The following is a 72089-nucleotide window of genomic DNA, read 5'->3' as shown; positions in this document are numbered from 1 at the left end:
TGCCTTCAATAGAAGACTTAACTCAAAGGTTTGTTTAGTCCTTTTTGAACTATGGTCCCGGCTTATCTCAAGATAGTATCTTCTGAGATAGATAGCCCGCTCATGGCGATTACACGAATTAAACCTTTACTAACTACTATTACGGTTGGGTATTGCACAGTCATCAGAAGGAATGTCAATCTTCCAAACCATAATACAACCTTCACAGTTTTAACCATCATCACTGTATTCTTTTGGCACAAGCGCCTATAATTATCCTCTTACCTTTAAAGTGTCGGCCACCTCTTTGGCCTTTCCTGATAGTAAAATTTCCTTACAGTCAATGTCACTTTAACCATCTCCAAATAAAATTTTTTTTTTTTACCTTATTTCAATCACAGCTTATGTGAAAATGCTTTCCTTAAAATCTGATGAGTAAAAAAAAAATCACCATTTTTCCATAAGTTATTGCCTCAGTCTTTAGAGGTTAATCACTGTCATGACTGACTCTCAATCATAATTAGAACATCTTTTATCTTAAGTCCTAATTACCCTGAATAATTTCAACCTTTACTGGTTCGATCCATACTTTCTCGTGGTTTAACATGTGCCCCACTTGGCAACATCATAATTACGTCATATTTCCTTTATCAACATTTCTATTCTTGAGAATTTTGAATATTACCTTTCTCCTTGTAAAACCTCTAAGGTTATCCTTGGATCGTTCCTCCTGTATTCCCTAGATACAGGGCATATCAAAATACCATTTACTATTACTAGAACCATTGTCTATATACTTCTGAAAATTTCTTCACGAATTCTTAAAGGTTATTGTTACCTTAACCCTTTCCAAATCATACTGTCAAAACTCGTACCGTCCCTATTAAGGGTGAAATGCAAACCTTTATGCATTCCCCTAGGATTCATTTTAAGTTACCGATGTTCTAGCCTTAATTCCACCTTTAAAAAGGTACAAGCATCCTTCCATGGATAAATAAAGTCATATATCCCTGATATGGGTATCTTATTCAATCATTCCCACCTCGATAGTAAATGCCTAATTTCACAATAACATCTGTATACAAAATGAGGTTAATCAAAATGGCCTCCAAAAGATAACAACGGTTATCCGCTTTTCTTGCCTAATCTGGTAACGATAACATGGATGTTCTGGAAGATATTGGTCGTGTTCAACGTGAACTTCTTCTTAATAATTCCTTATTTACTTTTGTTGTTTATCTCAACAGTCACCTCAATGTTGGGATATCTTTCATATCTGGCGTCTCCCTTTCTGGGTATTATGCCACCGGTCTTACACTTCACCTTCTTGAAGGTCACTTCCTTCATCCAATTTTCTTAATTTCTTACTTTCTTATCCCCTTAGTCTATCCGCGTCTCATTATTTATCCTTCGAATTATCTCAAGGTTTCCTCGAATCCTCCCAACTTACAGGGGATAAACTATATGCATCTCTTATGCCTTCAACCGTCAACTTTAACTCATGGTGAATCACCCTCAACCTGACGATCATATACTTTTCTATTTCTATTAATAGGAGTCTTTAGGGTTTCCTCATACCCAACTCCCTTATCATTCCTCAAACTCTGTTGCCTTTTTATTCCTTTCCACTTCAATTCCTTTTTATTTTCTTTTCTCTTATCATTATTTCATGAACCAACACAACATAAGCATTGATTTCAAATATCCCGTCATTCTGGATTCGCGTCTTCAGAACGAATCTTAACAACTTTTACAGCTTAGATTCATAATTCATCATACTCGTCTGCCTTTGTTCTGGCTCTAAAGCTTTTACACTATTCCATAACCTTGGGAATTACGATCCCGAAATCAATTGGCTGAACTTTAATCAGTTTATTATAATCTCTTGCTCCGTGCCTTCCTTGGCCTTTCACCAGCGGGTGGTCTCTCTCTTGGGAGGGTAAGTGACAAAACAGTCTTTTGTGGTTCGTCAATCATTTAGAATCTCAAATGATTCATCCATTTCCTTTAGCCAGGCTCTTGCCTCGACTGGGTCAGCTTGTTCCTTGGAACTCTGAGAGCTTAGCGACTTAAAGGTCATGTAAGAATTTCTCACCGCACTGTCTCCTCAGGGTGGTGGTTGGGGATAATAGTCTAAGTTCTTTTTAGACAGGTCCATGAATTTCCGTATAGGAGTACCGTCTCGGGTCTCCTTATCTCGCTTCGACTTTTGTTTCCTCAGTCTAAATGTTTCTTCCTACTCCCCATAATTGGGGTCATCTTTTAATTTAAAATCCTCATTTTCCACTCCATTATGTTATGGGTTCCTTTTGTCTTGGTGGCAACCTCCCTGACTATCACGTTCAGGGTTTGCTCTAACTCTTATTCCTCAAACTAGCTTTCATCTAAGATTTCATCTTTAAGCTCTTAAACCTTTGGAACCCAAATTCTATAGGAATACCTCATTATTCCCTTATCATCTCTCTCGGTATTAATCTCATACCTATTTGTTGGCTCTCTGCCTTCATTCATCACTTTTACTGGCACAATATTTTCTTTTCCAATAATTCGGGCTGTATTGCAATCTCAAACAGCTTTTCGGTACCGGCTCCGGTTACCTTCACTTCTATTTCCATTTTCTCAAAATCTCTTATAAACTCCCCAAAAGACATTATCATCTTGAGTCTCTCCTTTTTACTAAGGGCATCAGCCACCACATTGGCTTTCCCCCGAATGATAAAGAATCTCATAATCGTAATCCTTGATTAGCTCTAACCGCCTCCTCTGGCGTATGTTGAGCTCTTTCTACGCAAAAATGTACTAGAGCTCCTATGGTTTGTGTAAATCTTGCACTTCTCTCCATACAAGTAGTGCCTCCAATCTTTAGGGAAAAACTATTGCCACGAGCCCAAGCTCATGGGTGGGGATATCGAATTTTATACTTCCTTAATTGTCTTGACGCAGACGCGATTATCTTGCTGTGCTATATAAGAAGCACCCTAATTCCTTATGCGAAGCGTCACTTACAAATCACAAAATCTCCTTTTCCATCCGGCAACGCCATCATAGGGGCCGTCACCAATCTTTGCTTCAGTTCTTAAAATCTTTTCTCGTATTTCTCTGTCCATTCGAACTTCTCAGTCTTACGAGTAAGCCGCGTTAAAGGGCTACTATCTTTACAACTTGAACGAACCTCCGGTAGTGACCGGCCAATCCTACCTCTGGTAGTTTCCCTAACCATGGTCATCAATTCCTCAGTGGTCCTTTATTCATTCTTGTCAGGATCCTCCATGGGATCCTCCTCAATAACTATCCCTTCTAGGACAACATCATCAACCGCTACATCCTCACTATCAACATCATCCGGTCCTGCATTAGGACACTCTATCGGATCCGCAATCCGATCTCCAATTAGTAATAAAATATCATCGCGATGTTGCTCCTCAACCTCAGGGTTCGGAGTCCCGCTACCATATACGATAACGAACTACGCTCCTATCACGATATTTATAAGGGTTCCCATAAGGGTTTTAACTGTCAGTACTACGTTAGGTAGTCCGACTATGAACTTGGCAAGAGTTCTTATTATCTTAGTGAACTTATTATCTTAACGTCCCATCATCTCTGAGGTTTATAACGCTTAGCTCTGATACCATTTCTGTAACACCCCCAGATCCGGGGTCGGGGATCCGGGTCGTCACGGTCTTTCTTTCCACAATATCACTTCACTTAATTAATAATAACCAACCTTATGCTGTGACCCCACACTAACATACACCACAACCCGTTATAGCCTCAGAGATGAAATTCAAATAAGTACAAGTCTTTGAATCCACAATTTAAAAGTTATTACAACCCAAAACGATTACTTGATAAATTTACAGTTAATTGCCATTATCTGCCACAAGTTATAATTATACATAATTGATTTTCCAAAAGCAGATGGTCTAATCTACAATAGATCTACCTCTGCAGCTATAGCAGCTACGACATCAACGGGAAGACGCGGAACGCTTTCCACGCGCTTGCGCTGGGTCTGCTGGAGTCTGGTCATCTTTCCTAACTGTTGTTGTGTGATGAAAGAAGAAAGCAAGGGTGAGCAGCAAGCCCACCAAAATAATATGTATAATGATTTACAATATATGAGCCTACTCATAATACTCATGAAAGTCTTGGTCAAAAGAAATGAACCAAGTTTGATATCTTAATGCGATGAAGTCGCAAAATATTCAGTATATATACATATATACTTTTCAAAATATTGGAAGTCCTCTTCCATGCATAATATACACAAAGTCCCAGTGTATAACTGTATATAAAAAAAATATCGTTGCAAGGTGATCTCATATATCTAACCTTGTCTCAACGTTTTTCTGAAAATCTTTGTCATTCATAAGACAATTATTAATTAGATATAAGTTTAAAAGATGAAGTTACCAAATACTTCACTACACTTATATCATTCCCAAATACTACTTGAACTACCACCGTTCAAGTTATAATCAATTTCAAAAGTTCATCCCACTGATGAGACCACAAGATAAGACTTGAATAGATTCAATCTTTGAAATATTATTGAATGAAAAAGTTATGAGATACTTTATTTAGTCCCGATATATATATATATATATATCCACATATATATATATCCCGAAAACATTTCCTGGAACCTCTGTTATGTGAAGTATGAACAGAGTTCGAAACATCCAATGAATTTTTGGAAAGGAAAAGAAAACATTTGGCATAAACCCGATATCTTGCTGATCAGGCACAGATACCAATAAGTAACCTTTTCTACTGTAGATGGATGAATTCCTCACCGGTCATCACCCTGGTCATAATTAAGACCTCGCGCTCGACCGTACCCCGGCCCCTCACGCGTTGATGGACTGCCACCCAGCCACTTACACAATATTAGACCGTACCCCGGCCTGTCGCTTATGCCGACTCAATTAGATGGGCTTACTTCCCGAACATTGGGCAAGTAATCAATTCATTTACCAAATCTGCAACCTCGTTGCAAATATAAAATACACCACAGAGCCGGATTCCCCAGGTTTTGAGCGAGTATTTAAATCCCCTTTAAAAAGGAAGATCTTAAATATAAAAATGAGTTTTGGGATCCGCTCTGACTTTAAAAATCATTTTGAAGACTCGAAAACACTTTAAAGCGTGTTTGGAGTAAAGCTGATTTAATGAAGTAAATCAGTCCCCAGAATATTTAGAAAATGACTGAATATTATTATTTAAATAATATTCCCATAAAGAATAATCTTTATAAAAATAATTGAAGTAGAAGTATTAAAACTTATACTTGAAATAAACATTAAATAACCAAAGATATACTTATATGAAAGTATTATCTTTATTTGAATAATCGAAAATAAGTTTGATTATTAACACCTTACTCTTTAATAAAATAAAGAATATATTACAGCACATTATCGGAGTCATAGATCCTCAAATGAATATTCAAATAATATTCAATAAATAAAATAAGCTGAGTCATAATACCTCGAATGAATATTATAAATAATATTCATTAAATAAAATAAAGGAGTCATACATCCTCAAATGAATATTCAAATAATATTCAATAAATAATATAAAAGAGTCATAAGTCCTCGAATGAATATTCAAGATAATATTCAAATAATAATGTAAAAGGAGTCATAAGTCCTCGAATAATATTCGAAATAATATTCAATAATAAAATAAAGTTTAAAGTTATCGAATAAACCTTATTCGATTAATAGTTTGGAAAACTATAACCATATATATATAAATATATATATAAATATATGTATATCCATATCCATATATATACAAAATCTACTCGGGATCCTCGACTCCCGGTTTTAGAAAATATTTTCACCTTTGGGTCCCTATACTAAGGGTATATGCAAGATACCGCTATCCTCTAGCATAGGTATTATCAACTGAACCAACAGATATATATTGAAAGAATATGAAACAGGCATGCATATATATACCATAGCAGCATGCTTCAATATATTGCAACATTTGCTAATATAAACATCATGCATCTATCGCAAGATAATGCATATACATATATACATCACAACAACAGTATAACGGGTAGAAAACTTGCCTGAGCGACTTGGGGGTGAGAAAGGCTCGGGACGAGTCTGATAACCTATAAACAACAAGTAAGTTGGAATTAAACCAAAATCACTTGTAAATCTATACTTTAACTAACTTAGACTCTAACGCTTGTTTTGCGCTCACTGATTCGCTTAAGTCACTCGGGTACCCTCGGCTCCACCATTTTTAATAATTTAACCTTTACGAGTTTTAAAGCGATTCCTTCGCGAGTGACTTACCAACTGCCTAAAACACTTACCATAAATGTTTCATGCATTAATTAACCCTTTTTGGTCTTTAACCCACATTTCAAAGTAAGGCGAGGGAAAAAGTTTCGTTCGTGAAACGCCGTTACTTGAAACGGTCGTTTCTCCTAAACCGTAAATCGGAATCGAACGAACTACATATCAAAACGAAGCTCGTAACATGAGCTATCTAAACATGGCAGTGGTCACAATCTAGCAGGGGGTTCTCGGGTCCTAATGCTATGCACAAAAACAGTCCAAAGAAAATCGGACGTTACGACGGCTATGTTTACGCGATTTCCAATATTTTAAACCATTCAAACCCATTCCAAATCAACCCCAAATCCAACCTCAAATCCATCATACAACAAACATCCATCCTTATCACATCATAACAACCCCAACCAATTTAATTTAATCATTCATACTTATGCCTAAACTTAACTTTAATCATACTTAAGTTCTTTTAATCAAAACCACAACATTTACCATTTATACTTATTCCTCACATGAACTAAAAGCTTTACTTAGGTTCTTTAACTAATTACCAAGATTTACAACTCCAACAATGCAACAAAACCAACTAATCTCTACAACTCAACCAAACTTCAACCAATCAAGCATCATGCTTCACATATGCTATATCAAACACATTCAATCCTAATTACTCAAAACTAAAGCTAGGGTTTGTAGTTTATACCTTCCTTGGAGAGTGGAGAATCAAGAGGATGGCTTGGAATCACCCTTAAAGTCCTTATCCAAGCTTAATCTAAACAAAACTTCAAGAACACAAATTTTAGTTCTTGAAAACACTATTCACCATCTTCTTTGATGATTTATAGAAAAAGATTGGCTTGGAATTAGAAGCTTAAACTTATAGGAAGTATGTAACTTAACTAGGAGAAGCTAGGATAATTACCTTGGAAAATAACAAGTGGAGGAGCTTGGACTTTCAAAATTTAAGAAAAGAACCCGAGAGCTTCATGAAGAAGAAGAAAATTTTGTGTTTTGCCTTGTCTTGATTTTTGGTTGGTTGATTTGGTTTTGTTTTTGATTTAGTGAATTACCTTCTTGCCCTTGGATTTGTGTGGTTACAAAGCCACCACACCTCCTCCTTCCCATGTCATGCTTATCTCATCCACATGATGTCATCCTTCCTTCCTTGTCTTCTTTCTATTGGTTGGATGACATCATTCCCATTAATCCCTTTGATTAACTTCCTAATCGTTTGCCTAATGACCGCTGATCTGCTATACGGTTCGCTTAACTTTCGTTCTCGTTTTATCGTTTGAAGGATCATACCCGGGATCTTATTACTTAGGTTCCCTTAACCTTTCTCAATACATTATATTCCTTTTTATGATCCTCCATTAATCCTTTAATTTAAATCCTTTTTATCCTGTTACCTCATACTCAATTCTCTCCGTATCTTGTGGATTTCCGGGAAAAACCAAAGTGTTCGGAATTGGATTCTGACGATCTTTACATACACTTATATACTTCATAGAGTACTAATAATATCCCATAAGATCAATAACAGAACCCCTACATAGCGTGGCATGAAAAGTTTTCTCGTTCAGCAAAAACACTATTCATAAGGGTTTCAAAAATTTCCAAAAATTGGGGTTATTACACCTTGATTCTTAGTACATCTCTGACTGGGCTAGTGATTTGCAATTTTTGTCATATGCCCTTGTTTCCTTTCCATATATGAGAGGTAGATGGAACTTCATCTGCTTGGTTCATAATACATTGATTTATGTTTGAAAACCTCTTGCAAAGAACGACAGTGAACGAAACGACTAGAAGAATTCAAAATTCAACAAAAATTAAAGTTGAAAAGAAAGAAAAAGTAAGGATATGAATATGAATGAGACAACCACATTGGTACTTAAGATGGCCAGTCTTTCATACCATATGGCATACAGCACATGATTAGGTGGCGTCCCACCCGACTCTTCGTCATTCTGACAAAGGGTCTCACCACAACACTGTTTGTCCCAATCAGGAAGCAAAGCTTGAGGAAAACAATTAAATTTGAAAGGAATGCAATATCCTCCTTTTTTTTTGATATCATTATAAGGAGTTTATTTAAGAAAAGAAGTTCATACTTATTTAGGAATCTAAAAGGAATATACGCTGTAATATTGAAGACAAGAATGATACCATTGGTTACCATCCACATTTCACTTGTATTCATCTTTCGAGCTTGTTCGATCATATCCCAATTGCGTCATATAACAACTTTAGAAGGTCTGCTGAAATGTCTTCGCAAACCAAGCATTATAATGAATTCTTACTTGCTAAGTTTTGCGTCTTTAACATCGCACTTACACGTATAATACCTTAACAATTCGATCATAATGGCGTTCCTACCAGGTAACTTCGAGATTCCTCTTTTAATTTAGAATAACCACGTACCATTCAACATAATGATCCTTTTGTTAGTAATATTCTGCTTTTAGAGAGGTCTGGAAATCTTTTCAATCTTCTGCGATCACGCTCCGGCTTCGGTTAAATCAATGAATTCTTCGAACTCTAATAGTCCTAGTAATTGAATATATAGTTACTCCGTACGCTGATTCTGTTGTAAATTTTATCAAACAATACTTGCACTTTACTATTAGGAATAATCAACTTCTTCATAATCATAGGTTACTTCGTTCTCGAAATTAGCAATATTAAGTCTAAAACAGCATCCTTCCAGGTAATCCGGGCTTTCTAACAAACAATAAACTCAAATAGTAACTTGACAACCAATGTTTAAAAATTATTTTATTCGAAAAGGCTTTTAGAAATTTGTAAAGGAAAATCTTTTTCGAAAACTTGTTTAAAAAGTTTGGAAAATCACAAACCTGATTGTCCTTACTATATGTGTTGGTTGTTGTCCTTCCGACCTATAACAAGGTACCAATTAAAGAAACAATCACATAAAGGCCCGCTCACTTCAATCTACCTTATCTCCTTCATCGTGTCCACTTACCTTCCTTAATCGACGAAAACTTCAATTGTGGTCGCACATTATCTTATTCGTAGCTTCACATCAAGGCTCACATACTGGTGATACTCCCGACATTATCGTTGCAGTAGTTAAGTAGAATAGGCTATCCAACAGTCAACAAGTCTATTTCATAGAACAAAGTTTGCTCGTATCACATCACATCATTACTTTACATATCACATTTATCATAGCACCATCATTTAATTCCACAAAAATTCCAGATTTATACCTTTCTCTCTTACTCTTTCAAGATTCATCTAGTTCATCCCATAATTATTCACGGGTGGCTTAGTCACTAAGGCTTCTTTTAACCCGATAACAGCTATCCTCTGAAACACTTAAATCTCCTCTCTAAACTTCTTCTCACCTTTATTTATATCTCAAGCGCTCATCATTTACTGTAGCTCTCGAATCCATCCTCGTAGGTACAATCGCTTCATAGGACAAGTTCTAGACTGGGGGTATAGAACAGGATGTAGGGTAAACTAAAGAGATACACTCACAGACGAATGTCCAGTAAAACAAGAATAAACAAATGGAGGTTCTTGAATAGGTAATCTCGTATCAAGAGGTGGAAAATTAGCGTAGAATAGCTTGAAGAAGTACAACCGTTATAACAGAAGGTAATACCATTAATGTTGGTGGAGGAACAAGGTGCAAATCCAATCTGAGAGAAGATGACGATCCTCAAATGGAAAGCTCCAGATGATCAAATGACATCGGGAAATCAAGATCTGCCATTGCCGTTGTCTGGAAATCACGTCGCAAGTTAAGAATCCCGAATCACAATATGAACCGTGCCGGAGACCTACTATACCATCGCACTCAACCTCACAACGTCTTATCTTTCTATTTCCTATTCCTATTCCTAACCCTTTACCCAATCCCGACAATCTAGGCTTGTTTCAGTGACTTATAACCTGTAGCTCTGATACCAACCTGTGGCGCCCTCCAAACCCGGGTCAGAAGTTTGGGGTCCACAACACAAACACAATATATCAACCTGTATATGAAATATTAATTACAATGACCCTGCTCTATGAAACCATGGATCGCAACAGGTTTAAGTATGAAAACAAGCCACAACCTTAACTTTTATTACAAGGTACCAAATTTCCCTTTTATTTAACTTACAACTGATAATAAAAGTATTCTTACAATTTGACTATCTCTCTACCCCATGAAGCTTCTGCTAGCTTAATCCAACTCAACTGAAACCTTAACCCATATTTGGACTGAAAAACTTCACAATCATCCATATCATTTTCAACTGTAACATATATAAAAAGATTCGCAAGAGTGAGCTAACTAGCTCAGCAAGCCATGATAACGATAACTGAGGTTAAACAATGATCAAATGAAATGATTCAAAGGAATCAAGTTTCTTTTTAACTAATCATTAGAATTGGATATTCATTTTAAGTTTTAAGAACCAAGGTTAGGCTGCTGATCAGTCACGCACTAACCCCGAGCAAGCACACAGCACTGCTCTAGTTACTGGATCCAAGGCACACATTGGCCTAACTTGACCATTGGTATGGTCTGACCACGAATCTGGTCCACATATATAAAAACTATCCATTCCTAAAGTAATTCAATACGATAACAATGTGATTCAATAAAACAAGATCATAATCAATGATGGTTAAACATTTGCATAAAAACATAAGGAAACTCATGGATATCTCAAGGGTATATCAGGGTATGTATAAGAAACGGTTTTTAGTTTGTACAAGGGTCAGGTATTTGACCAGTAATGATTTTTTAAGATATGCTTATTTGATGTTATTAAGAATGATTGGAGTATAAAAGTTTCTGTATTTTCAAATCATTCTCTTTCAGTGTTTGGTGTTTGGTAGTTATACCTTTGGGAAGTAGTATTATATTTATATGGTTTGGTGTCTGAGGATCAACAAAGGACAGATTACAAAGAATAAGGCTTATGGCTCAAGATCAAGAAAATCAGGGTTCAAGGTTAAATGGTTTGAAGCTCTTACAATATAAAACAGGAGTTATTTTGTATAATATCGACATGTTATAAAACAGTTCGAAAACATTGGTAATATATATCTTGAAGAAAAGTTCAGAAATACTTGCCTTACAAGGCTTTACTACTATTACTGATCAACTATGAGCCGACTCTGCTGCTCAGGCTCTAACGTCCAACCACTAGATCCCATTGTATTCGATTTCGACACTCAGGTCTTTCTGTTGAGACTCTACTGAGCTCGTCGACTGACCACTAGGTTATCTTTAGTCCATCGTTCACTTTCAAGTTCCCGGCTATAACCTACAGGGTCGAAATACCCTACGTTAGACATCTAGGTATGCTTGACATATCCTTGATACCAATTTAACCAATGATATTCAAATCCGACTCGTACTTATATACATTATTACAATACAGGCATCAGTTAGGGTTCACGTTTTCAAAAATCGATTCGGCGTTCCTTTTCAGAAAGTATGTATACTTGTTATCGTATGAAATTAGGGTTATTGGTTTTGGCAAATCATTTCACTATAATGTACAATTAGGTTTTGTATAAAACATACGTTTATGTATATACTTATACTCGCTCGACATCCCGATAATCCCCGGATACGCTCCCGTGTTTCCGTAGTTCGATTTCTCGGAAATCGGGCAGCGTCTCCTTTGTTTATCGGACTACCCGTCGAAACAATTCGACGTCAACCAACAATAATCAAATTCACAACAATCACAATCCAACAATCCAATCACAATCCAATTATCTACCCAACTTTGATATAACATAAGATTTTCACTTCAAAAATTAATTTCACGCACTAAATTTTATTTTAAAAATTTTAGGACTCAGATTACATCATCACAGTCCACCATCCGCTCGTAAAAACTCATCGCGGATGGCGGCAAAATCCATTGGTGCCCGATAAATTCGGGTGTCCAAATGAAATTCACCGATAAATTCTATTTTGTCCGCATAAAATATATCGAATTTATTTCATTAAAATATTCAAATAGGTTCCTGCAAAATTTAAGAAACCCGAATCAAAATTGCATAAAACCGGAATAGCAGGACAATAATCGGAAAAACAATAATAGCAATATAGCCTCCAGTCCAATTAAACGATGCGTACATACATACACATGTGTGTATGTATGCAATCAACAAAAACTAAACTGGGAAAATCAAAAAGTACCAAGGCGGAGCCAGCAACGGAAACAGTAACAAGAAAAAGGAACAGGAGCAGCTATGGTACCGGAACAACCGTGGGTTCGCCGGAAACCATGGCGGTAGCTCGGAGACAGGAAACAGGCAGAAAAATTAAAGAAAGAAAGAGGAGAGGGAGAGACTGCCATGAGAGAAACAGGGAAGCTAGAGAGAGAGGTGGAACAAATCGAAGGGGAGGAGATGAGATCGCCGGGAAAGAAGAAAGAACAGGGCAGGGGTATATTATTATTTTGTTCTCTTGTTTATAAGGCAGCACGTGTCCACGACTCTACTGAAACTACGACACGTATATTTTTGAGATAATCACGAAAGTCCTGAGACTCAATTTGTCCCGATATTTGAGTTTTAAACGAATGATTTAAAGGCGATAATAAACCGAAAATTTACCAAACTAGTTTTAAAATTTTATAAAAATCCCGAAACTAATAAAATAAAATTTTCATAATTTTCAGAGCACTTTTGAAACGCAACTCGTATCTGCATTTCACAATTAGCGAACCAAACTGTATTTAAAACAAATTCAGAAAATTGCGAAAATAGTCTTAAAATACTACAAATATCCCGAAGTTTATAAAAACATAAATTTTGAAATTTTTAAATAATTTCTAAAATGCAACTTGTACCCGCTTTTATCAATTAAACGAATCGACACGCGGGTGAAACTGACTTCGAAAATTCCCAAAATAATTTTAAAATTCTCAAAATAATACGCACTTAATAAAATATTAGTTTCATGATTTTTGAAGATTTCCATAATTAAATATGGATTTTACCACTAAACACACTCAGAAAATCATTTATAATTAACGAAGTATTGATTTCTCAATTTTATAAAATCCTAAAAATAGTTAGTGTAATTTTAAAATCATAAAAACAATTTTAGAGACACTTCAAATATTTATATAAATAAATTTGCATTAAATCCACTTTAAAAGTGAAACAATTCAATACAGTCCATTAATTAATCATGCGGACAACCCAATACATCATAAATCACATCTAGATAATAATCAAACAACACATAGCGGTCAAAACTAATACACATATTTTATTTAATTAATAATTTCCATGATAATCACCTATTTGTATAATTCAAAAACACACGAGTCGTTATAGCTGAGATTCGAAAATAAAGACTCAAATTCTGATACTGAAAATCCTGAAAGTCTAAATCCTGATAATGCAAACTCTGATGGATTAAACTCTGATGTTATTGAAACTGTGGTGACTACGTCAAAGGAAGATGCACCTGTGCAGGGGGAGCATACTGAAGATATATCCACATCTCAAGAAGCATCAGAACATACAACTGGCTCTTCAAGTTTTGATTCATCAAGTTCTGATAAGCCAAGTTCTGATAGTTCTGAAAACTTAAATTCTGAAGGATCCAACTCAGAGAGCATAGTTTCAGGGGGAGCATCAGAAAATGTTGATGAAGATAGCATGGATCATGGGGGAGCATCCAGTTCTAGGGAAAACCTTCCATCTGCAAGGAAGTGGACTAAATCACATACACCTAACTTAATTATTGGAAATCCTGATGCAGGTGTCAGAACTAGAACAGCTACTTCAAGTGAATGTCTTTACAATTCTTTTCTTTCTCAGACTGAACCAAAGAAAGTGGAAGAAGCTCTTCAAGATGCTGATTGGGTGCAAGCAATGCTGGAAGAGTTGAATGAATTTGAAAGAAACAAAGTCTGGACCCTAGTGCCAAGACCAAAGAACAGATCTGTTGTTGGTACAAAGTGGGTATTCAGAAACAAAACTGATAGTGATGGCATAATTATAAGGAATAAAGCAAGGTTGGTTGCAAAAGGATATTCTCAACAGGAGGGAATTGATTATGATGAAACATTTGCACCAGTTGCTAGATTGGAAGCCATAAGGATATTTTTGGCTTATGTTGCTCACAAAAAGTTTACTGTCTTTCAAATGGATGTGAAAAGTGCTTTTCTTAATGGAGAATTGGAGGAGGAAGTATATGTGGAACAACCTCCAGGCTTTGTAGATCCCAAATATCCAGATCATGTCTACAGGCTTGATAAAGCACTTTATGGCCTTAAGCAAGCTCCAAGAGCATGGTATGAGACTTTAGCTCAGTTTCTTCTGGAAAGTGGATTTAACAGAGGAACTATAGACAAAACACTGTTCTACCTCAATCATGGAAATGACTTACTTCTGGTTTAGATATACGTTGATGATATCATCTTTGGTTCTACAAATGACAGACTTTGCAAGAAGTTTGCCAAACTGATGCAGTCAAGATATCAAATGAGTATGATGGGGGAACTTAGCTATTTTCTGGGCCTTCAAGTCAAGCAGAATGAAGAAGGCACTTTTATTTGTCAAACCAAGTACACCAGAAATTTGCTGAAGAAATTTGGAATGCAAGATTGTTCAAGTGCATCCACTCCCATGGCCACTGCAACAAAACTGGATAAGGATACTGGCAAATCAGTAGATATTACTGATTACAGAGATTTCAAGCAGATCCAAGAGAACCTCACTTAACAGCTGTGAAAAGAATTTTCAAGTATCTTAAAGGAACAGCTGATCTGGGATTGTGGTATCCCAGAGAATCAGTTTTTAAACTAATAGGTTACTCAGATGTAGATTTTGCAGGTTACAAAATTGACAGGAAAAGCACAAGTGGAAGCTGCCAATTTCTTGGAGGCATATTGGTTTCTTGGTTTAGCAAGAAATAAAAGTCAATTTCCACATCAACTGCAGAAGCAGAATACATTGCTGCAGGAAGCTGCTGTGCACAAATTCTTTGGATGAAGAATCAGTTACTGGATTATGGGTTAACATATTTTAAAATCCCTATTTACTGTGATAATCAAAGTGCTATTGCTATGACAGGTAATCCAGTTCAACAGTCAATGATAAAGCACATCAGCATTAGGTACCACTTCATAAGGGAACATGTGGATGAAGGTACAGTAGAATTGCACTTTGTTCCAACAGATCAACAACTAGCAGATATCTTCAAAAACCACTATGTGAAGCTACTTTCACAAGATTGGTAAATGAACTTGGAATGGTTTCAGGTTCTTTCTCTAAATCTGCTTAGCTTTTGTTTTGATGCATCAGACTTTATGATCAGTATTTACAGATATTACTCTCTTTGTGTATTCTGTGCCTAATTGAAAATTGCTTAAGTATTGATTGTTGTCTGATGTGAATTTCTAAACTCTGAGAGTGAAATGACTGTTTCTGTGGCTATTCAATCCTATGAGGATCACTGTGCTAGATGCTGACCAAGTAGTCTTTAATATACTAAAGATCCCATGTTTGAAGTAATTATTTATGTGGAAATCTCTTAACACAAGCAAACTCTGATATTGAGCTTAGTTCAATTTACTTTGTGTATCTTATTACTAAGTCAAAAACTAGAATAGTGCTTCTTATCTGTTAAGTTCTGATGTTAGTATATCTGATGGATGTACTAAGTGCTGATAAACCTCAGTTATCAAAAGAAAAAGGAAAAGAAAAGGGAATAAAAATCAGGTACTCCTTTGAGATTTAGAGTAAAAAAAATGTGAAAGGGACGACCCAAGTGCATTGCTGGTATTAAGTAATATGCATCAGAAAAGCAAAAATAAATATTTTTCTTGGTGACTTTTCACACTCTATGATTACTGGAGAAATACTCTGATAATAGCATAAATTCTGATAAGCAATCGTGACTCACTTACACTGAGAAGCCACTGTAAAATGGAATTTCAGACGATGCATAAAATAAGCACAAAACAGTTGAGGTGGACTCATGCATGAACTCATTCAATAGTAGGCTTCAGAATAATGACAGATTTTAAGTAAAGTTCTTAGTTATGCCTTATTTCTAAGATGTCCTAAAGTGAATCAGACTTTACTCTTTGTCTGATATTTCACTTAATGTGCACACTTACACTCCATATGAATGATGAAATTTACTGTGGCGATCAATATTGTTTTCGATGAACAGTTTATGTGTCAGATTGCATAAATTCTGAGGACAGGTTCTGATGGAAGTTCTGATGATTAAATTCTGAAGAACCGAAATCAGAATTTGTGTGAAGAATTACAGAAATAGGCAGTCAACTTTTCGAGTTAAGAAATCATGTTCTGATGACTGTTAAGTTCTGATATAAGTCTAAGTGCTGATATTAAATTCTGATTCTTTCCTTGACTTATTTGTGGTTAAAATCTGAAACAGTCTTATTTTAAATCAGAATATGTTTGGGTGGAATATTAACAGTCAATACAATTAGGGTTAGTGGTACACGTCCATGCACAGTAATATTTACTTGTTTCTTGTGCGCATTAAACCCTGTTTTACACTTCCAATGGCTATTTTTATTCTCCTCAGTCTAGGGAACCGAGGTAGAATTATTTCTACCTATCAGCATTAAATTTTCCTTGCGTCTCTTGGCATTCTATTGCCTATATAAACCAACACTTCACTCCATCCAGCACATCTCTAAATTCCTCACAAACTCACTCTCGTTTTATTCTAAACACCAAAAATGGCTGCATTTGGCTGGTTTTACAATTATGGCGATGAGACTGTACATGTCTTTATAAATGGAATTCCAACTCCATACCCTATCGCCAACATCCATCACAATCTCTGGATTCAATTTCCAGAGGTTATTAAACGTGATCTGTTGACAGTTCGAAGAGAACTTCATCTCCGTCGTCTTCGACAGCAGAAGTGAATCATACGACTCGCTATTCTCTTTGTTGAGAGCAGGAAGAAGAAATAGTTTCTGCTCCCTGTTTCTCTTCACCATCAGCTTTGTCAAGCTTCTTAGCTTAGGACGATAGTTGATGCTGATAGGATTTGTAGCTTAGGACAATCTTGTAATGTTGTGATGTAAATTTAAATTTCATGAATGTATTTTCTCAATATATTAATGGAATTTGATATTTTTGCAAGATTTTGTTTCTGAGTCGTTTGAAATTCTGATGCATTTTTAAATCCTGATTTATCCATATTCTGATGACCATTTTATTACTGATACAAATCAAGTTCTGATTCTGACGTGGCAGTACCTGTTTACTTAATTTATTTTTTGGTCATTCTCTCACTTGGTGTATTTTTACAGAATATTGGTTTCGCAGTGAAAATGATTTAATAAGTGGGAACAATTTAAATTTTAAATTAAAACTGAATTACCTTAATTAATGGGATTACTTGGTAAGTGGAACGGTTTTTCCTTGAAAAACTTCATGTGATAAGTAATGATTACTGTTTTCCCGTGCCCACTAATTCTTCTTTACTGCTGCATGTCTGACAGGTGTCCAACGGTTACTTTTTCTATCGTGTATAAGTAAAAGAGAGAGAAGATTGTAAAATCTTTTATTTACTTTCACACTTTATCTCTCTTTCTTTACTTCTATTCTCTCTCATCTCCTGACGTTGTTTTTCATAAAGACATTTTATCGAACACCTTACAGGCAACCTTAATTCTCAATTTTTCTCATGACACCTAAGGATTTGATCATAGATGGAGCCAATTTCGTTCCCAACAACTATACTGCAATCTTAAATCATGATGAAGCTCCATCTGAGTTGTACTTTGTGCAAGATCTTCTAGCACACAGTAAAATTGGGTATGCATTGACCCAACCTCAAGTCATTTCCAGCCAACAAGTTCTGACGTTTTGGCGGACTGGGCATTTTGACAATGGTGGTGCTACTGGTACTCCCAGTATTATTTTCGAAGTAAATGATGTTGAGCATGTGGTAACTCCTGGAGCAGTTCGCAAAGCTCTACGTTTACCAGAAGGCTGTATTTTCTCAACAGCGGAGGAACCAGTTCTACAGCAGCTCATGGCCAATTTGGGGTATGAGAAGAGTTTGGCCAAGTTTGGACAGTTGAAAAGAGCACATATCAGAAAGGAATGGAGCTTTTTCTTCGACTGCATCACTAAAGCCTTCGGGAATAAGTGTTCCAACTTTGATGTCATTCCAATCATGAGTCAGTACATCGAGTATGCTATTATTCACCAAACTCATTTTGATTTTGCAAGTGTTGTGCTAGGCTTTATTGGGGATAGGATGACAGAGGATAGAAATGTAGTTTACTTTGCTAGATTCTATCAGCTTATATATACCTTTTGATGTGATAATGAACCCTAACCAGCCAGTTCTTTATTTCCACCTTTTAAACTTGCAAAACATGCTTTTAATGACTTGGTAAATGCTGACCTTAAGAAAAAGGTGGTTAGACCCTTACAGATACCTCAGTCTGTAAAACAGATCTTGGTAAATACTGATCCTCTAACCTATAGATCTGTTTACCCTGATGTACAACCCACCACCATAACCCAGACAACTCAACAACCATAAGAACATACCATACATACACCTCACTCTACTCAACCTTCTGTCAGAACACATCTCAAAACTTCACAGATACCTCAACCATCATCATCATCAGCACATACTGTGAAGCCTTCATCTTCCAAGCCCAAGAGGACAAAGACTGTACCTCAAACACCACAGAAGAGAAGGAGGATTATTCTGAGAGATGAATCAGACAGTGAGGAACATGTTCCTGTATCAGAACCTGTCATGAAAGAAGCTGAGAAGGTCTCTTCTCAGAAGGATACTGGTATTGGGGGATCTAAGCTTCTCAAACGGCTTAGAAGAATGTCTTATGCTGAAACTCCCAAAGAATCTCCATCTTCAAAGAGATACAAGAAATAGAGAGCTCACAGGCCAGTTTCAGAGGATGAGGATGAAGCAGCTACGGAAGGAGATCAGGAACCTCTGATCTCAAAAGAGCCAGAAATTGCTACAGCTACTGCTTCTACACCTCCATTGTCACCAACTCAGGAAACTGCTACAGATAAAGCAACTACACCACCTGTGTCTCCTATTCATGAACCAGTATCTACTGCAGACCCAGGCACAAGTGCTAAAATTGATATTCACAACCTGATTGTGCCTGAGGTTCTCTACTTAGAAGCTCCAACAGCTCAAATTAATCCATCAACAACACCACTTACTGATGCTAATGAAACTCCAGAATTGTCTACAACACCTTCTCTGCATCTAGATACTGATGATCATAATATAGTTGAACATCAGACTATGGATGTTGATCAGAATTTGGAAGCAGATCAGCACTTAGAGGATGATGTTGATACCTCAATAGCTTCTCATACTGTTCTTTTATCAGAAGATGCTGATTCTGTAAGTTCTGATGCTGCAAATGCTGAGGATACTGGTGGTGCTGCTATAAATGCAGATGCTGATGAAGCTGGTCCTTTAGGACATGCACCTCAACAGACTGTTCCTAAATCTGAACTAGTCAAGAAGTTTGTTCGAGGACAAGCACCAGTACCTTGGAGTGAAACTCCTAGAGGATAGGAGTGGACTAAGGAATGGAACACAATTACTTTTGTTCCATCTGAAAAGATTCTTGCTAAGCATCTTGAAAAAGCTGATGAGTTCTTAGTTAATGAAGATTTCAAGACACAACTAAGAGTAACTGCACTTACCACAAGGCACCTTCAAGGTCAACAGTCTGTTACTCAGGACAAGTTGAACAGGGTTCAAGAACTCTTAATGCAGCAAGATACACTTGTCAAGCTGGACAAGAAAAACTTTTTCAAACCTACCTTTGACAGAGTTGCTTACATTGAGAAGACCCAAGAGAAGCAACAGTCTCAGATTGATGAAATTTTGAAAAATCAAGCTTCTCAGCAATCTCAACTCAATGAAATCCAATCCTCAGTGGAATTGCTTGTCTCTCTTCTCTTACCTGTTGATGCTAAAAAGGGGGAGAAAGTAATTAAGTCCAAATACAAAACTATTAAGACACTAAGGGGGAAGGATGATGAAAAAGATGACCAGGAAAACTCTGGAATGGGTGGAGGTCATGGTCAAGGTAGTGGTTTCTCATCAAGAAGAGCTGAAGCTACAAGTCATAGAACAAGTTCTGATACTGGAAAAAGAATTACTTCTGATACTAGTAAAAGAATAAGTTATGATGAACTTTTGGATCTTGATGAAGAAATATCAAGAGAGTTATTTCTGAAGGAAAATCCAGGAATGGACTTTGAGAGTCTGATGGAAGAAGAAGCTAGACTTAAGTCAGAAAAAGTCAATTCTAAATCTGAAGCTTCTGTTGGTAAAAAGAAACTTCCTAAGGCCAAAGGCATTGTGATAAGAGAAATGACAAATATTGAGACAACCAAGGCTAAATCACAATTGCAGATAGATCCAAGGTCCAAAGGCAAAGAAAAAGTTGGTGAACCTATAAAGGTTTATGTGCCTCCCGTGGATGAAGAAATTACTGTTGAAGATGCTGATCTTACTCTGACTTCAAGGAAAATTTCTAAGACAACCTCTGACATGGCTCAAGTTGTTCAGAGTCAAGAGATAGTTAGTTCTGATATTACAAAGAAGCAAGTAACCTCTGACATAGCTCAAGTTGACTTGATATCAGAAGATAAGGAAAAGGAAACCTCTGACATTGCTCATGTTAAACCTTCAAAGATACTCCTACCAGGATTCACCAAAGCCAAACAGACTCAACCTTTGAAGACTGCATCAAGTGGTTTTGAAGCAAGAGTGGTTACTGGAAAGGAAGCAAGAGATAAATATGGATTGGGTAGTGCTGATGAAAGAAGAGTATATAACACAACCAATGATCCAACTTCCTTAAGTGAACCAGGTATTGGAGCAACTCCTGAAAGATTGAATCAACTATAATCTGTACAGATGGTTTACCATACCTACTTGAAAGAACACATCTTGATGTACTTCATGACAGATGGTAGGGTTTACCATATAAGGGAAAATGCTATTCCACTGAAGTATTTTGAAGAATTGGAACATGTTTTATTTTTACTTCAAGTGAATGACAGAATAACAAAAAGTGTTGCAAACTATTTGAAGACTCAAATTCAGAGACAGAAAAAGCTTTATTCTGTAAAATCTGACAGCACATATCTTCCAAAGTACAGAGATCACAAGGGTGATATTGTTGAGATGAAGCCTAACTCTGCTAAGATTATAACTACCTTTCTGGGTTACAAGGCTGTAGAATTCAATCTTGAGTCTGACAAGGCATATTTGATCAGACTGGTTCAGGTTATAAGGAAAGCTAGAATTAATGAACTCAGGGCTGCTATCTTCCAAACTGGTGAAGATTCTGCAGAGCTTAAAGATGCTAAAAGGAGGATGATTGATGAACTCAGATATGCTGAGAGATGTTTGTTAAAGAACTATCTCAGAACAACTCCTGACATCAGAGAGATCAGAAGGTGAAGCCAAGTCAAGATTTACAACTGCTCAAATTCTGATATCTATACAAACTGAAGTTGTTATCAGAAGTTGAAGTTGGTAAAGCTTTAAGGACTGTAAGTTGTAGTTATCTAGTCAAATTCTCATGCATTTGTACTTAATGTTTTTGACATCATCAAATATCTGTTAAACTTGTATATTATGCTAATTTACAAGTTGGGGGAGATTGTTAGATATATTTGATAATGTCATGACTAATATGATTTATGTTTAGTTTTCGGATCTTACTTAAACAGGACAAATCAGTACTTAACTGAAATCATCACTTATACTGAAGTCAGAACTTAAGTCATCAGTACTTAAGGTTCAGGAGATATTTATCAGAAGATAATATCAGGATTTAAAGGAAACGTTCAGATAAGGAAGGCGGCTGATTAAAGGAAGAGAAGACCGAGACAAATGTAAGAAGAGATATTCATGAAGAATGAATTCTATTAAGAATAGAATACTTGGAAGAAACGATATCTGATTGATATATTTTAGGAAGCAGAATTATATTCCATATCAATTAGCGATTATCTTGTAACTGTGTAGTATATAAACACAGACATAGGGTTTACACTATAAGTGTTATCATTATCGAGAATATTATTCATTGTAACCCTAACAGCTCTCGTGATATTTGTTCATCACTGAGAGAGGACAATTCCATACTGTAACAGAGTTTATTGCTTTGAATAAAGTATGTTTTCTGTTACTTGTGTTATTAGAATTCAATTTGATTGTGTTATACACTGTATTCACCCCCCTCTACAGTGTGTGTGACCTAACAAACCTACAAAGTCGAAATACTCTATATTAGACGCCTAGGTATGCTTGACATATCCTCGCTAACAACCTACCCATACAATATCAAATCCCGACTCGTTATTATACCTATTATAATAAAACACGCAACAATTAAGGTTCACATTCTCGAAATCAGTTCGGTGTTCATTTCTAGAAAATACGTATACTCGTCATTTTATAAAATTAGGGTTATTGGTTTTGGAAAAATATTTCATCACATCGTACAATCAAGTTTTGTACAAGATACATATGTATCTATATAGTCGCTCGACATCCCGATAATCACCGGATACGCTCCCGTATTTTCGTAGTTCGATTTCCCGGAAATCGGGCAGCACTTCCTTTGTTTATCGAACTATCCCGTCGAAACAATTCAACGTCAATCAACCAAGTCAATCACAACCAACAATCACAATTCACAAACCCACAATCACAATTAATCAATCACAAGTCGACTACGCGAATTCTCAATTTTAATTCGGACCTTAACAATTATATCCGACTATTTACATTCCGAAAATAATTGTACGAATTAAATATTAAATATTATTTTATAATTATAGGACTCAGAATTAATTCATCGCAGTCCACCGGCGTCGCCGACGGCGATAAAATTCGCGGGTACCCGATTAATTTCGGGTTTCCAACGCGTATTTCACCGATTAAATAATTCCCACACGAAAATTATATTTTTATTTCACGAACAATACTCATATAATTCCTGCAGAAAATCAAATAAAAGAATTAATAAAAATTCTTATTTTAATCGAAACAGCACGCACCACACGCGCATAGCAACACCACACAACTGAAATAAAAAGCGCGGCCGGAAAATAACAGAGATCGGGAAACCAAGAAGCAAAACGGAAATAACAATGATAACCTCACAGACCCCCATATATACACACGTTTATGTATGTATACATGAACCAACAAACCAACGGAGCACAATCGCGACCAGAGATGGCCGGAAAAAGAAAGGCGGCTGAAAGGCAACTTACCAGAATCCGGGAAAGCAGGGAAGAACCACGGGGGAAAATAACGGGGAAGAATAACAGGAAAATGGGAAAAAATGATCCCAAATCCGTTCGATTCAGCCCCCCTTACCTGAATGCATATATGTGTCTACCCTGTGTTTTTGTGTTGTGATTTATTTTTTTTATTAATTTATTAATAAACTAAACAGCTGACACATGTTTTGCAATTGACAGGGGAGAGACACGTGTCCTTTTTACAGCCTACAAGCCTTGTTTTTATTCCGCGTTTCGACATATACGAACCGAGGTGCACTTAAAATAGTTTTAGAAAATTATGAAAACAATCTTAAAATTTTATAAATATCCCGAAGTTAATAGAAACATAAATTTCGTAATTTTAAAACAATTTCCGAAACACAATTTACACCCGCTTTTAACAATTAAACGAATCGGCGCACGGATGAAATTAATCCCAAAATAATTTTAAAATTCTCAGAATGATCCAAACTTAATCAAATATGAGTTTCGTAATTTTTGAAGGATTCTAGAATTAAATATGGATTTTGTAAATAAAATCCAATCAGAAAATCATACAGGGCTAAATAATTGATGAAATATTGATTTCTAAATTTTATAAAATCCCAGAAATAATTATTGTAATTATAAAACCATAAAAACAATTTTAGAGACATTCCAAATATTTATGCAAATAAATTTGCATTGAATCCACTTTTAAAAGTGAAAAAAATTCAGTACAACTCAATAATAAATTACGCGAACAACTCGGTACACCATAAATTACACATAGATAATAATAAAGCAACACATAGCTGATAGAAGCTATACACATATTTTATTTATTTAATAATTGCATAATTACATATTTAAATAATACAAAAATACGCGAGTCGTTATTAAATGTTTAAGTACTAGTTTTCAAATCTTAACCTGATCATATTTTCGAGTAATGGGGCTTAATTTTTTTTTTTTGTAAAAAATGGTAAAAACTTGGCTTGGGAGGACCCGACGTCAAATTCGGGGGTTGACTTTCCTTTTAAGGTCAAAAATAATTTTTTATCTCAGAACTTTGATTTTAATAACATAATTTAAAAAGAAAATGGACATATATTACAAAAAATGATATATATTATTAAGTTTCAAGATTTCATCATTTATTTATAATAAAATTTGAGCTAAATCAATTATATATATGTACATTAATTTAAAAAGTTGTAGCCGATTTGTTCTTCGACTCCTCACTCCGAATACTTTCCAAATTCCGAATTGTACGACCTTAATTGTACGACCTTAATTGTCTACTATTTTTTAGAACAAAATTAAGTCTACCGGAGTTCCGATTTGTACGACCTTAATTGTTACTTGTTATCGATAGTGTTTAGAAAATTTCAAACCCTTTTCAAATAAAATAAATAATTTCAAAATTTCAAAATTTAATTATAAAAATTAAATTCTAATATAAAAATTCACGTTATCAAATACAATCTAAAATTGTTGCAAGTCGCGTAACTTTCCTCTTTGACCCCGATCTTCATCCAATATTGCTTATGAATCTTCTTACTCTCTAAAACAAAGAAAAATCTCCCCATCCCAAAAAGTGGCATATATCCACGTACAGTATATCCCTATTCGGTAAAAAGAACTAAAATCACCAAAAATCAATAATAAAAAATATATAAACTACACTCACATAATATACACACATTTTCTGTATCTATAATCCACTGAATAACAAACGGAGGGGGAGAGAGATAGAGATAGAGATAGAGAGAGATCGAAAGAGATAGGAATCTGTTTATCCGGCCTAACCCTAACCGAGTCGCCACGAGTTGCGAGATTCTCGTCGGCGACCACCAAAATGAAAGGCCTTTTCAAGTCTAAGCCCAAAACTCCCGTTGATATTGTTCGTCAGACTCGCGATCTCCTCATCTTCGCTGATCGCCCCGCTTCTGAGGTTCGCATTAGCAAACGCGACGAAAAGGTATTCAATTTTTCTCCTTTTCGTGTTTTTATGCTTGTTTTTAGCTTAATTGATGTGGTTCAAGTGGTTTTTGGGGTCAGGATTGTGTTTTTTGTTGAAAGATGCGGTTTTTATGGATTATTTCGCTCCTTTTCATGTTTTTGTGTTGGTTGTTGGCTTAATTTGTGTGATTTAAGTGTTTTTTGGGGGAAAGATTGTGTTTTTAGTGGAAAGATGTGGTTTTCATGAATTTTTGAGATGTAATTGAGTGTTTGCTTGTTGGTTTTTGGTTGAATTAGTGTGGTTGAAGTGGTTGTGTTTGGAAATGTGTTTTTTTAGTTGTGGTTTGGTGTGAGTGATCGTAATTGAGTGGAAAGATATGGTTTTGACGAATTCTGTTTTGATTTAATGCATGTGAAATTGTTTTGATTATGGAAAATTTGGGTTTTGAAGTAATTGATTGGCTGTGTTTTGGTTTTTAACGCTTTTTGGTAAGTGTTTTACTGGTCAGTAGTGAGTTGAATGTGGTGGTTATTTTTGGAATTTAGATGATTTAGAAGCTGTGATAAATGTTTCGGTATGGCGGTGAAGTTGTTGCAATTGGCTGATTTAAATGTAGTGATGACGAGATTGTTTGGGGGGGGAAATGCTTACGTTTTACTACCTATAATGGGAGTAAAAGAAATTGATTTTTATCGAGTACTTCCAAATTATGAGAATGAAATGGTTAATTGACACTTCACTGCACACTCCACTGTTTCGAAATGTCACCCATATGAGCTCCTAATTTAGAAAAAGGAAATTGTAATTTTTTTGTGAAACCTGAGGCTTGATGATTTTTAGAACAACTAATTATTTCTTAATCGTGTGTACATATTTCAAATAATTAGTGTTTGACTAACCTGTTATGTTTTAGTTTTAGTTTTTCTATTTTGAGTCCCGTTGGCATCACAATATTTTGAATCGCTTCATTTTAATTATTTACCTTTGTTTTCGGTCTGCTTATTTCTTTAAAATGTTTGGTTGAATCATATCTCTTATGATTCTCCCAATTTTCCCAATTCCCAGGTAGTTTGCGGGCATACACATTAAAACTAGAAAGAAGCTGTAACACATGAGTTTTAAAGCATTGCCCTAGTCGCTTTTGTTCGAAGCAATATTATTTTATTGTTAACCGCTTGATAAATTTTCATGCTTTAGTAAATACTGTTTAAACAATGCCGTATTTTCTGTTCCATTAACAGATGTGTTTCAAAGCATTTCCCTAGTCACTTTTGTTCGAAGCAATATTATTTTATTGTTAACTGCTTGATAAATTTTCATGCTTATTTAACAATTACTGTTTAAACAATGCCGTATTTTCTGTTCCATTAACAGATGAATGAGTTAAGTAAGCTTCTTCGAGAGTTAAAGGTGATTCTATATGGGAATAGTGAGGCTGAGCCTGTCCCGGAGGCTTGTGCACAGTTGACTCAAGAATTTTTTAGGGAAAATACACTTCGTTTGTTGATCGTATGTCTTCCAAAATTAAACTTGGAGGTAAATGTTGAAAACTGTCTTCTGTCATATAAGATTTCTTTGACCTGATTGTTAACTTTTACTCTTTTTCTTTCATGAAAATTTCTTCTGATCTCTTCCCTCACATTTAAACATTTTTATCATAGGCTTTTGTCACTCATCTTTTTATATGATGTTATATCGTGATGATTATCCTTTTCAGGCTCGCAAAGATGCCACCCAGGTTGTTGCAAATCTGCAAAGGCAGCAAGTTCAGTCGAAGCTAATTGCTTGTGATTATTTAGAAGCAAATATTGATCTTATGGATATACTGATAGCAGGGTAAGATATTATCAGAGGGGCTTCAGTTGCAAATTTACTCTGGTCAATTGGTTGAGTGTTGATTAGGATATGACAAAATGTTTCCCCAAGTCATTTCAAATTGGGAGTGTTTAATGAGTGATTTAAGGAGTTTACAAAATTAGCTTTATATAACAGTTTGTATCCTATTTCCTAAAAACAAAATGGTTAGTTAATATGGAAATAAGTTATATTTGATGTACTTATTTCCACTGATCAATTATGTGAGTGCCATAAGTATACCTTTAAAGCCTTGTTAATCTTTACTGTGGTGGATGCTTTGATACGGTTTGTAAAGTATTCTACGTGCTAGATATTTGTTTCCTTCTTCTGTTATAAATCTCAGCTAAGTAGGAGTGGTGTTCTTAGGGTGCGATCAAATTGATTAATTACCCTTGTGTGTAAATTCAATGAATTCTAAATTATGCTCTTCATTCAGTTATGAAAACCCCGACATGGCTTTACACTATGGTGCAATGCTAAGGGAATGCATACGCCATCAGGTTGTTGCGAGGTGAGTCTATGAGGCTTTTCAAATTTCTTTGCTTTTCTGGATCTTATTTGATTAAAGCCCTGTGGATATTTTGTGATGATTTGTTTAAGGATAGATTGCCATTTTGGAATGTAAATAGTAATTATTGAAGTGCATATATCTCATAATTGGGATGCATTAGCATTGAACGCAAATTTCTGCTAAAAATCTTGTGGTATGGATGTTAAATTTATTAGTTTATCTTTTTAATGGCCTTGGTATACTTACAGGTATGTCTTGGAATCAGAGCATATGAAGAAATTCTTCGATATCATACAACTTCCAAATTTTGATATAGCTGCTGATGCTGCCGCAACTTTTAAGGTTGAGTGAGCTTTACTTCAGTTATTGATAACAAAATTATTATATGTATGGAGTTGCTTTTGTAAGCTGCTTTTTTATGTCTACTTGACACGAATCTTTCCGTCCATTATTTATTACAAATTTACACACAATAAAAGTTGATCATGTGGTTGTGACGAAAAGGAAATGTACATGAATTGTAATATCTTTAGCTTTTCCTACACTTTTTATACCTTGTATACCCTTTCTCGTTGAGTCTTCTTGGTAATTTTTAATTCTACAATTAACATGCCACATAAGTTGATTGCCATTATTTGTTTATTGGTTTTAGTACAATTTTTTTCGTCAAATTGCTTGCATAACAAAATAATATATCAGCAACTGCCTGCCTGTACTATATATACTAAAGAGAAAAAGGCACGTCTTGTGGGTTTTGTATTTTAACTAAAATTTATGCAAAAACATGTTTATGCAAATTCCATGTACTTTGAGAGCAAGATTACCTATCCTTTGCACCATGTCCGGTGAAACATTAACCTTGTTCTTGTACGGACATGATCAGGTTGGATTCTAATGTCTTTTTGTACCGGTTTATTGACTGGTGGAAAGCTGTGACTACCTCCATCAAGTAATCAAATAACAGACTTATTAACTTTTTTGTTTTTTTAAATATATTGAAACACTGACTCAGTCCTTTTAAAATAAAAGTGTGATGCGGAAATGACCTGGTACTCCCTCCCCAATATTGACTTCTTGGGTTCTGCTTTGTTTTTGCAGTTGAAACCTATTACATCTCTTTGAATTCTACAGTTACAATGGAATCTTATTATCTGTATATTGTAGTTCTTTACGATGTATCTATAATGTAATGAATTGGTTTATGTGTGATTGGTGGTTGTTTTGACTGGTTTTGTTATTGTGCCTTTTGCCCTACATAATTTTGTTGTAAAATGATTGTTTCAGGAGCTTTGCACGAGGCATAAATCGACTGTAGCTGAATTTCTTTCCAAGAACTATGATTGGGTAAGTGATGTTTTCGTGTAGTATATCATTTGGAAAACAGTTGTTTTTTTGTATGTAGAGATGACCATTACATGTCCTTTTACTGGGAAATTTCCCCCGACCTGTGTAGTCAATAGTCATGATCTAGTACATAAGCTAAAAGTAAAGTAAATTATTTCTACAAACAAGCGTGTAAAAATCTTTAAATATGAAGTTTTGTAGTTGTACTCATTAATCATTATTAAGATTGAAGAAATTGCACAAACTTACCTTTTCGCAATTTGCAATGTTTTCTAAATTGAAATCAGTCCCAAGTAATATTTGAATTAATAAACCACCAAGCTATTACTCCATATGCCCCCATTAAGATAGAGATTTTTTTTTTAAATGCAGGCTATTAAATGGAGTTTCTAGTTTACAGCGCTACTGAAATTTATTTTTAGTCGGAAAATTAGTATAAGTCTAAAAGTGCTAGAAACAGAAGTGTATGCAAAGTTATAAACTGGGTGGTAATCGCGGAAACAGGAGACATTTCCCCTATCGCGGGCGACGAACTATTGAGACAGATGCACCCTTTACTCTCTTTATTGCCAGACCAGTTTAATGAAACCTAGATTGCTAAATCGATAAGGAACTGTCTCTCTCCCGGCATTATACATGCATTTAATACCGTGTATAAATGGTAGACGGAATCATATGTGTATTATTCCGACTAATCTGTCATTGTAGCCATCAACTTTGATCTCAAACTTATGCAGAATAATGTATCTTTATTTATGAAATAAGAGTAGCTGGAGGCGGTGATGTATGTTCTTCCACTACATAGAGGAGATGTTGGGTACAAGATTTAGACTTGTGAAGCTCTATTGGTGTGTCTGTGTTCAAGTTGTAGTTTTCATGTATGTTTTGAACTTGATTAGTGAATAGTTTAAAGTATTAGTAGTAATGAGGTACAAAATCAGGTGGATTAAGAACAAGATATCTCATACCCCCAAGGTGATCCAACCGTAGAAGAATCACTGGCCTGGAGATTTTTTCAACCCCAAAGGAGAAATTTCCATTGATCGCAATTCACAACCCATTCTAAGAAACAATCTCAATTTGAATAATGAAAGTCTTTCCGAAATTAAAGATTACAACTCCCTAAACAGAGGAGTATTAAAACCCTAATAGGAGAGAAATCTTATAACAAGGAAACAACTTCTTTTATTTTTCAACCAAATAATCTTGAATATTCCTAATAATCTATGTATCTAATAAAATATAACTTTATAAAGTTACCATTAACTTTATTTCTATATAATAACATAAAATTAATTTATTTCTAAATGAAAACATATTAATATATTAATTCCGTGCTCCGCGCCTTTAGGTGCTAAAAAGAACATTTTGCATCATGTTCTTTTTGTACTGCATTATTCTTTATAAGTTTATCCTTATATGGAAGTTCTTTTCGCCAAGTATTCTGACTCATGCTGAACCTTATACATTTAATCTAGGTTGTCTAGGTGAAACAACAAGCTTAGTGGAGGCCCTGGACACATAGGTTAGATGAGAAGTCACCTCCTAGGAGTCCATTAGATTGATTAGATGGTTACACTACATACATTCTAAAATAACTGATGAAATAGAAAAAAATGGTAAACCACCTGAAAGGTGTGTAACATATTCCAATATAATTTTTTGTGGAAAAAATACATAAAATTAGTAGTGCAGAACAAAAATATTTTAACCTGGTTCATTTTATATGAGAAGCTGTGAAGTTGCTGAGAGGAGGGGACACATTAAGACAGTTGATGAGAAACGAGAATAAAGAACTAATATATATGTTATTAAGTAGTTTATATGTATTTAGTGTAAGGATAAATATTATATTTTATTTATATGTTTTACATGTGGGGATAAGAGTATATTAGTTAAGTATTTTATTTATAATAAAGCCCAATTGTTTATGGGCCTTGGTCGAGGTTATTTTGTTAGGGTTTCTGTTCCCTATATAAGCATTGTAAACCCCCACATATTACTTAGCTTTGATTATACACTTTCTTGGGAATAATATTGATTAATTATTCTTGGGAATCGTATAATTAATCGCTTGTTCTCTTATTATCGATCTTGCTTAATAAATCGATCTTTCTACAATTCTGTCCTGCATCAACAGTGCGCTGTGAGTGTCAATTTGTGATTGTTATGTTGCCATCTATTGTGAAGCTCTGATTTGGTCAGTCAGAGAAGAAGAAAATATTATTGTTGGTCTTGAACATCACTGTTTAGGACTTTAGGGTGTTTACTATTTGAGGTTCTTATCTCTGTAGTCAGATCTCCCGAATGACGGAATTGTTGTTTAGGTATATACTATTGGGGGTTCTTATCTCTTTAGTCAGATCTATCGAGGACCTTATCTTTATATTTCTTTTTGTGACTTGTTTGTGTCCAGTTTGGTCTTAGTTTGGTCTCGCCTGTTTGGTCAAGGTGCTACGTACCTTATCTCTACTCAGGTTACACCTTAACAATAACAAGTGACGATAATGTGGATACTATTCTCAATCTCTTTGATATGCGAGTAAAATAAAATACTACACATGGCCACTGGCGGACACACATATAATGCCGTTTTAAGGATTAGAACGGGTTATTCTACCTGATATTCATGTATTTAGTGGTTAAGCACAATTATTTAATTTTTTTATATGGCCTCCATGGTAATAATAATAATCTCCACGAAATTCTACTTTTAGTTTTTTGCAGAGTACAACTCGAAGCTGTTAGAATCTGCCAATTACATTACCAGACGTCAAGCTATCAAGGTATGTGATAAGGAGTTCCATATTCTTTTTATGACAGTCCTTTCACCATTTATATGAATGTGACCTATTTGACTTGCTATTATTACTTTCCAATAAATCTCTACATGTTATCTACTTTTAGTATGGATTTATTGATATAGAGAACAGCATATAAATTATGAATACTTTGCAAGTCGGTTATGTATAAAATCTATCTTTACCCACATTATGAGATGTATCCTCTTTCTTTCATATGCAGAATCTTAATGTTCTTAAATCCTATTTAGGAAGCAGCACAAATGATATAATTTGTGATTGGATAATGGATATAATAAAAATTTCCTATCTTTGCACACCCCTTTTCTATAAATGGACAAGTAGCCTAGTATAAATTTTCCTATAAACTATAGTGTAGAATTAATATATCAATCAACGGACTAGTGCTTTTTCCAGCTCTATGCCAATTTTTTAGGATATTTGGGAGAATTTGCTCAGTGGCATATATGAATTATGACATAGCATCTTTATTTTCTTAATATTGTTTCATTTGACAGCTGTTGGGTGATATGTTATTGGATCGCTCAAATTCTGCTACTATGACCAAATATGTTAGTTCAAGGGAAAATCTGAGGATACTGATGAACCTGCTCAGAGTAATGATCTCTTCCTGATAATTTGATTCATGTGTGAACCCATCCCAGTTCCCCTTGTCTTAATATATAGTGGGTTAAAGCTATCTAGAGGGGAAGATGTGTTGATACACTAATTTTAAAATCAAAAGTATAATGCTGTTACCTGTTACATCTGTGAGGATGATTTAAGCTTCCTCGTGATATTTTGCACGAAACTTTAGACAGAAAGAACTATGCTCACAAAATATTTTTCCAAACTATATTAGCTAATTGTTGGTACAATCTTTTGCAGGAATCAAGCAAGAGCATTCAGATAGAAGCATTTCATGTCTTCAAGGTACTTTGTATATATGTCTACTCTTTATAATGAAAGTTAAGCAAGTTAGGGAGGGATGAAATGCACTACTTGGATAATTTAAATATCAGTGATATTGTATTATAAAATTCTTGTTTATTGAGCATAAAGGCCTCAAGTCAAGGGAGGTCATGATATAAATCATCAAACAAGGAATTCTATAAATATATACCAAATTTACACCTTCGTGTGTGTGTGTCTCCTCTGCTTGGGCAACAATACAGGCATTAAAATTTATAACACTGCTCTAAAGTAAATAAGTAAAATATCATATCATATATTCATTAAAGATTTGACCTAAAAGAAAAAATAGAATGAAGTGTGTAAATTAAACAATCGTAATTAAGTACCTGCTGACGGTAGCGGTAGACATTATTTCTGACTAATGACTGGTTTTTTTAAATAAAAGCACCAATGGTAAGTAGATAAACATAATCAAAATATTTAAGAAGAATTTTTATCATCAAAAAAATTATAACCAGCTACATGATTAGTATCTAATTGCCAACATCACTATGTAAGAATATATATCTATGTATTGTGGAGAAGTTTTATATTATGCTATTAACTCATTTTTAATTCAATTTTATATATCTATGCATTTTTTCTCATTTTTAATTCAATTTCTATGTAAGAATTTGGCATGTGAGTATATGAGTGCTTCCTTTTTTCTATACGGTTGCTGTTCTTGTTCGACTGCTCACTGTACTTGCTATGTTTCAACCTGCAGTTGTTTGCGGCTAATCAGAATAAGCCGCCAGACATCGTTACCATACTGATTGCAAACAGAAGCAAGCTTCTGCGACTCTTTGCAGATTTTAAGCTGGATAAAGGTGGGAAAGTTTTCGTATTTCTAAAGAAAGTTTTAGTATTTCTAAGAAAGTCGTCCTTTTCGTTAAATTCTCTCTCTTGGGGTTGCATCTAATATGTCTATGCTAGTGTGGAATTGCTTCTTTTTCTTTAATTATTGAGAATACAATACTAAAAGGATGGAACTAAGAGGGCAATTGTATTTGTAATTTTGCTGCTTATTAACTACTACTACTTTTTTTTCTCAGAGGATGAACAGTTTGAGGCAGACAAGGCACAAGTCGTTAGAGAAATTGCTAGTCTTGAACCCAAAAATTGATCTGGATAATATGTGCAGATCAGTTATAAAATGTTTATCTACAGGTTATAAACAGATCACAGTCTCATAGTCCAAGATAATATGGAACTTATACTTTGGTTTCTCATCTCCAATCAGTTGTAAAATGTTTTCCTGATTTTGCTGTGTATTTTGAGATTGACATTTGCAAGGGTAGGACATCGTGAAAGAATGTTGATTAAAGATAAAACTAGCTTAGTGGAAGTTAAATACTATACATGACAGATGTTTTTAAATGTATTTTATCTTGTAATTGTGAAGTCCTCTAAAGCATTTCTTGCGGCCTCCTTCCCATTTTCTTTTGACTTGCATTCACATAGGCCATGTACACCATTCCAATCCACATAAACCACTTTCTTTTACATCCCCCTTTACATTATTTGTGCAAATTCGTGTCTTTGTCTGTTAGTAAGTGAAACTATCAACACTCAGCTTTCGTGCATTTTTAAAACCAGGGAGCATACTTATAAATGAAAGTAAAATTACTTTATTTCTCTCACACTTGTTTTCCTTTTTTAAAAAACTCAGGAGAAGTGGGAAGATTTTAAGATTTGTTTTTTTATCTTTTTTATATGAATCAGAATAAGCAAGGCTACCTTTTCTCTCTCTAGTTTCTAGTTTCTGTCTTGCTGATATTGTTGACGCAAGTATAAAATGATGACTTGATTACACTTTCATTGCACTTGGTACACTTTCGTCGGACACTTCTCATAGTCTCTTAAATTAGAACATTAAAAATTGCCTTTTTTCTGAAAAAAATGTATACTATTATTGAAGCCTATGAAAAAATCAGACTTGACAGTTTAAATGTTGAGATTTAGATCGATAAATAAAAATTAAACAGAAAATGTATTTATACATTGAATGTTTATTTCATGATTATCCCACAGTTCCAACGCCTCGTAGAACAGTTACGACATCTATTTTTTTTTAAAAAAGCTTAGTAATCATCGTCTTTGTTCTTATATTGACATCTGAAAATTTCCACCAATAACAATCAACATCACAATTTTATATAATACTACCAAGAAACAGTCTAGCTCCAGTTAGTCAATTTTTAACACAATTTGATAGCCAATCATTCTAGTTGCATTGGCGAGCACAGATAAGTAAACGACAATATAACACTCAAAATAATAATTTAAGTCATTTAATCCTGATTTAAGTATTAGTGCATGTCTAAAATGGTTTGGGAGCCGCAAAGAGTAATTTAACTTTGGGGTTTCTATTAAATTATAGTTAAGATTATAAATCCACTAAACACAGACAAAACACCATGTTTTTAAATTTGCACTTGAAAACAAAACAAGTTGTGTGCCATTAAGCATGTACGAGAAATTACAAACACAATCTAATTAATAATTCTTAGTCAACCATTATAACGTTAAAATTTTGTATCAAAAATTTCTAGCCAAATTATAATGTATAGAAATAACACATTATTATAGGCATATTTTTGGATTTAGGGTTTTTCTCGGCACACACTCAATTTTATGAGCTGATTCTATTTAATTAGCGAAAATTTTCGTATTACAAATTTAAATTGTTAATATGCGTTCATGAGCACCCTAAAAAAAATTTGTTTACAATTGTCAGTTTCGTGATGTAAGTTTAAAGGAGACTAATCTCTCGTTTTCATCACCAAAATATGAACTCGGGGGTAAATTTCTCCAAATACAAGTTAAGAGGAGTAATATTTCCCATGAACATCGTATCGTTCATTAGAGTAGGTTGTGCTATATCTTGTTCTATTACTATATATGTTATAAAATTAAAATTAAAATTTATTATTTCAATTCTGTTTTATATCTTGTACTAAAATAACCAATTTTATAATTTGTGCTAAAATAACCAATTTTATAATTTTATAATATAAAAAAAATAAAAAATTAGCTAGAAAAATTAATTTTGTATTTAAAATAGTGAGGTAATTAGGGAGTTGATAAAATTTGGAATAAAAATATAGAAGCAATCATTGTAATGATGTTATTTTAGGACCTTTGGTGCTCAATCATATTAATATCTGCAGTGAACATATTCTTAGGCAAGTCCAATATTAAAATTAAAATGACTAGTCATTTCTACCACGTATAACTATATATACATAAGTAAAATTTTTAGAATTGATCTTCTATTATAATTATAATACCAACTATACTTATGCATTCTAATTGCTTTAATAATACTATTTCCCTTCTACTAAATTTTTACTACTATAAAATATAGTTCTATATTTTATTTTTAGAATTATTTTAATAAAAATTTAAACATTATATATTTATTTTATAAAAATATATTTAAAATTATTTATTTAACTATATTTTACGAGACCTGTCACCGAATATAAAGAATCGGGAAGTACAAATTTGTGCAACAGCAACAGCACGGCTTTTCATGCCAGAAAGTACGTGTGCCATCCGTGGTTATACTGGGATCAATTCTCTCATTAGACAGCTCCCCACATCAATCCTCGACCGTTGAATCAACAAAATCAACGTCTAATATCATATCACTTCAAGTACCAATTACCAAAATCAACTAAAAATACAAAAAGAATTATAACAAAAAAAAAACAGCTAGAGCCTAGTTGTCACCCGACCCGACCCTTTCCTTTATTACCACGGGGCAGGGGCCTATAAGTTTGTCGTGACCAGAAACCTCACACTAAAGTCGGTTGGTGATTGTGTTGTGCGGCTTGGGAGAATTTAGTAACCCAATCTAATTAATTTGGGTTTTTAAAATTTCAACCCAACTCAAATTATTTAAGTTTGTAACCCAAACCAATTTTTCGGTTTGGATCGGTTTGATCGGTTTATTAAATATACAAAATTAATATAAAAAATTATAATAAAACATAAGATTTTAAAGTTTAAAACACTTGAAAATAGTTCAAAACAATATTACAATCCTCCATATTGAATAGTTTTAAACATCTAATTTTCGACATCAAAAGTACTAATAATATTGCTTACGCTTTATATATTGGAATGAATCATAAATGCAAAAAATATAACACTAATCAAACATCTATTGTTGTTACGAAATGAACTATGAACACGGAGGTTATAAGTTACATTTAGAGTTAGAAATATATGGATCTATGTAAATGACCTAAACATAATTTTGGATTAACTTATTAGCATGTACATATATATTTTAATCGGGTTGGGTTGGATTGGTTTAAAATTATCAAAAACCATATCCAACCCAATTAAATCGGGTTGACATTTTTTCAATCCAACTATATATCGGGTTGAAAAAAATCGGTTTGGTTCAGCCGAAATAGGGTCGGTTCGGTTTGGATTGATCGGGTTGACCAAACCGTATACACCCCCAAAAGTCACTATCACTTCACCACTTTCCTCGCCAAAACGACAGTGTCTTATATCTTCACAGCCAAATCACACCACTAATCAGCTACCGCCCCCGCATATCACATCATCCCACCTCTGTCATATTAATAATCACGTACCACTTTGATTTTGTAAAACCATTTTTTACAAATAAAAATATATAACATATATTTATTTATAAAAAATATTTTTTTAAAATAATTTTAATCAACCGATCAAATTATATTAAAATATGAATAAAAGTCAAATAGGAGATGTAAAAAAAAAAGGGAACAGTACAACCCTGATTCACTCACGCATAAAAAGCCTATAAATATAAATTTTCATCAACAAAATTATAAATTTCTTCTTACACTAAAAATGGTTTCAGTGGGTGATTCACAAATACGCCCGACCCGATTCCACACAACCCGACCCTATTACTACACACCACCGCAATCCTCCTCCAAAACCCAACGCCCATTGGGCCGGTCCATGAGAACAATCCGGTCCACTTTATACCAATCCGAAAACCTAACCGACTCAGTTCTCGATCTCCGACTCGGCGAACTCGCTACTCAACAATCCAAAACGCTGTCGTTTTCCGAACAAGACTTTCTAGAATTTTCCAAAGCTTTCTCTGATTACTCCGCTTGTAGTAGCGATATTTCCGGCGAGTTACAGCGTCTTGCCACGTTACCGGCTCCTAAATCCCCGGCTCTTACCGACCCGACCCGAGAACCTGAACCGGAACCGTGTCAGGGGTTTTTACAGAGGGAGAGCTTCTCGACGGAGATTATTGAGTGTATTTCACCGGAAGATCTTTTACCGACGGTGAATTTATGTATTGAAGGGTTAAATTCGTGTTCGATTGCGGTGAAACGATCAGCTGCTGCGAAATTGAGGTTGCTAGCGAAGAATAGAGCTGATAATCGTGCTTTGATTGCGGAGTCTGGTGCTGTGCCTTTTTTGATTCATCTATTACGGAGTACTGATCCGCGGACGCAAGAGCACGCGGTGACCGCGTTGTTGAATTTGTTGTTGTTAGAGGAGAATAGGAAGTTAGTTACTGATCACGGAGCGATTAAGCCTTTAATTTATGTTTTAAAGACGGGGACGGATACGTCTAAGCAGAATGCAGCTTGTGCGTTGTTGAATTTGTCGTATTTAGATGAAAATAAGGTGTCGGTTGGGGGCAGTGGAGCGATTCCGCCTTTGGTTGCGTTGTTGAGGAACGGGACGAGTAGAGGGAAGAAGGATGCGATTACGGTGTTGTATAAGATTTGTGCGGTGAAGGTGAACAAGGAGAGGGCGGTGAATGCTGGTGTTGTGAAGTTGTTGGTTGAGATGGTTGGGGAACAAGGGAGTGGAATGGCGGAGAAGGCAATGGTGGTTTTGAGTAGTTTGGCGGGGACGGAGGGCGGGAGGAGTGAGATTGTGGAGATAGGTGGGATTCCCGCTTTGGTGGAAGCGATTGAGGATGGTTCGATGAAAGGGAAGGAGTTTGCGCTTCTTACTTTGCTTCAGTTGTGTAGTGATAATGTGAGGAATAGGGGATTGTTGGTTAGGGAAGGTGTGATTCCTCCGTTGGTTGCGTTTTCGCAATCCGGTACTGCTAAAGCTAAGCATAAGGTGTGCATATCATTTTTTGTTTGTTTGATACTTTCTGTGTATATATGTATTGTATTGAACATGATTCAGTTTAGTCATTATATTTGTTTAGATTGGTATTTACATGTGTATTTGTTGCTCGATGTACATGATAATTAGTTAAATTTTGAGAAATGCGTTTATGAAATTGTATTATGCGCAGGAATTCTGTTGAAAAGAACTTGTGTACTCTTTTGGTGGTTTAGTTGTTGGTTTATCACATTTGAGATTTTGCGTCATTGACTTGGGGTTTTACCTTTAGTTTGCTAGATCTAATTTAGTGACTATAGTATGTAATGCAAAGAGATTTATATCTAATTTAGTGACTACTGAAGTGGTAGAAAGATGTAAATCGAGGATTATTTCTGAAGTCTCAGTGTTGGGTTAAAAAATGGATGTATTTTTTTGATGATACTAGTTTTTTGCAATTTGCTTGATTGTAATAGTGTTTAATTTTTATTCTGCAGGCTGAAACTCTTTTGGGGTATCTGAGAGAACCAAGAAATGAAGCTTCTTCTTCAAGTCCTTAGAGGTATCTAGAGATTTAGAATATTATCGTACAGGTGTTTTGTTTTTTGGCTGCGTATAGGTACAAATTTGTTGTTTTTTTGTATAGAGTGGATGAGTTTTTTATATTTTAAGCTTTTTATCAGGAGTGTGAAGTGTGAACAGATTAGTATAAGAAAAGGCTGACCATTTAGATTGTATGGTTGTTGACTAATTTCATATTAGGTGCTTTAGGGTGTGGATGAGGATTGGGAGGCCGTTCCTTGTGTTTTGTCAGGGGTGATCCAGATTGTGTCTAGATTTACTATATTAGATAATAGATACTTTATATCTAGTTACAAAAATAAAATATTATGATGATACTTATGATTCTGGATGCGTTATGATGTCAATGAAGGCCGGTAGGTGTGGTGTAAATGAACTACCGGACTAGAGCCATTGCCTTCCCCTCTTAAAATGAAAATTGATAATGGCATAGGCAGGTTACCCTTGGATTACAAGTATCAGATGTAAATGATTTGTTCGCATACGGGAATGAGTATAGTTTTGATCCATATATGCAGTTGTACAGCAAAAACCAACTCGTTAGTATTATATATTTTCGTGATGTGTATTTTCGTGTTTCGTCTACTTTGAATGTCAAACACAAAATTGACATATTTAACATTCGTGTACATTCGTGTTCGTGTATTTTCGTTTCGTGTCGTATTTGTCGTGTTAATTGAATATTAATATATATTATATTTTATATTAATATTAATTAAATATAATATTTTTAGGTGAAAAAATTATAAAATATATGAAAAGTATATATTTAGATCTCAATTTCAGACAATATAATGAAATCATATAATATTTTAAAAATAAATATAAATACATTTATTGTAATCCTACATATATTTATAAAAAATATTAAAATTTAATAATATTATTTATTTATGTCGTATACTTCGTCTCGTGTCGTGTACTCGAAGGTTTAACACAAAACCGACCCTAAATCTCGACCGTGTACTTTCGTGTTCGTGTATATTCGTGTCATGTACTAAAAATGCAAACATAAATACTAAATTTTTGTATCGTTTCGTGTCGTATAAGTCGTGTCGTGTCCAAAATTGTCGGGTCTAGTTGAATCCCACACACCAATATAAGATTGTGGGCGGCAGTTTTGTTCAATTTTAATGAAAGCTACATGCTACATACATTACTGATTTCTGGGTGATCTCGTGTCTGTGTGTATCTTATTTACGTCCTGGTGGGTTTCTGTGGTTTGTTGCTGCTTGGAGGCTTGGAGCACTTTTAGTGTTCATACGTATAATAAATTAATATAAAATTAACATAATAACTCGTGCAAGATACAGGTCATTTTTTAGAGTTTTTTTATGCATTATGCAATTATAATGTTATTAAAGCAACTCCAACATTATCCTTATATAGGTTCCTAAGTCAAATTTCGAAGAAATGAAGATAAAATTTCTCTTCAACAAACTTTCTGTCCCCCTCTATCATATTATGAACTTCGAATACTTCCTCGATTATTATTATATTGTTGTAAATTGATTGTTATTGTCAAAGATTAAATAGTAAGGCTAGGCTTAGACTTGGAAATCTTCACATTGCATTTAATTTCCTTGTCTCTTGTTTTGGCTATAAATAGCTTCGTTTGTGATGAATAAAAACACACCTCCGAACAACAACATTCCTCTCATCTGCTTGCATTCTTCTTTTATCAGCTCTTCAACCCTTTCATTTAATCCAGCTATTGTTATAATATAGTTAGTATTTTACAACACGTTATCAGCATGAAGCCTTGCCGAAACTGAGAAGGATTGTCCACTTTAATTTATTATTGGTCGGAGATAACCTGCATACGCAGACGTCCGTATGGCGGGTGAAAATCCATTTGTCATTTTATATATAGATTTGTTTATATTATCAATGATAATAATGATATATACATTGATTATTGCATACTTGTTAGCGCACCCGATTAATTAGGATTTTATGTAATATTTACATTGATGAATTAAAATTTAATTATTTTCGTGTTAATTCAGATTTAGTATGATAAATATTACAAGCTTGTCGTTCGTTTCCTTGGACATTTCTGGCGATAATTATTTATCATGGGTACAAGATGTAAAGTTGCACTTGGGTTCAAAGAAATTAAGCGATACAATAAAGGCAGAAAATAAATCCACGGCTGAAGAAAACTTTACATCCATAATGCATGAAGATTTAAAATCTGAGTACTTAGAAGTCGAGGATCCTTTTATTTTATGGGAAAATCTAAAGTATAGGTTCGATCACCAGAAACTAGTTTATCTACCTGCAGCTGAAAATGATTGGGCTAATTTAAGACTTCAGGATTTTAAGAGTGTCCGAGCATATAGCTCTGCTTTGTTCAAAATAAGTTCTAGGCTTATTATGTGCGGTGAGAAAGTTACGGAAAAAAGAAAAATCGATAAAACACTATCAACTTTTCACCCCAACAATATCAACTTAGCAGAGATGTACAGGGAGCGCAAATTCACTAAATTCGGGGATCTTCTATCAACTCTCCTCGTTTCTGAACAGAATCATGAATTGGTGATTAAGAATCATCAATCCCGTCCAACAGGATCTGCCCCATTACCTGAAGTAAATAACATGTCATTCCAGCAGAATGTACGTAGAAGAGGGTATAGAGGTGGACGGGGCCAAGGGCGGTACCGTGGACGAGGTCGGAGTCACGGGCATTTTCGTCCATATAACAACTCTGGTCACCGGAAGTGGCAATCTGAATCACAGAGTAAAAGAAAGGCATCACGAGGAGGAAAAACTGAAAATGTTTGCTATAAGTGCGGCATGAATGGGCACTGGACACGTAATTGTCATATCCCAGATCATCTTGTTAAGTTGTACCAATCTTCTCAAAAATCAAAAGAGAAAATGGTAGAAACTAATTTCGCCAACAATAACATAGATGATTTTTCGAGAATCACAACGGGAGGAATACGCATTAATGGTCCGAATGAACCTAACGAAACTCCCATATGGGAGGCTGAAGATTAGTAGTGTGTATTGTGTGCTTTATTTTGTTTGAACTATGTAGTGTGTTATGTTCTTATCAAATAAATTATGTTTCTTAATTATATACAGAATGGATTCTGAAGATATATGAATTGCTGATTGTGGTACAACTCATACGATTCTACGGAACCAAAAGTATTTTACCCAAATAACCAAAACCAAAGCTCAAGTCGGAACGATTTCCGGCGTATAGGTTTTGGAAAAGCTAGTTTCGTCCTACCTAACGGTACCCACATACACATTTCAAATGCATTATATTCTAGTAAGTCTACTAGAAATCTTCTTAGTTTTAAAGATATTCGACTCAATAATTTTCACATCGAAACTACCTCTGAGGCTGATAGAGAATATCTTCTTATTACTTCCGCTAATCCTAGCAACAAGAAAATCTTAGAAAAATTTCACTCACTTTCCTCAAGATTATACATGATGAAAATTAGAACTATTGAGTCACACAATGTCATTGCTTCCAAACTCATAGATCCAAAATCTTTTACTCTTTGGCATGAAAGATTAGGTCATCCTGGCGTCTCTATGATGCGTCGTATTATAGAGAATTCTACTGGTCATCCTCTTAAAGATTTTAAAGTTCTTTCCAACAATGACCTCCCATGTTCAGCATGTTCTTTAGGAAAATTGATCACTCGACCATCCCCTACTAAAGTTCAGCTTGAAAGCCCAACTTTTCTAGAAAGGATCCAAGGCGACATATGTGGACCTATACACCCATCATCTGGCCCATTTAGGTACTTCATGGTATTAATTGATACCTCAACTAGATGGTCTCATGTTTGTCTTCTCTCAACTCGTAATGATGCTTTTGCAAAATTACTTGCCCAAATAATCAAATTACAAGCTCAATTCCCAGATCATTGCATCAAGTCAATTCGTTTAAATAATGCCGGCGAATTCACATCTGCAACTTTTGTCGACTATTGCATGTCTGTTGGAATCTCAGTTGAACACCCAGTTCCTCATGTACATACACAAAATGGGTTAGCCGAGTCTTTTATCAAAAGGCTCCAACTTATTGCAAGACCGCTGTTGTTGAAAGTAAAATTACCTATATCTATTTGGGGTCACGCAATACTTCATGCTGCTAATATTATTAGGATTAGACCAACTTCATACAACCAACATTCTCCGCTACAACTGGTACTTGGTCAAGTTCCTAATATTTCTCAATTCAAAATTTTTGGATGTGCTGTATATGTACCGATTGCTCCACCACAAAGATCGAAGATGGGAGCTCAAAGAAGAATAGGTATCTACGTTGGTTTTGATTCCACATCTATAATTAGATATCTGGAACCTCTAACTAGAGATTTATTTACCGCAAGATATGCAGATTGTCATTTTGACGAGTCTATGCTTCCTCCCTTAAGGGGAGATAAACATTCGAATAAAGTTAATCCTGACCTATCATGGAATGCAACGGGACTATATTTTCTAGATCCACGTACCGGTCAATGCGAACTTGAAGTTAAAAGAATTATTCATATGCAAAATATTGCAAACCAAATGCTTGACGCATTTAACGATACTAGAAATATAACTAAATCTCATATACCTGCAGTAAATACTCCAGCCAGAATATATATACCAATTCAAAAATCAGATACTAAAGAATTGGTTACAGAATCAAAGCCACGCCTAAAGCGTGGTAGACCGGTCGGTGCAAAAGATGTTGCACCACGAAAAAGAAAAATAAAGAAAATTATCCCTGAAGTGGCACATGCTCCAGAAGAAGCAAATACCCCTGAAGTGGTATTATCTCCTGAAGAGATTCCATCCTCTGAAGATACGGGATTAAACAATCATGAAATTTCAATAAATTATGTGCATGATATGAAATTATGGGATCGAAGTAAAGCCATAATTGATGATGTATTTGTGTATTCCGCAGCATTGGATGTAGACATAAATTCTGATCCTGAACCACAAAGTGTGGATGAATGCCGTCAAAGAAAAGACTGGCCAAAATGGAAAGACGCAATCCAAACAGAATTAAATTCATTGCATAAAAGAGAAGTATTTGGACCTGTTGTCCAAACACCAATTGGTGTAAATCCTGTTGGGAATAAATGGGTATTCATAAGAAAACGAAATGAAAAGAATGAAATTATGAGATATAAAGCCCGACTTGTAGCACAAGGGTTTTCTCAAAGGCCTGACATTGATTATCAAGAGACATACTCGCCAGTGATGGATGTAATTACTTTTCGTTTTATATTAGGTATGACATCTAAAGAAAATTTGGAAACACGTCTTATGGATGTCGTTACTGCATACCTATATGGTTCACTCGATAGTAAAATTTTTATGAAAATCCCAGAAGGGTTAAAAATGGATGAGTTCAAGAAACCTCGTCATATATACTCCATTAAACTTCAACGATCATTGTATGGACTGAAACAATCTGGTCGTATGTGGTATAACAGACTAAGTCGTTATTTGCAAAAGAATGGGTATATTAGTAACCAAATTTCTCCATGTGTTTTTATCAAAAAATCACAATCTGATTTTGTGATTATTGCTGTATATGTGGATGATTTAAATCTTGTAGGAACATCTACAGAGGTTAATGATGCTGTCATATACCTAAAGACAGAGTTTGAAATGAAAGATCTTGGAAAGACAAAATATTGTCTTGGGATACAAGTCGAGCACTTGTCAACATGAATTTTCCTCCACCAAACCACATATTCAGAAAAGGTTTTGAATAGATTTTACATGGAAAAATCTCATCCACCGACTACTCCAATGGTGGTTAGATCTTTAGAGCCTGATAAAGATCCATTTCGACCACGAGAAGATGATGAAGATGTTCTTGGTCCTGAAATCCCATATCTAGGCGCGATTGGTGCGCTTATGTATCTTGCAAATAATAAAAAAGGCCAGATATTGCATTTACTGTGAATTTATTGGCTAGATTTAGCTCTGCTCCGATGGACAGACATTGGAATGGGATCAAACATATATTCCGTTATCTTCGTGGAACAACAGACTTTAGATTATTCTTCCCGAAAAACTCGACATCTCAGTTAATTGGATATGCAGACGCTGGATATTTGTCAGATCCTCATTTTGGTAAATCACAAACGGGATATGTGTTTACATATTGCGGTACAGCCATTTCCTGGAAATCTACGAAGCAAACTACAGTGGCAACCTCAACAAATCACTCAGAACTCATTGCAATTCATGAAGCCAGTAGAGAATGTGTTTGGTTGCGATCTATCATCAAGAATATTCAGGAATCATGTGGATTATCAGACATCTCTAGAAGTCCTACCATTATGTTTGAGGATAACACCGCATGCATTGATCAACTCAAGGAAGGATATATCAAAGGAGACAGGACGAAGCACATTTCACCAAAATTCTTCTATACTCATGAACTTCAAAAGAATGGTGAAATTGATATACAACAAATTCGATCATGTGACAACCTTGCTGATTTATTCATGAAATCATTACCGAATTCAACATTTGGGAAGTTACGACATAACATTGGAATGCGTCGATTCAAGGATTTGTTACAACAAAATTTTGGAGAATGATTAGTTCTTCCAAGGGGAGATTGTACTCTTTTTCCTTCGCCAAAGTTTTTATCCCACTGGGTTTTTCTTTGACAAGGTTTTAACGAGGCAGTCTATGATCCATTCCAAAAATAACAATCAAAGGGGAGTGTTGTAAATTGATTGTTATTGTCAAAGATTAAATAGTAAGGCTAGGCTTAGACTTGGAAATCTTCACATTGCATTTAATTTCCTTGTCTCTTGTTTTGGCTATAGATAGCTTCGTTTGTGATGAATAAAAACACACCTCCGAGCAGCAACATTCCTCTCATCTGCTTGCATTCTTCTTTTATCAGCTCTTCAACCCTTTCATTTAATCCAACTATTGTTATAATATAGTTAGTATTTTACAACATATATTACCTTTTTCTTACCCGTCTATTTAACATAAATGACTTTAATGAGTAAAAAGATAGATAAATAGTGAGTTTAAGGAGAATTTTTGGAGTAATTGTTTGATTTGGCTTCTAAATAATTAGGAACTTGTTGTAAATTGATTGTTATTGTCAAAGATTAAATAGTAAGGCTAGACTTAGACTTGGAAATCTTCACATTGCATTTAATTTCCTTGTTTCTTGTTTTGGCTATAAATATCTTCGTTTGTGATGAATAAAAACACACCTCCGAGCAGAAACATTCCTCTCATCTGCTTACATTCTTCTTTTATCAGCTCTTCAACCCTTTCATTTAATCCATCTATTGTTATAATATAGTTAGTATTTTACAACACGTTATCAGCACGAAGCCCTACCGAAACTGAGAAGGTATAATTTTAATTTAAATATGCATATATATGAGTAGACGTGGTTACACCCTCTACATATAATTTATATATATATGACCGAAGTAGACGTGGTTACACCCTCTACTAATAATTTAAATATATATGGCCGAAGTAGACGTGGTTACACCCTGGTTAATTTCTTCAAATTATTGAACAATATATATTTTTTCTTTAAATAATATAAAATGAATTGAATCAAATGCTACAATATAGTATACATATAACTTTTATTTGAATAATTCAAAATATTAAAATAATTCAAAATATTTGTACAATATTATCTTGATCAATGAATATTACTTATCTAAAAGAATTCTTTTTAAAAGGCTAATTTTTTTAAAGTGAAAAATGAAAAATAAATCGATTTAATATATCATCGTAGTTTTAACAAATCTCGTGAGATCTCATATCAAATTTCGAATATGTTTAAAATCGGGACAAATCCCAAAAATAATAATATGCTACAAGTGAAGTTAGTAATTTTAATATAAATAATCAATTGACTTTATCTTACAAAGACCTCAAACACTTAAATTTATATTAACATAAGATATTAACAAATTTCACATTATTGGTAAGATATTCTCGCCGAGTTTGTAATTTAAATTTACCCGAATATAGAAAGTGACGATATTTTTCGGCTGGGTCATGTAGTCAAATTTTGAGTATTTTTTGAATAATGGGCCAAGTTCTGATTTCGAATTCGAAATAAACTAAAATGCATTGACTCATTATAATCCGGACTTATCAAAATATGTAATACCAATATAGATTATTTATATATAAGGGATTCTATTTTTAATATATTTTTTCTAAATTATATATGTACATTTTAATTACTTTTTAATAAAAAATATGTCAAAAATATATGAGATATATTTTCAAACTAAAAAATTATTAATAAATAAGATAATAATCCATTTATGTACTGTGCCTAACTTTATATCTGAAATTCAATTTTTTAAAATTAACTGTACAAATATTCAATTAACTATCTTTTTTCTGCGGAATTCAAATAACAATTTTTAAAGTTAAAATAAAATATTCATTCAACACACTTACATTTAATGTGTATGATAAAAAGTAAATGTGACAATATGGTGTAGTGGTATGATGTTTGTATAGATGAATGAAATATGTTCGATTCCCACAAATTACATGAATATTATCCCCTTATTCTTTTATTATATATAGAAGAGATAACAAATTTTGTAATTGTATAGAATAAATAACCCATGAGGAACAATTTATTTATTTTAAGTTTTAATCCGTTGTCGAAAAGGAGCCAAAAAAATTTTTTAAACGAAATTCAACAACAAAAGGTGTTGCATTCCATTTGCCAAATAATCAAAACTGATTTTCTAGTGTAAAATTTAAATGCAGCATACGTTTCTGATTTTTCTGGTTTCCAGTAAAGAATCGGATAGCACCAAATCATTGCAAATCGTCCCGAACGAAATATTTAAAATTTACTACCTTTGTTCCTATTTATTACGATTATGATTAAATTGAACAAATTTTGATTAAATTTTATATATTTTTATTTTATTATTCAAAAAATCAAAATATATTTCTTCTTAAAGTATATGAATATACTTTCCAACAGTTTGCGGATAGTAACCGTGGTCTACTATATAATATACATGACTGATAGGATATAAGCAACCTGGCTAGAACCCAACCCAGACCTAGGGTGATGCAGGCTCAGCTGATAGATCAAGACCCCCCTAACCCAGAGCAGTCAAAGTGGAGATACCCAGGCTCAGCTGCCAACCCAGGACCGGGATCATTCACCAACCTGGATTTATCCCAATACCAGAATCACCCAGCTAGAGTAGACCCGAGGGGGGGGCCTGCAGGCACATGTACGCCCCACAACCCACCAAGGAGGGGTACTTGGGCACGCGACAATGACATCTATCAACAACTACATATCAGACAAACACAGCGCGTGTCAGAGTACTGTTGGGACGCCCAGAAGGTGGTCCTTGCCTAGACACGTGTCTGCAATCCACCCAAGCCAGGAGTCGTCCGCCTCCAACAACCAACCGCCCTGATCTAGAGGCACCAACCCCTAAACCCTACCTTTGGGCTACATATACCCCCAAAGATGAAGGGTTTAGAGGTTAGACATATTTCATTACACACACTCTCATATACACAGTTTATACACACACAGTCACCTTAGTCCTCTCTATCTTCATCTTCCCCAACCAGACTCTTATTCTCACAACAGAGGCGCCGCGGGGACAAAACCCCCCTCCGGTGTTATTTTGTAGGCTCCCCACAGCAGCTACACCCCACTTCAGAAGGAAGGTCCAGGAACGGCGTCGAAAGGAGCCGCCCCGCTCACCGGAGTTATCATTTGGCGCTAGACGGAGGGCGCTCCATCCTTGGGTCTCGGTGCCCCTGGATTCACCTTCATCATCAAACTCTTAAGAGAGTCCACATTTTAAACCTGTAAGAACACAAACAACCATATCCTCTCTTGAATATGAATGCTGTTCATTTAAGCCACGTTTGTGTGAGCTCATTACGTTAGGCCACATTTGTGTGAGCCCGTTCTCGTTTGTTAATTTTGATTATTTTGAGTTTAGTAGTTTTGATAATCTTAAAACCTTGGGTTTGATAGTTTTGATAGTTTTAAAACCTAGATCTACTTTAGTTTGCATACTGTCTTTGTGCTCTAGAGGCTGCTGTTTTTGTTCAGTAATATTGTTAGCAAAGCCCAGAAAATTTGTTTGGTGTTAGTCTGGAAATTTTTTGCTATCTTCAAAAAAGCAACCTTAGATCCACATTTTTAGCCTCAAATCTTGGTCAATTGTTTGTACACTTGTGGTAATGGCAAGAGCAGGAAAGAGTACGGCAGGTAGGCCCTCAGCTAGTACCCAGTTCCAGGATCAAGACCACTCTCAGGCTCAAGAACCTGGGGGAGACCGAGAAACCCTCTAGGAGCAACCATTGACAAAGCATACCCCGGTCCCGGAAAGGATAGTAACACCCCGGGATGCCAGGAACCTCATTGAACTGAATCAATACAAATACACCAATGTTCCGGTGGCAGAGGAGCATATGGCCAATTTAACAAGCCACGAACTAGCTGAAGCAATCAGGCTCTACAGAGAGGAGCAAGCCCGGGCTCAGATAGAATATGAGCAAGATGATGATCAAGAAGAGTCCGGGGATTCTCAAAAATCTAGGAGATCTGTCTTCGACCGAATCGGAGCTAAGGAGAAAAAGAATCAGAAAGAGTCTAGTAAGAAAGAGACAGAAGCAACTAGAAAGAATAAGTTGGAAGAAATGAGGGAATAAATAAGAAGAGAAGAAAAGGCAAAGCTTGAGCTAAAGATTCAGAAAAGAATGCAGCTGAAAGAGGAGAGGCTCCTAGCTAAGGCCAAAGGCAAAAGGGCCCGGAGGGACCCCACCCCCGAGGTCATTTCTAATGATGATGAGGAGGGCCAAAAGGATCTGAAAGATATGATTTATGAGCTCCAACGAAAGATGGAAAAAGATTCTGGATTGGAAGTGGGGGAGACTCTGACACCCTTCTGTCACTCCCTAAAAGCAATCCCTCGACAGAAAAATCTCAAACATTACAACTTTGATTCTTTTGATGGGCTAGGGGATCCGGAAGAGCACCTAAATTATTTCGAACAAATATCCCAAATATATTACTACAACGACTTAACAAAGTCTAGGTTCTTTGTAATAACCCCAATTTTTGGAAATTTTTGAAACCCTTATGAATAGTGATTTTGCAGATTATGCTGAATGAGAAAACTTTTCATGCCACACTATGTAGGGGTTCTGGTATGGATATTATGAGATTTTATTAGTACTCTATATGGTATATAAGTGTATGTAAAGATCGTCAGAATCCAATTCCGAACACTTTGATTTTTCCCGGAAATCCACTAGATACGAAAAGAATTGAGTATAAGGTAACAAGATAAGAAGGATTTAAATTAAAGGATTATAAGAGAGGATCATGAAAGGAATATAATATATTGAGAAAGGTTAAGGGAACCTAAGTAATAAGATCCCGGGTATGATCCCTCAAACGATAAACGAAAACGAAAGTTAAGCGAACCGTATAACAGATCAGAGGTCATTAGGCAAACAATTAGGAAGTTAATCAAAGGGATTAGAGAGGATGATGTCACCCAACCAATGAGAAGAGGACAAGGAGGGAAAGATGACATCATAGCATGACATAAGCATGACAACGGAAGGAAGGAAATGTGGTGGAATATTAACCACACAAAATCAAGATTAAATTGGTAATTAACCAAAAACAAATCAAATATTCAACCAACCAAGCCAAACAAATCATTTCATCAAAACAAAAGAAATCTATTTCTCTTCAACAAAAGCTTGCTCTCGGCTTTTTCATTTTCAAGAAGCAAGAAATTTCAAAACTCAAGATCAAGGCTTCCTAAATTGGTAAGATAATTCCCTAATCATCCTTATGCATAGTTATGGCTATATCATGAGTTTAAGCATCCCATTCATTCTCTATCTTCTCCAATAAATCAATGAAGAAGATAATGAATAGTGATTTCAAGGTTTTAACTTTAATTTTTTCTTGATTTTCCTTTAAGATCCAAGCTTTCCTAAGACTCCTCAAGGCTTCCTAAGGCTTCCTAAGGCTTCCTAGCTACTCACACCACTTCAAGGAAGGTAGACCATCTCCAAACCCTAGCTTTAATTTGTATATTAGGTTGATTATGGTTGTGAGGGTAAAGGGTAGCTTGAAACTTGTTTGTTTAAGAGTTTGGGTTGGAATGGTGGTGATTGATTTGTTGAAATCTTAAGATTTGGTTAAAGAATGTAGTATAGTTTAAATTCAAGTTTTAGGAGTAAGTAAATGGATTATAATGAGTTGGTTTGGGGCTGTTGTAATGTATTTTGGATGGAGATTTGATTGGGTTGTGAATTGGGGTTGAATTGTGATGGTTTTGGAATGGTTTAAATTTGGGAAATCGCGTAAACATAGCCGTCGTAATGTCTGATTTACTTTAGACTGCTTTTGTTCATAACATCAGAACCCTTGAACTCACTGCTAGGTTTTGACCATTGCCATGTTTAGATAGTTCATGTTACGAGCTTCGTTTTGATATGTGGTTCGTTTGATTCCGATGAACGGTTTAGGAGAAACGGCCGTTTTAAGTAACGACATTTCGCGAACGAACCCTTACCCCTCGCCTTACTTTGAAACATAGGTTAAAGACCTTAAAGGACTAATTGAAGTATGAAACATTTATGTAAGGTGTAATAGGCAGTTGGTAAGACACTCGCGAAGGAATCGCCTTAAAACTCGTAACGGTTAATTTATTAAAATTTGTGGAGCCGAGGGTACGCGAGCGATTAACGCAAATCGTTAAGCGCGAAAGCGAACATTAGGACTCTAAATGGTTAAAGTCTAGTTTCTTAAGTGACCGGGGTCTAATTCCGACTTATGTTATTGTTCATAGGTTATCGGGACCTACTCTAAGCTTAAGTCTATCCGGGAGCACTCAGGCAAGTTTTCTACCCGTTATACTGTTGTTGTGATGTAAATATATGTATATGCATTATCTTGTGATAGATGCATGTTGGTTAATTAGCAAATTTTGCGATATATTGAAGCATGCTGATATGGTATATATATGCATGCCTGTTTCGTATTCTTGCCATATATATCTGTTGGTTCAGTTGATAATACCTATGCTAGAGATAAGCGGTATTGAGTTTACCCTTAGTATAGGGGATCAAAAGGTGAACATATTTCTAAACCGGGAGTCGATGTTCCCGAGTATAATATATATATTTTTATATATATATGGCTATAGTTTTCAAAACTATTAATCGAATAAGATTTATTCGATAACTTTAACTTTATTTTATTATTGAATATTATTTCGAATATTCATTCGAGGGCTTATGACTCCTTTTATTTTATTAATTGAATATTATTTGAATATTCATTTGAGGATGTATGACTCCTTTATTTTATTTAATGAATATTATTTATAATATTCATTCGAGGTATTATGACTCCGCTTATTACTGAAATATATTCTTTATTTTATTAAAGAATAAGGTGTCAATAATCAAACTTATTTTCGATTATTCAAATAAAGATAGTACTTTCGTATAAGTATATCTTTGGTTATTTAATACTCATTTCAAGTATAAGTTTTACAATTTCTACTTCAAGTTATTTATATAGAGATTATCCTTATGGGAATATTATTTAATAATATTCAGATATTTTCTAATATATCGGGACTGATTTACTTTATTAAATCAGCATTACTCCAAACACTCTTTAAAGTGTTTTCTAGTCTTCAAAATGATTTTTAAAGGTTAGAGCGGATCCCAAAACTCGTTTTCAAATTTAAGATCTTCCTTTTTGAAGGGGACTTGAATACTCGCTCAAAAATCTAAGGGATCCGGCTCTGTGGTGTATTTTATATTCGCAACAAGGTTGCTGTTTTGATAAATGAATTGATTACTTACCCAATATTCGGGAAGTAAGTCCATCTAATTGAGTCGGCATAAGCGACAGGCCGGGGTATGGTCTATCAAAGTGTAAGTGGCTGGGTGGCAGTCCATCAACACGTAAGAGGCCGGGTGGCGGTCCAGCACAAGGTCCTTATGTGGCCAGGGTGATGACCGGTGGGGGATTCATCCATCTACTAGTAGAAAAGGTTACTTATTGGTATCTTTGCCTGATCAGCAAGATATCAGGTTTATGCCAAAATTTCTTTTCTTTCCAAATTCATTGGATATTACAACTCTGTTCATACTTTACATGACAGAGATTTTCAGGAAATGTATGAGATATATATATATATATATGGATATATATATCAGGACTTAATGAAGTATCTCGTAACTTCATTATTTATAATGGTATTTCAAAGATTGAATCTATTCAAGTCTTATCTTGTAGTCTCATCTGGGTGATGAACTTTGAAACTGATTATAACTTGAACGGTGGTAGTTCAAGTAGTATTTGGATATAAGTATATTGGAGTATCTTGTAACTTCATTTTTTTTAAACTTATATCTAATAAATGATTATCTTATGCATGACAAAGATTTTCAGAAAAACGTTGAGACAAGGTTAGATATATGAGATCACCTTGCAACGGTATTTTTATACAGTTATACACTGGAACTCTGTGTGTATTATGCATGGAAGAGGACTTCCAATATTTTGAAAAGTATATATGTATATATATACTGAATATTTTGCGACTTCATCGCATTAAGATATCAACTTGGTTCATTTCTTTTGACCAAGACTTTCATGAGTACTATGAGAAGGCTCATATATTGTTAATCATTATACATATTATTTTGGTGGGCTTGCTGCTCACCCTTGCTTTCTTCTTTCATCACACAACATCAGATAGATAAGATGAACAGGACCAAGCTCCCAATTCACAAGCGGATAGGAAACGTTCCGCAACTTTCTGGAAGCGTTGAGGCCGTTGTAGCTGAGGTAAAAATTACCAATAGGCTAAGTTTTCAACTAATGATGTACCAGACTTATGTATATTATGAGTTGTAATAATGGCAGAGAAATGTAAATTTATTCAGAAACCTGTTTAAGGTGTATTGGCATGTAATTGTGGAATAAAACGACTCGTGATTATTTTTGGATGATCATCTCTGAGACTATAACTTGTGGTGTGTGTGTTTATTGTGGGGTCACAGTACAGAGTAGTTGACTAATTATTAAGATTAGGTGTTATTAAGGGAAATGGAACTCGTGACAACCCGGATCCCCGACCCCGGATTTGGGGGTGTTACAGAAGTGGTATCAGAGCAAAGCGTTATAAACCTCAGAGATGATGTGACGTAAAGATAATAAGTTCACTAAGATAATAAGAACTCTTTCCAAGTTCATAGTCGGGCTACCTAACGTAGTACTGACAATTAAAACCCTTACGGGAACCCTTATAAATATCGTGATAGTAACATAGTTCATTCTCGTATAGGGCAGCGGGGCACCGAACCCTGAGGTTCAGGAGCATCAGCATGAGGATGTTTTATTACAAGCCGGAGATCAAATTGTGAATCTGATGGAGTACCCTAATGAGGGACCAGATGAGATTCATATTGTGAATGTTGCGGTTGAGGATGTTATTCCGGAAAGGATTGTGGCTGAGGAGGATCTCATGGAGGATCCTGATGAGAATGAAGAGAGGACCGCTGAGGAATTGATGACCGTAGTCAGGGCGACTACCAGAGCAAGAATGGCAGCGAGGGTGGCACTAGAGGATGAAGAGTTACCAAGGGCACAAAGGTTAATGAGGGCAGAAGGAGTGGGGCCTTCCACGACCCCAATTATACCAGTATCAGACCATCTTCCAGAGGTTCCTGTAGACATCCATGAGGTTCCACCAATTTCTGTTCCCTCCCCTGTACAGAGCCCAGCACCTACTGAGGAAATGCCACCTTTATCTCCTGCACCATTGTCACTTGATACCGTGCTTGGTTATCCGTTTGGATCTCCTGGGTCTGCGCCACCTGCACCCCATGGACTGCTAGATGCTACCACTCAGGCTTCTCTTATCGCCAATTATCACATGACTTTGGGTGGCCTGTCCGAGACCCGTAATGTTAGGAGTGATCTGTTGGATCGACTTACTGCACCAAGGATTGAGGGCGGGGTACTTCCGACAGGATTAGCTCATAGCATGGAAAGGATTGAGGCTACCACCCGTGTTACAGCTAGAGGCCATCTTGAGGGTCAGATTGATCCAGCTCTACTTGCAACTATCCTAGACCTCATCACCGCCTTAATGGAGCAGGTTAGGGATGTCGTGCGTGCCCGCATTTCTTGATCCATAATAGTGTGCAGAGTCTGAACAATCTGACAAGAATTTCATGCAGCACCGCTTTTGGAGGATTAGCCTAAGTTATGGATGATTAGTTTTAATGACTAGATGATTATCTATGGTAGTACTTTTGAGATAGAAGCGATCAGATCAAATGATGTAATTCTCTTTAATGTGTTCAGTTGTTGTACCCTCGAACAAATGGTTATGTATATATTCGTTAATTTCAGTTCAGATCAGTTTGTTTGTGATAAGATCACATTGTTAATTGCTCTATTAACACTTAAGAGAGTGTCATGAAGTTTATCGAACTTGAGAATTCATAATTTGCAATCGTGCAAGGACTGAACGAGGGAAAGACTTGAGCAAAGTAAGTAAGACAAATATCCAGAGATTCTCAAAATTTTTCCAACTAATATGCCCCCACAAGGAATACGATTAGGGGCAAACCTTGAATGTGATAATCAGAGAGGTTGCAATTAAGATATAAGGAACCCAGAATATACTAAAGTGGAAAATGAGGAGTTTAAATTAAAAGATGGCCCCAATTATGGGGAGTAGGAAAAAATATTTAGACTGAGAAAATAGAAGTCGAGCGAGGTCAGGAGACCCGAGACGGTACTCCTATACGGAAATTCATGGACCTGTCTAAACAGAACTTATACTTTATTCCCAACCACCACCTTGAGGGAAATAAGGTAGTGGGAAATTCTTTCAGGACCTCTAAGTCGCTAAGCTCTCAGAGTTCCAAGGAACAAGCTGGCCCAGTCGAGGCAAGAGCCTGACTAAAGGAAATATAGGAATCATTTGAGATTCTAAATGATGGACGAACCACAAAAGACTGTTTTTGTCACTTACCCTCCTAAGAGAGAGACCACCCGCTGGTGAAAGGCCAAGGAAGGCACGGAGCAAGAGATTATAATAAACTGATTTAAGTTCAGTCAATTGTTTTCAGGAAAGTACTTCCCAAGGTTATGGAGATATTGTAAAAGCTTTAGAGCCACAACAAAGGCAGACGAGTATGATGAATTATGAATCTAAGTTGTAAAAGTTGTCAAGATTCGTTCTGAGGGCACGAATCCAGAATGACGAGATATTTGAAATCAATGCTTATGTTGTGTTGGTTCATGAAATAATGATAAGAGAAAGGAAGAAAAAAGGAATTGAAGTGGAAAGGAATATAAAGGCAATAGAGTTTGAGGAATGATAAGGGAGTTGGGTATGAGGAAACCCTAAAGACTCGTAGCAATAGAAAGAGAAAAGTATGTAATCGTCAGGATGAGGGTGATTCACCATGAGTTAAAATTGATGGTTGAAGGCACAAGAGATACATATATTTTATCCCCTGTAAGTTGGGAGGATTCGAGGAAACCTTGAGATAATTCGAAGGATAAATAATGAGACGCGGATAGACTGAGGAGACAAGGAAGTAAGAAATTAGGAAAATTGGATGAAGGAAGTGACCTTCAAGAATTTGAAGTGTAAGACCGGTGGCTTGATACCCAGAAAGGGAGACGCCAGGTATGAAAGATATCCCAACATTGAGATGACTGTTGAAATAAACAACAAAAGTAAATGAGGAATTATTAAGAAGAAGTTCCCGTTGAACACGACCAATATCTTCCAAAACATCCTTGTTATTGTTACCAAATTAGGCAAGAAAAGCGGATGACCATTGTTATCTTTTGGAGGCCATATGGATTGACCTCAATTTGAATAAGGATGCTATTATGAAATTATGTATAGACTATCGAGGTGGGAATGATGAATAAGATAATCTATCAAGGATATATGACTTGATTTATCCATGGAAGGATGCAAGTACCTTTTTAAAGGTGGGATTAAGGATATAACTTCGATAACTTGAGATGAACCATAGGGGAATGCATGAAGGTTGACATTTCACCCTTAATAGGGATAGTATGAGTTTTGACAGTATGAATTGGATAATATTAAGGTAATGATGACCTTTAAGTATCAGTGGAGAAAATTTTTCAGAAACATATAGATAATGATTCTAGTATTAGTATATGGTATTTTGATTTGCCCTGTATCTAGGGAATACAGGAGGAACGATTCAAGGATGACCTTAGAGGTTTTACAAGGAGAAAGGTAATATTCAAAATTCTCATGAATAGAAATATTGATAAAGGAAATATGACGTAATTATAATGATGCCAAGTGGGGCACATGTTAAACCACGAGAAAATATGGATCGAACCAGTAAAGGTCAAAATTGTTCAGGGCAATTAGGACCTAGGATAAAAGATGTTCTAAGTATGATTGAGAGTCAGTCGTGACAGTGATTAACCTCTAAAGACTGAGGCAATAACTTATGGAAAAATGGTGATATTTTTTTTTACTCATCAGATTTTAAGGAATACATCTTCACAAAAGCAGTGATTGAAATAAGGTAGAAAATTTATTTGGAGGTGGTTAAAATGACATTGACTGTAAGGAAATTTTACTATCAGGAAAGGCCAAAGAGGTGGCCGACACTTTAAAGGTAAGAGGATAATTATAGGCGCTTGTGCCAGAGGAATACAGTGATAATGGTTGAAACCGTAATGGTTGTATTATGGTTTGAAAGATTGACATTCCTTCTGATGACTGTGCAATACCCAACCGTAATAGTAGTTTGGTAAAGGTTTAATGTGTGTAATCGTCATGAGCGGGCTATCTATCTTAGAAGGTACTATCTTGAGAATGAGCCTGGACCATGTTTCAAAAGGACTAAATGAACCTTTGAGTTAAGTCTTCTATCGAAGGCATATGATTAAGAATGGTATTAACCTGCTATCGTTGCTTTGATTGAAACTCTCCTGCAATTTTATCTACTTCATGTCATGTATGTATGTCAGGATCAGGAGTGTTCTTCATGAATCATGAATGGTGATTAGGTTACCTCCTTAGAAGAATTTTATACGACATACATGGACTCCGTATGGTTAGATATTAAGATTTCATGGAAAGTGAATGATGACAGTAGGTCAGTGGTGGACCATAGTAAGGCAGCAATGATTCTGCGAGTAATGGGCTGATTACAACCATGAGAGTTGTATTGGAATGGATGTTGAGATTAAGTACCACTAATCGGGTCGTGGTAGTGTATAAGTTATCATTGATAGACTTATTAAGTAGAGTATCTACCTATTGAATATTTATTTCTTCTTATCAATAGAGAGTCGTATTACTATATGAGGAAGGTTGCGGTGCGAGCATAGAATCCTAGTAACGGTGATATATAGAATGAGATCCCAGATTCGATTTTCGATGTCGAGGGAGTTTCAAAGGTGATTGTGTATAAGCTCGAGGAAGAGCATGGGTCCATAAAATGATGGACGGGATAGCGAAAATATTTAGGCATGTGAAATACGATGCTATAATACTTGATGTTGATATAAATACATATATGTTTTGTTCTCCTATGACAAACCTCTATAGTTCAGAGGTAGATTCCAAGCCAGATATTTTATGGCAATATTTTTTACATATATACAATTCTCTTCAGTTCGTTCTTGTCTCTTCTTTTCATTTCATGTAAGCTGAGAAGATGTATTGCCGAATGACTATCTATTTTTGTGATAGAAGCCTAGTATGATACCACATGTTGTTTAATTGCTTGTCAAGTACTAAAGGCTGGCCACCTTCTGTACTAACTATGCGATATAACAAGTGTTCATGATCATAGTGATCTCTCAACAAATTCCTTTACTTCTATATGATTGATCAAACTTTGGGAAATAGAAACAGCTGAAAAAGGAGTAATAAAGTTGTGGTGGTATTCGAAATGGAAACACATTCGTGATACTAAGGTTGACGTGGTTATTAAAAGGTTATAGAACGCTAACGAGCAAAAGTATAACCAGTATAATATTAGGAACGGAAGGTAGTAGTGATTACGAACTGGAAAAGAATGGGTATTGAGACACCAAAGCTATAATGCTAGAAGCTATAATGAGAATCTGCGCAATAGACTTGAAAGAAATTGGAATGATCACTTAACGCGGATTGAGTTTTCTTACGACAATAGATCATATGTCAGTATTGAGGTATCGCCTTATGAGATCCTTGAGGGAAGACAATGTCGATCTCCCTTATGTTAGGATGAAGTTGTAGAGCGTAAGATGCTCGGACCCGCAGTAATCCAAAGGACCAGGGATATAATAGATCTAATCAGAGAACGGCTGGTAGTAGCCCAAGATGGACATAAGAAGTATGTTGATTTGACACGAAAGGACAAGGAATGGGAAGTAGGGGACCTAGTGTTGTTATAGGTATTCCCTTGGAAGGGGTTAATGAGATTCGGAAAGAAAGGAAAGCTAAGTCCACCAATTGTTGGACCCTTGGATATATTAAGAAGTATTGGGAGGTTAGCATATGAGCTAGCCTTACCCCAGAACATGTAGCAAGTCATAACGTGTTTCACGTATCAATGTTAAGGAAGTGTAATTCGGATGCCAGACAAATAGGGGCATATGAGCACATAGACACGCAACCCGACGTAACCTATATGGAGCAACCAGGAAGGGTTATAGAGTGAAAAGGAACAAGTGCTTAGGAGAAGGATTATCAAACTAGGCAGAGTTTGGTGGTGGGACCACAATGTGGGAAAATTTACTCGAGAGTTAGAAAGTGCAATGCTAAGAGAGTATCCCTATTCATTTTCTATCTGATTCCGGGACGGAATCCTTTTAAGTAGGGGAGACTGTAATAACCCCAATTTTTGGAAATTTTTGAAACCCTTATGAATAGTGATTTTGCAGATTATGCTGAATGAGAAAACTTTTCATGCCACACTATGTAGGGGTTCTGGTATGGATATTCTGAGATTTTATTAGTACTCTATATGGTATATAAGTGTATGTAAAGATCGTCAGAATCCAATTCCGAACACTTTGATTTTTCCCGGAAATCCACTAGATACGAAAAGAATTCAGTATAAGGTAACAAGATAAGAAGGATTTAAATTAAAGGATTATAAGAGAGGATCATAAAAGGAATATAATATATTGAGAAAGGTTAAGGGAACCTAAGTAATAAGATCCCTAGTATGATCCCTCAAACGATAAACGAAAACGAAAGTTAAGCGAACCGTATAACAGATCAGCGGTCATTAGGCAAACAATTAGGAAGTTAATCAAAGGGATTAGAGAGGATGATGTCACCCAACCAATGAGAAGAGGACACGGAGGGAAAAATGACATCATAGCATGATATAAGCATGACATGGGAAGGAAGGAAATGTGGTGGAATATTAACCACACAAAATCAAGGTTAAATTGGTAATTAACCAAAAACAAATCAAATATTCAACCAACCAAGCCAAACAAATCATTTCATCAAAACAAAAGAAATCTATTTCTCTTCAACAAAAGCTTGCTCTCGGCTTTTTCATTTTCAAGAAGCAAGAAATTTCAAAACTCAAGATCAAGGCTTCCTAAATTGGTAAGATAATTCCCTAATCATCCTTATGCATAGTTATGGCTATATCATGATTTTAAGCATCCCATTCATTCTCTATCTTCTCCAATAAATCAATGAAGAAGACAATGAATAGTGATTTCAAGGTTTTAACTTTATTTTTTTCTTGATTTTCCTTTAAGATCCAAGCTTTCCTAAGACTCCTCAAGGCTTCCTAAGGCTTCCTAAGGCTTCCTAGCTACTCACACCACTTCAAGGAAGGTATACCATCTCCAAACCCTAGCTTTAATTTGTATATTAGGTTGATTATGGTTGTGAGGGTAAAGGGTAGCTTGAAACTTGTTTGTTTAAGAGTTTGGGTTGGAATGGTGGTGATTGATTTGTTGAAATCTTAAGATTTGGTTAAAGAATGTAGTATAGTTTAAATTCAAATTTTAGGAGTAAGTAAATGGATTATAATGAGTTGGTTTGGGGCTGTTGTAATGTATTTTGGATGGAGGTTTGATTGGGTTGTGAATTGGGGTTGAATTGTGATGGTTTTGGAATGGTTTAAATTTGGGAAATCGCGTAAATATAGCCGTCGTAATGTCCGATTTACTTTAGACTGCTTTTGTTCATAACATCAGAACCCTTGAACTCACTACTAGGTTTTTACCATTGCCATGTTTAGATAGTTCATGTTACGAGCTTCGTTTTGATATGTGGTTCGTTTGATTCCGATGAACGGTTTAGGAGAAACGGCCGTTTTAAGTAACAACGTTTCGCGAACGAACCCTTACCCCTCGCCTTACTTTGAAACATAGGTTAAAGACCTTAAAGGACTAATTGAAGTATGGAACATTTATGTAAGGTGTAATAGGAAGTTGGTAAGACACTCGCGAAGGAATCGCCTTAAAACTCGTAACGGTTAATTTATTAAAATTTGTGGAGCCGAGGGTACTCGAGCGATTAACGCAAATCGTTAAGCGCGAAAGCGAACATTAGGACTCTAAATGGTTAAAGTCTAGTTTCTTAAGTGACCGGGGTCTAATTCCGACTTATGTTGTTGTTCATAGGTTATCGGGACCCACTCTAAGCTTAAGTCTATCCGGGAGCACTCAGGCAAGTTTTCTACCCGTTATACTGTTGTTGTGATGTAAATATATGTATATGCATTATCTTGTGATAGATGCATGTTGGTTAATTAGCAAATTTTGCGATATATTGAAGCATGCTGATATGGTATATATATGCATGCCTGTTTCATATTCTTTCCATATATATCTGTTGGTTTAGTTGATAATACCTATGCTAGAGATAAGCGGTATTGAGTTTACCCTTAGTATAGGGGATCAAAAGGTGAACATATTTCTAAACCGGGAGTCGATGTTCCCGAGTATATATATATATATTTTTATATATATATGGCTATAGTTTTCAAAACTATTAATCGAATAAGATTTATTCGATAACTTTAACTTTATTTTATTATTGAATATTATTTCGAATATTCATTCGAGGGTTTATGACTCCTTTTATTTTATTAATTGAATATTATTTGAATATTCATTTGAGGATGTATGACTCCTTTATTTTATTTAATGAATATTATTTATAATATTCATTCGAGGTATTATGACTCCGCTTATTACTGAAATATATTCTTTATTTTATTAAAGAATAAGGTGTCAATAATCAAACTTATTTTCGATTATTCAAATAAAGATAGTACTTTCGTATAAGTATATCTTTGGTTATTTAATACTCATTTCAAGTATAAGTTTTACAACTTCTACTTCAAGTTATTTATATAGAGATTATCCTTATGGGAATATTATTTAATAATATTCAGATATTTTCTAATATATCGGGACTGATTTATTTTATTAAATCAGCATTACTCCAAACACTCTTTAAAGTGTTTTCGAGTCTTCAAAATGATTTTTGAACATTAGAGCGGATCCCAAAACTCGTTTTCAAATTTAAGATCTTCCTTTTTGAAGGGGACTTGAATACTCGCTCAAAAATCTAAGGGATCCGGCTCTGTGGTGTATTTTATATTCGCAACAAGGTTGCTGTTTTGATAAATGAATTGATTACTTACCCAACGTTCGGGAAGTAAGTCCATCTAATTGAGTCGGCATAAGCGACAGGCCGGGGTACGGTCTATCAAAGTGTAAGTGGCTGGGTGGCAGTCCATCAACGCGTAAGAGGCCGGGTGGCGGTCCAGCACAAGGTCCTTATGTGGCCAGGGTGATGACCGGTGGGGGATTCATCCATCTACTAGTAGAAAAGGTTACTTATTGGTATCTTTGCCTGATCAACAAGATATCAGGTTTATGCCAAAATTTCTTTTCTTTCCAAATTCATTGGATATTACAACTCTGTTCATACTTTACATGACAGAGATTTTCAGGAAATGTATGAGATATATATATATATATGGATATATATATCAGGACTTAATGAAGTATCTCGTAACTTCATTATTTATAATGGTATTTCAAAGATTGAATCTATTCAAGTCTTATCTTGTAGTCTCATCTGGGTGATGAACTTTGAAACTGATTATAACTTGAACGGTGGTAGTTCAAGTAGTATTTGGATATAAGTATATTGGAGTATCTTGTAACTTCATCTTTTTTTAAACTTATATCTAGTAAATGATTATCTTATGCATGACAAAGATTTTCAGAAAAATGTTGAGACAAGGTTAGATATATGAGATCACCTTGCAACGGTATTTTTATACAGTTATACACTGGAACTCTGTGTGTATTATGCATGGAAGAGGACTTCCAATATTTTGAAAAGTATATATGTATATATATACTGAATATTTTGCGACTTCATCGCATTAAGATATCAACTTGGTTCATTTTTTTTGACCAAGACTTTCATGAGTACTATGAGAAGGCTCATATATTGTTAATCATTATTCATATTATTTTGGTGGGCTTGCTGCTCACCCTTGCTTTCTTCTTTCATCACACAACATCAGATAGATAAGATGAACAGGACCAAGCTCCCAATTCGCAAGCGGATAGGAAACGTTCCGCAGCTTTCTGGAAGCGTTGAGGTCGTTGTAGCTGAGGTAGAAATTACCAATAGGCTAAGTTTTCAACTAATGATGTACCAGACTTATGTATATTATGAGTTGTAATAATGCAGAGAAATGTAAATTTATTCAGAAACCTGTTTAAGGTGTATTGGCATGTAATTGTGGAATAAAACGACTCGTGATTATTTTTGGATGATCATCTCTGAGACTATAACTTGTGGTGTGTGTGTTTATTGTGGGGTCACAGTACAGAGTAGTTGATTAATTATTAAGATTGGGTGTTATTAAGGGAAATGGAACTCGTGACAACCCGGATCCCCGACCCCGGATTTGGGGGTGTTACATTCTTCGCCTCGACTCTCAAAGGGGGGCTCAAAGATGGTTCAACAGGATCCCCTCGCGAAGTATCCACTCCTAAAAAGAGTTCAGAAGAGCCTTCCTTAGAAGATTCAGAGCCAATAAGACACACGAAATGCATATGTGTCACCTAGAAACCATCCGCCAATACGACAACGAATCACTCTCAACTTATATGCGGAGGTTCCAGGAAGCAATCAACAAAGTCTCGAATCTTGACGAGCTGGAGGCATTGAGCATATTTCAAAGGAACCTGGATCCGGAACACAATGAGAGGTACATTGTAGAGCTGATAAACAAGGAACCACAAAGCTTAGCTATTGCCTACTCTATGGCAGCCAGATTCATCATGGAAAGAGACGTCCTCCAGGCCATGAGGATGACCCAAAATGGAGGATCCAGGAGCAAAACCGCTGATGACCGACCGAAAGGGGGTTACCATCAGGAAAAGAAGTTCAAGCAAAGCCAACAAGCCCAGCAGACCAATGTGGTGCAAAATACTCCAATATTTCAAAGACTGGGTCCTAAGACAGAATCTAAAAGCGATCCCGGACGAACCAAGCAAACCAGGAAGCCTAGGCAGGAATCAGACTGGACACCACTGAACAGGACCCGGGAAGAGATACTAAAGGAGATCAAGGGAAAGCCATTCTATTACCCACCGAATCCCATGCAGACCCCCCGGAGAGTAGGCCTTACAACAGACAATACGACTATCATGAAACTCATGGGCATATAACTGAAAATTGTCTCTCTCTCAAATACTTCATTGAAGACCAAGTCAAGAAGGGTAACCCGAATCAGTATGTCTCTCGGGTACAAATCAGAAGGAAGAAAGACCAAGGAGAGGAAATAATATAGTGAATATGGTCCTAGGGGGTCCCACTCTCCCCCTATGAGCCCAGGCTCAGGAGATGAAGTGTTCTCCATCCAATCCTACCCGAAGATGGTAATCTCATTCAACAGCAAGGATTATAAAGGGGTAAACCCGAATCACAATGAAGCTTTGGTGGTAACACTTGATATTTTTGATAATGAGGTAAGGAGAATATTGATTGACAATAACTCTTCAGTAAACATACTCTTCAAGCACACTGTAGACCGGATGAAGCTAGGGAGCGTGCGCTTAAATGAATTCCGAGAGGACCCCCTCTATGGGTTCGGGAATAACTTGGTCCCGATCCAGGGAACCTTATACTTTCCAGTGATATTTGGGTCAGCTCCAAACCAAGTCACCCATGTGATAAAATTCTATGTGATTAACACTCCCTCATCCTACAACAGCATAATCGGCCGATCAACTCTGACCAGGATACAAGCAATCACCTCGATATCACATTTTAAAATCAAATTCCTAACTCCAACGGGGATAGGAGAAGTTAAGGGAGACTATGAGGTCACTGGAAGATGTTATAGCCAGGCCCTGATCATGGATGAAACTCACCAAGACAACAAGAGTAAGGCCATAGTCCTTCGCAAATAACAAAGCATTAAGAAACATCGCCCTCACTCAAGAGATGACGCGAGAAAAGAAGTTCAGGTTATAAAATCCATCCTGGATCCAAAAGCAACCAAGCCAAGCTCGAAAGAGCAAGAAAGCAACCAAGTCACAACAGAGATGAAGTTGAGCCCAGGCCTTGGCCACAGCAATCCTACTGTGCAAGCAACCAACCCTGAAATAAGAGAAGTAAGGGAAAGCAACCAAAAAGAAATGACAGCCCAGGGTCAAATCTATATGAAGAAAATTACAGAAGCTCGGATCCATCAATTGGTGTCAAACATGGATCAAGCCAAGATCGAGGCTGCAGTGGAAATAGAAACAATCATGATTGATAAAAGCAATCCTTCTAAGAAGGTAAAGATAGGCTCCGACCTCAGAGCTACCTTCAGAGAAGATCTGGTGTCATTGCTCCGAGGGTACTCTGACATATTTGCCTGGAGCCCAAGAGACATGCCCGGGTTGGACGAATCCATAACAATGCATAGCTTGGACGTCAACCCGAAGAGGAAACCAGTTAAGCAGAAGAGAAGAAATTTTTCCCCAGAGAGGCAGAAAGCAATAGATGAAGAGGTTGAGAAACTACTCAAAGCTAGGATCATATGCGAGGTCAAGTACCCGGAATGGTTGGCTAATGTTGTCATGGTAAAAAGGCAAATGGGAAATGGAGAATGTGTGTCGAATACACCGACTTGAATAGCGCATGCCCCAAAGATCGTTATCCCTTGCCAAATATTGATCAATTAATTGACGCCACATCCGGGCACGTCATGCTAAGTTTCATGGACGCCTACTCGGGGTACAATAAGATCAAAATGAATCCGAAAGACATCCTGAAGACAGCCTTCATCACCTACAGGGCGGTCTATGCCTATGTAATGATGCCTTTCGGATTGATAAATGCAGGGACAATCTATCAGAGAGCAATGAATAAAATCTTCAAAAATCAGCTTGGAAGGAATCTGGAGTCCTATGTTGATGACATGATCGCAAAGTCCACAAGCAACCCGGGTCACATAGAAGACCTAAAAGAATGCTTTGACAACTTAAGAAAATACTCACTGAAGCTGAATCGGGAAAAATGCATATTTGGAGTGGGGGCAGGAAAATTCCTAGGATTCATGATCAGCAACCGGGTAATTGAAGCCAACCCAGAGAATATAAAGGCGATCCAGGAGATGAGGCCCCCCAAGAACCAGAAAGATGTTCAGAAGCTAGAAGGGTCACTGGTAGCACTCAGAAGATTCATCTCAAAGCCAGCTGAGAGATGCCTACCCTTCTTCGACCTATTGAAAGGAGAAACCAACAAGAGGGAAGTAAATTGGAGCACGGAATGCCAAAGTGCATTCGAAGAAATAAAAATTTATCTCTCCCAGCCGCCAATCTTAACCAAAGCCCAACCCGGGGAGCCCCTGTTCCTCTACCTATCAGCAGGAGCCCTGGCTGTTGGATTAGCACTGATCAGGGAAGGGAATGGCAAACAGCAACCAGTTTACTATGTAAGCCAAGTACTAAAAGATGCGGAGACCCGGTACCCAAGGTTAGAAAAGTTTGCTTTCACCTTGGTCATAATATCAAGGAAGCTCAGACACTGCTTCCAGGGAAGGGAGATCCGGGTTGTAACTAATCAACCCTTAAGGAAGATAATACACAAGCCAGATGTCTCAGGTTGGCTAGTAAACTGGGAAGTTGAGCTAAGCCAATTCAACTTGAGTTTCATTCCAAGAACAACAATCAAAGCCTAGGATTTAGCTGACTTCATCATAGAATGCAACTTCCCGGAAGAAGATCCTAGCCCCATGAGCATTGACCCTGAGAGCGACAATGATCAAGACCCAGGAGCCTGGGCTCTCAAAGTAGATGGTTCTTCAACAAATGAAAGGTCAGGAGCCGGGCTCATTCTAAAGAGCCCAGAAGGTTTCACAATTCAAACTGTAATCTCCTTTGGCTTTTCAGCGACAAACAAACAGGCAGAGTATGAGGCCCTGATAGCGGGATTGAAGCTAGCCAAGACCCTCAGAATCCAGAACCTTAACATCTACAACGACTCCCAGATTGTAGTAAAGCAAACAAACGATGAGTACATAGCCAATGATCCAGTTTTAGCTAAGTACCAAGCTCTATTCCAAAGCTACCTATCTCTAATACCAAAAAGCCAAGTTCTACAGATCTCCCGAGGTGAAAATTCGGAAGCCGACACGCTATCCAAACTGGTTCAGAATTCACCTGACCTAGATTGCTCTATCTACTTCGAAGAACTACAGAAACCCATCATAGAATCTGAAGAAGTCATGGAATAGATGACAGCCCGAATTGGATGACTCTGTTTATCAACTACTTGGAGAAGGGAGAGCTCCCTGAAGACAAAGGGAAGGCTCAAAGGTTGAATGCCAAAACAGCAAACTTTTTTATTGAAGAGGGGATACTCTATCACCGGACCTTCTCATCACCCATCCTGAAGTGTATTGGCCCAGGGGAGGTAGAATATTGCTTAATAGAAGTCCACGAAGGGATATGCGGAGATCACATATCCGCAAAGGCCCTAGCTCATAAGATCATAAGACAAGGGTACTACTGGCCAACCATCTACCAGGATGCATTAGAGTTCGTGAAAAAATATATGGAATGCCAGTTATTCATCAATGGCCAGTTATTCATCAATGGCCAGTTATTCGTGAAAAAATATAAGGAATGCCAGTTATTCAGCAATGTGCCCCGGATCAGCCCAGTCCTACCCTCCTCAGTCCTGTCACCAATCCCCTTTGCTGTATGGGGTATTGACATTATGGGACCCTGCCCCAGGGCCAAAGGAGACCTCAGGTACTTGTTAGTCTCAATTGATTACATGGCCAAATGGGTTGAAGCGAAGGCAATGCGGATAATAAACCAACAAGATTTCATAAAATTTATGGACAACATATTGATGAGGTTCAGAGTCCCAAAAGTACTTGTCTCGGAGTTTGAATCTTACCTCCAGGAGCGAGGCATCCGGCACAGGAAATCATCAGTAGCCTACCCTCAAATAAATGGCCAAGTTGAAGTGACGAACCAGATCCTTCTCCGTGGGATCGAGAAGAGGCTCAAAGAAAGCAATAACAAATGGCTGGAAGAATTTCCAAATGTACTATGGGCCTACAGAACGAGTCCCCGCACAAGCACATGGGAAACACCCTTCAAATTGGCTTACAAGGCTGAAGCAATGCTTCCCATCGAGGTAGGATCCCCCTCTCACCGGGAAATAAACTTTGACGAGGTAGCCAACGAGGAGGGGCTCAGGGAAAACCTTGAGCTAATCGAAGAGGTCCGAGACTAGGCTGTTGCAAGGATGGAGAAGTACAAAGAAAAAACTAAGGAGCACTTCAGCAAGAAGTCCCGGGTCAAGAACTTCCAAGTTGGAGACCTGGTACTTCGAGACACAGAAGCTTCAGATCCTACAAACACTGGAAAGCTGATGCCCAGGTGGGAAGGGCCTTATAAAATCAAAGAATTTTTAAGGCCGAAAACCTATAAGCTGATGAACTTGGATGAATCCGAGATCCCAAACACCCGGCACGAACTCAGGCTTAGAAAATTCTATCAATAGAAAAAGCAGCAAAAAGCAACCAAAAAACCTGTAGCCTATGGCAAGCAACCAATATCTGATTAAATATTTTGTATGAAGAAAATTTCTAGTCAATGAAAAGAATTTTCATTTTTCACCCAGTTCTTATTTTAACTTACAAATAAAGCAAAAAAAACCAATCCGGATATGGTGCCATACCCGGATTAGAAGCCAAAATTAAAAGGAAACAACCTGGACAAATATCCAAATCCGGGTCAACAACAACCACTATTTGCTTGGAATAATTTTCTAAGTACATAGAGCAAATAAAGAAATCATCAATCCAGATATAGTGTCATACCCAGATTGAAAACCAATACAAAAATCAAATATCAATCCAGATATGGTGTCATACCTGGATTGAAAGCAAATATTAAAAGCAAAAATCAACCCGGATAGAAATCCAAATCCGGATTGAAAGCAACTGTTATGTACTTAGATTATTTTCCAAGTACATAAAAGAGCAAAAGCAAACATCATTCCGACTATGGCATCATACCCGAATCGAAAGCCAACAGTAAAAACAAACATCAACCCAGATAGGCACCCGAACCCAGGTTGAAAGCTACTATTATATACTGAGATTATTTTCCAAGTAAATAAAGCACAAGAAAACATTAATCCAGATCTGGGGCCATAACCGAGTTGCAGAACAACCATAACAACAAACAATCCAGGTTACAAGCTAAACCTAATAAGGCTTCATACCGGGAACTCAACCGGCTATAAACCTAATCCAGGTTGGGAGGCCACAGCTATAACCTAGATTAAAATTATTTTTGCACTAAATATTTTTCAAGTGTCAGCCACAACCCGGATTAGAATCCACCCAAGGATCCGGATCAAGCCACAAAGCGAACGTCCCCGGGTAGGCACTCTTACCCGAATCAAGAGCATAAACAAATACAATATTTCTAAACAAGGGAATTACTAATCATTCGGAATCAAAGTACCAGAGAAGAAAAGGGTTCTGAAATAAAGCAACAAGTTACATGGGCAAGGCCCGAGAAGCTTGACAAAGCTAGAGCAAATCTAAAGGAAACTGAGGCTAGGACCATCATAAGGTTCTGGTTCACCTTGACCCTTCTCAACAGCTAATTTGGCAGCAAGAAAATCCTGGATAAAGCTACCCCAGTTGGCCAGGGGATCAGTTTGGATGTGCCTCTCCGCCATGATCCAGGCCCTGCGAACCTCAAGAACCGCGACTTGGGCCATCTCAAAATCATAAACATCGCTGGATTTGAACTCAGCGATGATGGCCTCATTGTCCAGGTTCTCCTTCGCAGCTAGGTCAGCCTTGAGCTTCTCCACTTCTTTGGCGAGGCCGTTGGTCCGGGTCTTCTCGCCCTTCAGCTGCTCCTTCAACCCGGATTCAACAGTCTGGAAGCCCTCCCGGGCCTCATCCAATTCATCCTCCAGATTATCCGCCCAGATATTCTCAGCCCTGGTCCTGTTGTTGGCCTACAGGACCTCAGTAAAAGCGATATCAGAATAGATGGATATGGAACTCCCGACCTGGGGGAAGGAAAAGGAATATGATTCAGGAAAGGAAAGCTATCTGGATGAAAAACAAAAAAAAACTGCTTAAAGTTTACCTGTCCCCATTGACCGGTCACCCTCTTGAAAGCTGCGGCCATACTGGAACCCTCAACTGAAGGGTTTTTTAGCACATAAACGCAGCGAAAATGTAAATTTAATCTTAAAAAAAACCAAAACCCTCCGCAGGATCCATGCAAAAAATAATATTTAGTTATTAGTTCAGTATGTTTACCTTAAGAAGCTTTACGTTAATGGAAAGATGGAGGTCTTTAATAGCGATCCAAGAACGATGAACGGAGATTCTTAGCAACTGCTCCTCAAGTGTGAAGCACTCCACCGGTATCCACCAAGAAAACGATGTCATGAAGGAGGAGGAGATGGAGAGAATTAGGGTTTTGTAAATCTTTTTGGTTGAGGCAAAAATAGGGTTTATAATAGTATATTTATAGGCAAAATTTTCAGCTGAAAATTTTCCCATAAAATATTATTATTATTAACCCTTTATTATTCTCACTAATAATTAAAACACCTTTTAATTATTAATCCTTTTTCTAAACTCTTTAGAAATAATTCTCTCACTTGATTTAATTTCCAAAAATTAAATTCTTAATTAATAATATTAAGAATCTTTTCTTAATTAATTTATAATCAATTAAATCTCATTTAATCAATTATTAAATTTGCCAATTA

General features: G+C 36.0%; 4 protein-coding genes across 4 annotated transcripts; all 4 read left to right on the top strand.

Moving 5' to 3' along the window:
* The first annotated feature begins 25287 nt into the window (after positions 1-25287).
* On the top strand, positions 25288-34456 carry LOC141677775 (putative MO25-like protein At5g47540). Its single transcript, XM_074483840.1, has 11 exons — positions 25288-25590; positions 26947-27108; positions 27290-27408; positions 27866-27940; positions 28189-28282; positions 29225-29284; positions 32002-32070; positions 32604-32702; positions 32974-33018; positions 33767-33869; positions 34095-34456. The coding sequence occupies exons 1-11, from the start codon at positions 25468-25470 to the stop codon at positions 34163-34165; spliced, it is 1020 nt and encodes a 339-aa protein (XP_074339941.1). The 5' UTR covers positions 25288-25467; the 3' UTR covers positions 34166-34456.
* A 3418-nt stretch (positions 34457-37874) lies between these two features.
* On the top strand, positions 37875-39872 carry LOC141677827 (uncharacterized). The gene is made up of 2 exons (XM_074483903.1): positions 37875-39147; positions 39633-39872. Exons 1-2 carry the CDS (start codon positions 37897-37899, stop codon positions 39693-39695), a joined length of 1314 nt encoding a protein of 437 aa, XP_074340004.1. The 5' UTR covers positions 37875-37896; the 3' UTR covers positions 39696-39872.
* A 2023-nt stretch (positions 39873-41895) lies between these two features.
* On the top strand, positions 41896-42723 carry LOC141679494 (uncharacterized). Its single transcript, XM_074485984.1, has one exon. It carries the CDS (start codon positions 41896-41898, stop codon positions 42721-42723), a length of 828 nt encoding a protein of 275 aa, XP_074342085.1.
* A 25335-nt stretch (positions 42724-68058) lies between these two features.
* LOC141679492 (uncharacterized) lies at positions 68059-68559 on the top strand. Its single transcript, XM_074485983.1, has one exon. The coding sequence runs from the start codon at positions 68059-68061 to the stop codon at positions 68557-68559; it is 501 nt and encodes a 166-aa protein (XP_074342084.1).
* Positions 68560-72089: the final 3530 nt, after the last annotated feature.

The sequence above is a fragment of the Apium graveolens genome, chromosome 8 (genome assembly GCF_009905375.1).
Source record: "Apium graveolens cultivar Ventura chromosome 8, ASM990537v1, whole genome shotgun sequence".
NCBI lineage: Eukaryota > Viridiplantae > Streptophyta > Magnoliopsida > Apiales > Apiaceae > Apium > Apium graveolens.
The sequence above is the reverse complement of the archived record's forward strand: the minus strand, read 5'-3'. Positions and strand labels throughout refer to the sequence as shown.

Coding starts and splice junctions, on each gene's coding strand:
- LOC141677775 (XM_074483840.1), top strand. CDS start 25,468: ATGAAAGGCCTTTTCAAGTCTAAGCCCAAAACTCCCGTTGATATTGTT. Junction 27,109..27,289: donor TTCCAAAATTAAACTTGGAG/GTAAATGTTGAA, acceptor TATCCTTTTCAG/GCTCGCAAAGATGCCACCCA. Junction 32,071..32,603: donor CCAGACGTCAAGCTATCAAG/GTATGTGATAAG, acceptor TTCATTTGACAG/CTGTTGGGTGATATGTTATT.
- LOC141679492 (XM_074485983.1), top strand. CDS start 68,059: ATGAGCATTGACCCTGAGAGCGACAATGATCAAGACCCAGGAGCCTGG.
- LOC141679494 (XM_074485984.1), top strand. CDS start 41,896: ATGCATGAAGATTTAAAATCTGAGTACTTAGAAGTCGAGGATCCTTTT.
- LOC141677827 (XM_074483903.1), top strand. CDS start 37,897: ATGGTTTCAGTGGGTGATTCACAAATACGCCCGACCCGATTCCACACA. Junction 39,148..39,632: donor CTGCTAAAGCTAAGCATAAG/GTGTGCATATCA, acceptor TTTATTCTGCAG/GCTGAAACTCTTTTGGGGTA.